The sequence below is a fragment of the Quercus lobata genome, chromosome 5 (assembly GCF_001633185.2).
Source record: "Quercus lobata isolate SW786 chromosome 5, ValleyOak3.0 Primary Assembly, whole genome shotgun sequence".
Classification (NCBI taxonomy): domain Eukaryota; kingdom Viridiplantae; phylum Streptophyta; class Magnoliopsida; order Fagales; family Fagaceae; genus Quercus; species Quercus lobata.
In genome coordinates, this window is record NC_044908.1 from 77,162,990 (window position 1) to 77,233,616 (window position 70,627).

General features: G+C 34.9%; 8 protein-coding genes and 1 pseudogene across 8 annotated transcripts; 6 read left to right on the forward strand and 3 right to left on the reverse strand.

Moving 5' to 3' along the window:
* Positions 1 to 5,362: 5,362 nt before the first annotated feature.
* On the reverse strand, positions 5,363 to 6,397 carry LOC115991178. The gene is made up of 2 exons (XM_031114916.1): positions 5,922 to 6,397; positions 5,363 to 5,828 (listed from the first exon to the last, which is right to left on the reverse strand). Exons 1-2 carry the CDS (start codon positions 6,395 to 6,397, stop codon positions 5,363 to 5,365), a joined length of 942 nt encoding a protein of 313 aa, XP_030970776.1.
* A 3,925-nt stretch (positions 6,398 to 10,322) lies between these two features.
* Positions 10,323 to 11,363, reverse strand: LOC115991179. Its single transcript, XM_031114917.1, has one exon. It carries the CDS (start codon positions 11,361 to 11,363, stop codon positions 10,323 to 10,325), a length of 1,041 nt encoding a protein of 346 aa, XP_030970777.1.
* A 2,556-nt stretch (positions 11,364 to 13,919) lies between these two features.
* LOC115992529 (probable transcription factor At1g61730) lies at positions 13,920 to 15,620 on the forward strand. The gene has a single exon (XM_031116733.1). It carries the CDS (start codon positions 14,039 to 14,041, stop codon positions 15,341 to 15,343), a length of 1,305 nt encoding a protein of 434 aa, XP_030972593.1. The 5' UTR covers positions 13,920 to 14,038; the 3' UTR covers positions 15,344 to 15,620.
* Positions 15,621 to 25,443: 9,823 nt separating this feature from the next.
* Positions 25,444 to 26,343, forward strand: LOC115988697 (probable histone H2A.1). Its single transcript, XM_031112295.1, has 2 exons — positions 25,444 to 25,737; positions 25,863 to 26,343. The coding sequence occupies exons 1-2, from the start codon at positions 25,549 to 25,551 to the stop codon at positions 26,073 to 26,075; spliced, it is 402 nt and encodes a 133-aa protein (XP_030968155.1). The 5' UTR covers positions 25,444 to 25,548; the 3' UTR covers positions 26,076 to 26,343.
* A 556-nt stretch (positions 26,344 to 26,899) lies between these two features.
* LOC115988331 lies at positions 26,900 to 28,275 on the reverse strand. The gene is made up of 3 exons (XM_031111862.1): positions 28,022 to 28,275; positions 27,710 to 27,915; positions 26,900 to 27,328 (listed from the first exon to the last, which is right to left on the reverse strand). The coding sequence occupies exons 1-3, from the start codon at positions 28,118 to 28,120 to the stop codon at positions 27,082 to 27,084; spliced, it is 552 nt and encodes a 183-aa protein (XP_030967722.1). The 5' UTR covers positions 28,121 to 28,275; the 3' UTR covers positions 26,900 to 27,081.
* Positions 28,276 to 30,645: 2,370 nt separating this feature from the next.
* Positions 30,646 to 34,259, forward strand: LOC115991944 (protein HEAT-STRESS-ASSOCIATED 32-like). Its single transcript, XM_031115935.1, has 5 exons — positions 30,646 to 30,888; positions 32,054 to 32,245; positions 32,337 to 32,547; positions 33,595 to 33,818; positions 33,914 to 34,259. The coding sequence occupies exons 1-5, from the start codon at positions 30,766 to 30,768 to the stop codon at positions 34,022 to 34,024; spliced, it is 861 nt and encodes a 286-aa protein (XP_030971795.1). The 5' UTR covers positions 30,646 to 30,765; the 3' UTR covers positions 34,025 to 34,259.
* A 7,467-nt stretch (positions 34,260 to 41,726) lies between these two features.
* Positions 41,727 to 43,346, forward strand: LOC115991180. Its single transcript, XM_031114918.1, has 2 exons — positions 41,727 to 42,228; positions 42,718 to 43,346. The coding sequence occupies exons 1-2, from the start codon at positions 41,727 to 41,729 to the stop codon at positions 43,344 to 43,346; spliced, it is 1,131 nt and encodes a 376-aa protein (XP_030970778.1).
* An 8,680-nt stretch (positions 43,347 to 52,026) lies between these two features.
* LOC115992511 (anthocyanidin reductase ((2S)-flavan-3-ol-forming)) lies at positions 52,027 to 56,504 on the forward strand. The gene is made up of 6 exons (XM_031116719.1): positions 52,027 to 52,381; positions 54,817 to 54,983; positions 55,081 to 55,281; positions 55,407 to 55,566; positions 55,699 to 55,912; positions 56,219 to 56,504. The coding sequence occupies exons 1-6, from the start codon at positions 52,255 to 52,257 to the stop codon at positions 56,361 to 56,363; spliced, it is 1,014 nt and encodes a 337-aa protein (XP_030972579.1). The 5' UTR covers positions 52,027 to 52,254; the 3' UTR covers positions 56,364 to 56,504.
* An 11,470-nt stretch (positions 56,505 to 67,974) lies between these two features.
* The window catches only part of LOC115991181, a 3,837-nt pseudogene continuing 1,184 nt past the window's right edge, over positions 67,975 to 70,627 (forward strand).

The following is a 70,627-nucleotide window of genomic DNA, read 5'->3' on the forward strand; positions in this document are numbered from 1 at the left end:
GTCTTGAGCTAGGCAGGGTGCCTTAGAGGAAAAATTCTAGTATATATCTTGTCCACTAATAGCAAGTAAAATCCTAGTAATAAAAAACATAATAAGTGCGTCCAGTTGCATAAGACATCTGTAACTAAGTGTGCGTTTGGGAAACAATGAAAATTATAAATTATTTCATTATTCAACTTATTTTTGCTACTATTCATGGGCTTCACTGTACTATTTCAACTAACTTTTACCTTTATTTACAGTACTTTCAACAATAAGTTCTCAATTCTTTTTTTTCTTTTTTTTTTAATTTTTAGAAAACCAAGATTCTCAATTTTTTAATAATGAACTAATAAGTTGCCTGTGTGATGCACGGATAATATTGTAATATTTTATGTAAAAAAATTTTAGAGAATGTTGTACACATGGTTGTCAAAATCCTGATCTGAATCCTACAATCCTACGATTTTACGATCCCACCTGCCTAAAACGATCCAAATCTTTCAAGGATCTTAGCGATCGTTCAGGATCAGTAAGATCGTACAAATCTGACGATCCTAAACAACTTATGTTTCTTGTAATCTTCTTTAACTTGACAAAAAACTCAGTTGGACCCAAATGAAAAATAAAATCTCAATAGACCAAGTGTTTCCACTCTAATGTAGAGAGAGTGTCAATTAGACCTAAATAAAAAAATCTCAATAGAGTGTCACATTTTGAGGTTTTTGGCTTCTTTAAATGATGCTTACAAAAGGATGTAGTGATGTATGGTAATTATATCAATGAATGTATAATTTATGTGATTGTTTAACATACTAATGTATATTTTTTGTTTTTTTCTCAAATAATGTAGGATCTTACGATTCACGATCCGATACTACGATCTACGATCCCACCTATCTCCCATGATCCTACGTAGGATCCCGATTTTGACAACCTTGGTTGTACATATAAAATAGTACTTTGTTATAGAACTTTGTTAGGAATGAGTTCATCATAAGAAGCAACAATTATAAATTGTACACATATATCATTATTATTTAATTCAAGTAATGAGCAATAAAAAGAAAAAAACAACTTTGGAGTAATATTGTATAATAAAAGTTGATAAAAACATATTAATTCATTCCATATTATTGTTCTTTATTATGTGATGTAATAGAGAGTTTCGTTACGAAATCTTTTTTTGTTTTTTTTTTTTTTCTATAATGCTTTGTTATTGTGGTATGGTAATGCTTGTAAAGCTTGTTGAGGGGTATGTTATCATCATTTGTTTTTTTATCTTTAACGTTTGAAGTTTAGTCTGTCCTTATTTGTTCAATTTTTGAGCTTTCATCACTTTTTCCTTTTGTTGTATCATTTGTGTTAATCCCTAATGAATTGGCATTGGAAGATTCTTGACTGGATCTTACGAAGTTTGGACTTGTGGATTTGTTGTCTCTAAGATTTTTCGTAGGTATTTGCACTTATATTAAATTTTAGTGATGTGACATTCTTTTTAAAGTTTTTTTTTTTTGTTAATTTGGGAATAGTGTAGCAAAAGAATTAATATAACATGTTGGATTGTGTATATTTCTTTTTTCTTCCATACCTTTTTGCCATTTGAAGGTGCATAAAAAATCTTAGCAAATATGCAATTTTCAAAACCATCATTTAGATTGAATTCTTTCAAATGAAGTAGGAAAATGCATTTTTTTTCCTAAAATTTTCTTCAAATTATGTGGGATTCCTTCTCCAATATCAATCTGCATATGAGGGATTTATATATATTATGATCTATAGTTTAACCATAATTTAATAATTTAAATAAGTTGTACCTCCGTTTTTTTTAAGCAAGTTCTCTTGCATATTTATTTTTTATTTTAAAAACCAAATAATGGTGGATCTCATTTCATATTTGAATTTATTGTTTGACTGGTGTTTCTTAAATACAATTTTGAAAAAACTATTTCCTAAATTCATTGTTAGCAAATTTAGGATTAAAAATATTTTTAAAGACGTACTTGTAAATAAATTAAAAATATTGGACCTCATAGATTTGCACAAATTGTTCTCTCCCTATAATTAGGAGCTTATCTTTGTCACAAACAATTACGTAGAAACTTATTATTATCACACAAAATTGAAAAAATTAGACCCCAAAAATTAGAGTTAATTTTTGTCACAAAAATCAATTTTGTTTTTTTAAATCAAATGGTGAAAATTGTTTTTAAAAGCGGGAGCCAAACATCAAATTCAATTTTTTGAAAACCTTTTTTCACACTGTTTTGAAAATGACAACAAAAATCTACCTACCAAACAAATCCTCCTTAACTAAGATATGATACCTAATTTTTTTTAGAAACAAGATATATCTCTTTTTTTATTTATTGAAGATATATCTCTTATTGGTTAGACATTATCCTTCGGGTTAAGCAAAAAGTGAAGATAAAGGTTTCAATGCGTTTAATTTGACTTTAACAAAAAAAAAAATCTTAAATTTTTTTTTAGTTGCTTATTTACAAAATTTTAAAATTCTTTTTTTAATGTTAAAAAAGTGTTTATTGAAAATCTCAAAAAAAAAAGTATGGTTATTTAAAAAAAAAATAATTCCTTTTAAAACATGTTAATTTTTTTTTTTTTTGGGATAAACTGTGATTCATTCAAAACTAAAAAAAAGGGAAGAACACATGAGATAATCTACCTTACATTAAGCTAAAAAGTCAGGTGGCAGATTATCCTTATTGAAGAAAAAAGATAAACGAGAAACTAAAGCAAATTTAGCTACATGGTGGGCCACACCATTGCCGGACCTTCTAACCCTAACAAAAGAACAAAACTCAAAACAATCTGTTAAAGCAAGGATGTTGCAGCGGGGGGTGAGCAGAATCTAGGGGCATGGGAGGTCAAGATTATTGATGGCATCAAAACAACCTTTGGCGTCACCCTCAAAGATCTATATCTCCATTTTTCGGATTTGGCTTGTTGGATAGCCCAAAGTAGAGCTTCGTTTTCAGCTTGCAAAGGCGAAGCTTTTTTAATGGTTCTTGCCCAGACTTTGATTGGCACCTCGAGATGGTCCTTGGTGAGGACTGCTATTGCGGCGTGAGATTCTAAGATGACAGCATCTACGTTGAGTTTGAGCCAGTTCACAGAAAAGGGGGGGGGGAGACTAGAGCTGTTATGCTGGCAGAGGCTTTGGGGAATTTGTGGGATGAGAGATTAGGGAGAATTCATGGAATTTGTGGTGTATATGTTGAGTGGAGGCAACCACATCCTAGGGTGAATTATGGTGGATAGTGTTGTTCCTTGAGTGCCAAATTTCTTCAATTGTTAGGGCCATGGGCCCATGAGGAGGGAGGTTTGCCATTGGTAATGAGCTACTTTGAAGCCACTTGGGGGGTCTAGCACCACCTTTACAATATCATCAGGGTGGGATATGTCTAGCTGCTTAGTTTTGAATTCCCAATAGAAAACCAAAGAGCTTTGGAGGCAGGGCATCTGAAAAAGAGATGGCTTAGATTTTCAATTTCTTGTTTGCAAAAAACATAACTTGGGTCCTCAATCTAAAGCCTGGGCATGAGGTTTTCCCAGGTGGGCAAAGCATTAACTCCGATTCTCCATAAAAGCATTTTTATCCTTTTTGGGGCATTCAACTTCCACAATTTTGTCCAATTGGTGCCAGAATGGGGGAGTGGTGAGGTGGGTTCAATGGTAGCAAGATATGCCAATTTTACAAAGAAGCGGCCTTTAGAATCAGGGACCCAAATGAGCTTGTACAGTTAGGCCTAGATGGGCAGCAATGAGAGGATGGCTTGTGCAGATTGGGGTTCGAACAACTCTTTGACTAGCATAGGTTTCCAACAGTGAAGCTTAAGATCAATAAGTTGACTCACCAAAAAGGGGACCTATGTCGTATCCTCATTCCTTGGAATAGGGACGAAGCCTTGTATCCAAGGGACCCATAGATCTTTCCATACATTTATGGACATCCCATCCTTGATGGAGTAGCATGCCCCTTTAACTATGACTTTCTTTGCTTGCTCAATGGCTCTCCAAATAGGTGAAGCATGCTTAGGGGGGTCTGAGAAAAGCTAGTTGCTACTGATTTTGTATTTTGCTCTCAAGATGCTTATGCAAAGACTGTCTCTTTTGGATGCTATCATCCAAGCTAATTTGGCCAGAATGGCGTTGTTGACATCTATAACTTTTTTAAAGCCAAGACCACCTTGCTTCCTTGGGAAACAGAGCTTGTCCCAAGATCTCAACGCAAGGAATTTCTCGTCATAATTTTTGGGTTTCCACCTAAATCTTCTAGTGAGGGAATCACGATTGTTGTAGATTTTGTTGGGAACGCTAAATGTGGACATGGTGTAGTTGGGTAAGGCTTGAGCAACCAAGTTTATGAGAATCCTCCTTCCAGCCTAAGACAAACACTTACTTCTCCAACCTACGAGTTTGACTTCTAGCTTTGTTTGGAGGTAGGCAAAGTCCTTTGACAGGGCTCTGGATAGCAAGAAAGGTGCTCCTAAGTATTTAACATCTTTCTTGAGGAACTTGATGTGGAGAATATTTTTTACAACCCTTTGGGAGGATCTCTGCGTGTGTTTGGAGAAAAGAATTTCGAACTTACTTTTGTTGACAAGCTACCCAGACCAGAGACTGTATTTATCTAGGACCCAAGAAATAGTTGTTGCATCATCTTTGGTGGCTTTCAAGAACAGAATGATGTCATCAGCATACATCACATGAGTGATTGTTGGTCCGCTTATACTAGTCTTGATGCCACTAATATTTTTCTGCCTAAGCTTTTGGTCTAGCAGTCTTGAGAGAATTTCTTAACCTAGAATGAATAAATAGGAGGTGAGCGAGCCACCCTGTCTTAGGCTTTACTAGGTTTGAAACTCTTGGATTTGCCACCATTGACCAAGATTTCAAAAGTAACCAAAGAGATGAAGGAGAGGATTCAGTTAGAGAAAACCTCATTGAACTCCAAATGTAGGAGCACAGCATGGATAAACTTCCAGCTAACCCTGTCGTAACCTTTTTGGAGATCTAGCTTGATTGCCATCAACCTTGGTTTGGTTTTGCTGGTCTTGATGTTGTGAAAAGTCTCTTGGATAATGACTTGATTTTTTGCAATCCATTTGTTGGGTATGAACACTGATTGCACAAGGGAGATGATTTTGTCGAGATGTGGTCTGAGCTTTGCAACAAGAAGCTTTGAGATGACTTTATACACAACGTTGCAAAGGCTTATAGGCCCGAAATGATGAGTAATTGAAGGATTAGCAATTTTAGGAATGAGAACAATGAGAGAAGAATTTACCCCCTTGGGCATAGTCCAATTGGTGAAGAAAAATGTGACTGCTTTGATGACATCATTTCCTGTGGTTGGCCAGAGCTACTTGTAAAATGTTACAGGGTAACCATCAAGTCCAAGAACTTTGAGACCTGGCATGTTGAACAGAGTAGACTTTATTTCATTTAGGATGGGGATCTTGCAAAGCTTAGAGTTTTCATCCTCGGTTTTGCACAGCAAAGCCAGGTGCTCAAGATTGGGAGGGAAGTTGACTTCCTCTTGCTTGAACAAGGTCTTGTAGCTGTCCAAGAATAAATTTCTTATGGAGTTGGTTTCTGTGATCCAATAGCCATTATTGTCGCGTATAGCGTCAATATTGTTTCTTTTGCGTCTAATGATTGAGGAAAGGTGGAAGAACTTGGTATTTCTATCTCCGAGCTTGAGCCAAAGTTCTCTAGATTTTTGACGCCATAGAGTTTTGCTTCTTGACAGCCATTCCAAGAGTTCAAATTGAAGTGCTACCTTAAGAACTCCATTATTCTCTGTTGGTGGTTCTTCTTGGATTGCCCTGATAGCTTGGAATAGAGAGTTAATTTTATCATGACAATTGCTGAATACTTCTCTATTCTACTTTCGAAGGGCATCCCTGGTTAAGGCTTACTTCTTGTAAAGTTTGATGAACTTTGATCCTTTTACATGCTCTTTCCACACGGTTTCGATGACAGAGTAGCATCGTTCATCTCTAAGCCAAGTTGCTTCGAATCTGAAAGGGCAATGAGCGAAACTAGTTTGTGGATTGGTTTTGAGAAGTTTTCGTGTGTGATTGGAGCTGATTGCTCCTAGATAGGTGATTGAAGCTCTCGGGTATGCCAACCTCCATGATATATTTGCTATGCCTCTATTGCCTCTGTCCAGCTTTCTCTTGATTGAAGCTTTTCCCCATATGCCTTTAGCCCAAGTGTATTTACTTCCAGTGTACCCCAAGTCAATGGCTCCGAATTCGAACATCAACTCATTGAGATAATTGTTGGTTGATGAGCATCCTTTCCTTCCCCCTAAAATTTCATCCTTATTGAGAATAAAATTAAAGTCGCCTATACACATCCAGGGTCCTTGATGGGACTCAAAAAGAGCCATGAGATTTTCCTAAGCCTTTTTCTTTTTGGAGAAATAAGGAGGTCTATAGAACTCAACCATGAGTCACTCATAAACAGAATTTGAGACCTAGACTGCAATGAGGCTTTTATTAAATTCCACTTCACTGATCAAGATACTATCTTTACACAAAACATAGAGTCCACCTATTTTTCCACTTGCTTCAACAACTAACATGTTATCAAATCTAATAAAGCTTTTAACAAAATCAATCCTACTGGCTAGAGCCTTAGTTTCAGACAAGAAAATTAAATCGGGCCTAGCCCTTTTTATTTGACCCTTTAAGGCTCGAATTGTTGAGGCATTGCATATGCCTTGACAGTTCCAATCAAGAAACTTCATGGATGGTGGGGGCATGATAAGGCCCGCCTCCTTGGCCATAGAATTAGGAGAGTATTGATGATCAGAATTAGGTGTGCTGTGGGAAGAGTAACCATGGGAGAAAAAATTACAAATATATTTTTTTCCTTTCATTTAGTATGAAGAGTTCCAACCTCGGCTATGGAATGAGCGTGGCTATCTTAGGATCAAGGTAGATTGGTTCCAGACTACTTATTGCTTTTTGAGTCGCTTGGAAAAAAACTTGAACTCCTTGTCTGTGACCTTTCTCTTGGGGTTGGATGAGGGTGGTGGCAAGGATGATTGAGTAGGTTGATGCTCCTGTGACTATAGGACTAAGCAAGTGTTTGGGGTTAGTTGTGATTTGGTGGTTTGAGGTGAGGAGATTGGGGGCGATGTAAAACTTAGGTTTTCTGTGAAGTGATTTGGTGTATAGGCTTGGGATGTTTTAGTAGTGTGGCTTGGGCTCAACATGTATCGGTTCAAGAAGTTGGGTTTTGCATTGGGCTTGGGTTTTAGGCCCACTTGGACGGGTGTTAGACGAATGAAATTACTCAGGCCCACGTTCTGAGTACTTCTTGAAGTGCCCTCGTGTACGTTTGTCTCGATGGGCCTTGACTGTGGGGTGCCCTCATGTCAATTTAGTTGCATTGGACATTCTTTTTTTTTGGTCAACAAAGAACTATCATTAAACTTAGGAATTTATAAGTCTGTTACAACGAACGCAAGCTTTATCAGCCGCTAACAAACTATCCACCACAGGCGGTGGGTACAAAAAAATTACAAAAGAGTCTAAGCTATTAGCTCCAAGCTTGGCCAACGCATCAGCACATTGGTTAGCTTCCCTATAGATGTGGATTATCTGCTTGTTGGGAATCTCTTTCACCAAGTTCCTGCAATCAGTAAGCAACGGCTCCATTAACAAATTATTGGTATTGTTATTCATGAGTAGAACAATACTTAAAGCATCTAACTCAATGATGAGGTTGCTTAACCCCATCTCCTTAGCTATTAGGAGACCATCCCTTAAAGCCCACAACTCTGCCATGCAGCTGTTGGTACACCCAAGAGGCCTAGCATAACCTTTCAACCAATTCCCATCATGGTCCCTAATAATGCCGCCACCACCTGCACGACCAGAGGAACCAAAAGCAGCCCTATCTGAGTTAAGCTTAGCCCATCCCATAGGAGGTTTCTCCCACCCTACTGTAATGAGAGTTTTAGCTTTAGGCATCTTAGCATTCAGCCCAACAGAAAAATATTCAGCACCATCTTTGATGCTTTTCCTGAAGCATGACCGGTCCACCCTACCTGTCCTAAAGATAACATTATTCCTATGAAGCCATAAGTTCCACACACCCATGGGAAACAATATCTTCCATGGGATGCCCATCCATCTGGACTTGATATCAGTTTTGCAGCTAGCTTCGAGCCACTCACAAACCGGCAAGTCAAAAGTTTCCCTCAGGCTAAGCGGGAAATGAAGTTGCTGCCAAAAAAACTGAGCATACTCACAGCCCCTTAATAAATGATCAATTGTTTCAAAGTATTTATTGCATAAACAACAAATGGGATCAAGACTTAAATCCCTTGAACCCAAAACATCCCCGGTAGGAACACTGTTATGCAGACACAGCCAAAGGAAAAATTGAACCTTAGGCAAAGTTTCTACCTTCCACACCCAGGCTATCGAAACCGATTCAAGGTTCAAAGGGTTTAAACCCCTTGCCAAAAGGTAGGCAAATTTCAACGAGAAAAAACTGTTCTTGGAGAAGGCCCATTGAAGCGTATCCTCTGCCTCTTGATTGCAAGACAGCGGAGTAGCTTTAATGGCATTGAGAATATGGTCAGGCAGAACAAAGGATAGGCTATGGCCTTGCCATTCATAATTATGATCAAAACATTGCTTCATCGTAATCAAATCTTCATTGCGGTTCAAAGGACCCTCAATAACAGATCTCAACACACCCATTGGAAGCCAAAAATCAACCCAAAACTTCACTGGCTCTCCATTTTTTACCGACCATTTAAGCCCTTTAACATAAACCGGACCTCACTTCTTAAACGCTGCCCAACAGCTAGAACAGGGGAGTTTCTTCCCTTCTTCAGTCATTCTCCTAGGGGAAAGGTACTTGGCTATGATCATTTTTGCCCATGGAGCTTCCTTTTCACACGCTAGTCTCCAACACAACTTAGCTAACAGCGCATTGTTTCTGTCCTTCATCTTATACAGCCCCAATCCACCAAGTTCTTTGGGAAGTGTCACCTTATCCCATCCAACTAAATGCAGTCTCCTTTTTTCTTCTGTTGAACCCCATAAAAAGTCCCTTATTAATTTATCCACTTGATCACAAACCTTAGCAAGAAGAGATTGACACTGCATATAGTATTCTGCCACAGGGGTTGCAGCAGCTTTAACAAGCACCAATCTACCAGCCTTCGACAATAATTTAGATCTCCAACCATCCAGCTTACTTTGAATTCTATTAATCACAAAGTTATAAGCATTCCCCATTCTACCTTGGTAAATGATGGGAAAACCAAGGTACTTACCTAAGTTACTAGTTTCGGTAATCCCCAATCTTCTACAAATGCCTCTTCTCCTTCCACCAATAACATTAGGAGAAAACAGAATTTTCGATTTCTCAAGATTAATTTTCTGCCCAGCAAGGTTGCAGAAATTATCCAAAACTTCGATAATGGCTTCGCAATTCTTCCTATTTGCCTTAGCAAAGAGCATCAAGTCGTCTGCAAAAAACACATGAGAAAAGCTAGGCCCACTTCTAGATGCCCTAACCTTGTCCCATCTCCTACCTTCACACATACTAGTGATATGGGCTCCAAGGAATTCCATGCACAGAAGAAATAAATAGGGAGAAATAGGATCTCCCTGTCTTATACCTCTAGAGGGTTGGAAAGAATCCAGCTTGCTTCCATTGAACAATAAGGCTGTGTTAATGGTAGCCACGCAGCTCATGGTCAACTTAACCATACTCTCCGGAAACCCAAAGTGCTCAAGCACCATTTTGATAAAAGACCACTCTAAGCGGTCGTATGCCTTTTGAAGATCAACTTTTATAACCATAACCCCTGTTCTCCCCTTCCTCTTCTTAAGGGAATAAATCAGCTCTTGGGCGATTATTACATTATCCGTGCCCCTTCTCCCTTCAAGGAAAGCTGTCTGCATAGGGGAAATTAGAGAAGGTAGCAAGTGGCGAAGCCTCAAAACAATGATTTTTGAGATAATCTTATAAATCGTGTTGCATAAACTTATGGGCCTATAATGGCTGACAGTTTCAGGGCCGGGTTGTTTAGGGATAAGGGCAATAAGGGTTTGATTAAGGTACTCCGGAACCTTTTGTCTAAGAAACACCTCCTTAATCTCCCTCTTAACCGAGTCACCCACCACAAGCCAAAATCTTTGGAAGAAGCCAGCATGTAGACCATCAACACCAGGAGCTTTGTAAGGCTTCATAGATTTGAGGGCATTCCAAATTTCCCCATCAGATGGAATATTGGTCATGCTACCAGCTTCCTCAAGACTAAGCTTAGCACACCAATCCGAACTCTATTGAGGGGTAGTAGGGCAAAAAACTTGCTTTGTCTTATACAGCTTCTTGAAGCTTGAGTTAAAAATCTCCTTCACTTCCTCAACATTGTGACACCATTCACCCTCATTATTTTGAACACAAGTAATTCTATTCTTGCTTCTCCTTTTGAGGGCAGAGATATGAAAGAACGACGTATTTCTCTCCCCTGCAATAACCCAACTAGTTCTGGATTTCATAGCCCACAGCTCTTCTTCAATTTGGAGAACTAAATTATACTCCTCAGCCAATTGCTTTTGGAGATTGATCAAAAAACTATTTGGGCATACAGCTAATGCTTTCTCAGCACCCAACATCCTAGCTAAAATCTTCTTCTTTCTTAGGAAAACATTTCCAAAGACTTCTCTATTCCATCTTTGGGCCTTGGTCTTGAAGTTGGAAATAGCCTCAGCTAGATTGCCCTCCCTACCAGCCCAAGCATCTCTCACCACCACCGGAAAATCACTATGGCTCAGCCAAATAGGCTGAAACCTAAATGGCCTATCAACATTAGACCCCAAGAAAGGATACAAGTTCAATAACAGGGGGCAATGGTCAGAGTTGATTCTAGCTAAATGGGTTACATTGGCTTCCGGATACAATTCTTTCCACCCCGGATTAATCCAGCATCTATCAAGTCTACATTGGATTAAATTTCCCAGCTCTCTCTTATTGGTCCAAGTATATTTTGGACCTGTAAACCCAAGATCCATTATACTACAATCATTCATACACTCTCTAATAGCTCTAACCCTTCTTTGACAAATAGGATTCCCCCCATACTTTTCATCAACAGAAAGGACTTCATTAAAATCGCCCATGAGGGCCCAAGACAAATCATGCATATTGGCTAGCATCCTAAGGTTATTCCACAGCATGCAACGTTCCTCAAATCTAGGACTTGCATAAATGGCACTAATTAACCAGGTAAAAGACTGAGATCTTACCCGAATCATCGCATGTATCTCCTGCTCCGTAGTTGCCAGGACATTAACATGCACTAAATCTGATCTCCAGAGCATCTAGATTCCTCCTGCAAACCCAATAGTATCCGCCACAGCATACCCATCAAACGGGAGAGCTTCAATAATCTCATCAGCTCTTGCACCACTCAACCTAGTCTCCGTAATCACCATGAGAATCGGAGAATGCCAATCGACCAAGTCCATAACCGTCTTTCTGAATTAGGGTTTCATAGCACCCCTGCAGTTCCAAATCAATATATTCATAATTTTATACGGGGTAGAGAGAGTGTCGAAACCAGACAGAGAAGAAGAATTTTCAGTGTCCCTCAACCTCCATGCCTCCAACAACTCCTTCCTCGACTCCCATTTCCCCCGGAATAGAGTCACCGAATGTTTGATTATCCCCAATTCTTCCTGAGATGCCTTGATTAGGATCGTGCCATTCATCTCTGGCTCGGCAAACTGAATCATCTTCACTCCGTGCAGATTGCCCATCAACGAGCATTCCACTGGCTTGGATTGCAGGACCTTCCTTACTGTGATCCTTGGTTCCGTCAACTTCGCTTCTGCCTCTAATAAGAATTTTTCCGAGTTCTGCATTACGGATTTTGTGGCTAATGGTCTTGAGCTTGTCTCCAGAGGTATTGGAACAGGCGGACGGTCCGTCAAGAACCTCCACCACGGGTTCGGAGTCAGGATCCAAGCGTTGTCTTTCATCGGCAAATATCCCAGTTGCTTGCTTCTCTCCGTTAGCGGGAACAGATTTTTCCACGCCACCATCAGATTGGTCTCGAACTAGCCCCACACATCCGTTGGATCTTGTTTTATCCAACGTATTGTTTCCTCGCTCACCGGAATGACTTTTCCTTTGTAACAAATCGCCCACTTTTCTCTGCCTTCCATCGTTGCTGCTTGAATGATCAGTAACAGAGCTAACTTTCTCCTTTGAGTTGTGTGTCTCTGTTGGTTGTATTTTTGGACTTAGAGAGCTTGAAAGGCCGAGTGGGCCTTTTTGTGTTTTAGCCCCAAATACAAAAAGCCCATCCTTAAAAGCTCGGGCCCACCTCATTAGTTTGCAGTCCAACTAAGCTAGTTCTTTTCTGGTTCAAATTGGCGCGCACGCCTTTGTCCTTCGCACTCTTCCTAAGTTTTGATTTACCGATACTTGACGTAGCCATCACATTGGTCTCCTTCTGTGACACAACACTTTGCGTGTGCAGGACTTTCCTTTTACCACTCTTACTGTTTTGCCCAGCCACAATAGGCTTAGCTGTGGAAGCTAGTGACATCTGTGTCAGAGGTTCCTCTACCGTTTGCTTCTTCTCCGGATAGCTCTGCACAGGCTTTGTTTTGTTGTGAGATTTTTTCCTGCTAACAACCATCCATTCCCCATAATCTTCCTGAGAATTCTCCTTTCCCTTCATCCCATCTTCCCCTTGAGTTCTTTGCACCTCCGTTTGCCCCTTATTTTGCTCCGAGCTCTGTTCTCTATGTTGCTCTCTAACTATAAACGGGCAAGCTTCAACTTTATGCCCGATCCTACCACACGAAAAACAAAGGGCATTTATACCTTCATACAGCACACATTGTTCAATCTTACGAAGATAAATTTTCCTTACCAATGGCTTATCCAAGTTAACTTGAATACATAGCCTAGCAAACCTTCCCCTTTCCTTATTAGCTGTATGATAATCAATCCTACGAACTAGACCAATGGCTCTCCCAATTTTCTTAAGAGCATTGGGCTCATAAAATTCCATGGGTAACTCTGGTAATCTTATCCAAACAGCAACTGAAGAGAGTGTTGCTGTGGAAGCTTTGAACCCTGGCTCCCATTGTCTTATGGCAAGAAATTGCTGGCCAATGAACCAAGGACCACCTGTAAGTATAAAATCCACATCCTCCACTAATTCAAATTTTACAAGATAATAATCATAGCCCAAGTCTATGTAATCCATGCCACCAGTTGGGTTCCACATTTTTCGCACCCTCTCAACAAGGAAGGAAAAAGCCATTCTCCTCCCAAAAGTTTTGATGATAAGAGCTTTTTGCCATGGAGCTCTCATACGGGCTTTTTCTTCCTTGGAGAAACCTATTCTAATGTTGCCATCCTGCTCATATTCTTCTTCATTATCAGATTCCAAGTCTTCTTGCATTGAACAATCAAATCCAAATGCTTCTGCAAAGGCACCGGGAATAGCCCCCACCAATTTATCCTTATAGCTCTCCACTTTGTTTTCTCTTCCAGTCTCATTCGTTTCAAAGGCACGATGGCTATCTTTGAATTTCATGGTACTGCGAGCAAGGGTATCTTCTTCCTCATCCGAGCGCTTCAGCCTTTCTCTCTCCTTGTTGCATTGGACATTCATCACGCGCCTATATCACCCAAAAAAAAAAAATTCACACTCCAGCCAGTAAGGCTTCCAAACTCCACGTTGACTTCCGAACCAATCACAAGAGTTCACACCCCAAGCCCCTTTTGCACGAAGCCTAATTTCGATAATTTCAGATTCCACTAATCCGAGGGTCAAGAATAAATCTAATCACCAAAACTATAAACAATCGAACGGCCAGAACTCCTCGCCCTCCTTATCTTATATTCCACACCCTCGTTTTCATCGTTCTTTTAAACCCTTTTTAGCCTTTCTCATCTTTGACGCATCGTCAAATACACTCTCACAGATTCCCAAAACCCAGCCTTCCCCAAAACCCTAAAATTTAATTTCTCTCTAATGGCTCCGAAACGCCCATCTCATCTGGACGATCCACCAGCTGCCTCGTCTTCTGAAGAAGAAGAAACTTCCTCTGAAGATGAAGAAGACGAAGAAGATGAAGAAGAAGGAGAAAGTTCATCTGAAGAAGAAGAACACCAAGCTGAAGCAGCTAAAATTGATTCGTTAACATCCACTCCAGTGAAACCCCAACCCAAAAAACCAGACCCTCCTGCTCCAATCTCAAATTCCAAGCCCCAAACCCATTCTTCTTCGTCCGGGTCGGAATCCGAGTCTGAAACCGAATCCGGATCCACGCCCGACCCGAATGTCAAACCCTTAGCCTCCAAACCCATGGAGCCCGACCCGACTCCGGTGAAGGCCACGAAACCCAGATCCAAGCCTTCCTCCACGAGATCCTCCGCCACCACCAAGAAGCGTCCGAACGGCGAAGCCGAAGCCACGCCATCGAAGCGGGTCAAGAAGAAGGACCCGGAACCGAAATCCCAAGACGTCGTCGTTTCACCCTCGGAGGACTCGAAGAAAGGCGGCGGCGGCGGCGGGGACGAGAAGAAGCTGTTCCAGAGGCTGTGGAGCGACGAGAACGAAATCGAATTGCTGAAAGGGATGTTGGACTACACCGCCTTGCGCGGCGCGGATCCCGCCGCAGACGCCGCCGCGTTTTTCGAGTTCGTTAAGAAGAGCCTCCACGTGGAGGTCACGAAGGCCCAGCTGGTGGACAAGATGAAGAGGTTAAGGAAGAAGTACAACAACAATGCCGGACGAGGAAAGAAAGGCAAAGACCCGACTTTTTCGAAACCCCACGAGCAAAAGACTTACGAGTTGTCGAAGAAGATTTGGGGCTCCGTTGAAGCTGCTACTGAGACTGAGAAAGCTAAGGACATCAACAATGGGAAAGCTAAAGCTAAGGACAACAAAAATGGGAAAGCTAAGGCTAAGGACAACAGCAACAACAATAATAAGAATCAGAAAGGTAACAGTTTGATTAGGAGTTTGAAGGAGGAATTGACGGAGTCGTCTCCGGTTTTGTACAAGTATGGTGAGAAGATGGAGATTGATGGGGATTCGGGTTCGGGTTCGGGTTTGGGGAGCTGTTTGAATGGGATGTTAAGGTTTGATAAGAATGTGTGGTTGGACGAGAGGGTCATAAAGCGTGGGCTCAAATTGATTGATGAAGAGAAGAAGGTGGAATTGGAGGAGAGGTGGAAAGAGGTGGAGTTGGCTGAATTGGAAGTGTTTGTGAAGCGGACCGAGTTGATTAAGGACCAGGCCAGGTTGATACTCGAGGCATACAAGGACCACTGAGGTAAAGTTGTGGTTCTTTATGGGGGATAATCATTGATTTGGGAAGTTTGTAATATTTTGATTCTAGTCTCTTGCATTTTTTTTTCACTTTTCATGTTAATAATGTTGTTTGCTTAAATGGTACTTAGCTATAGAGAAATGGGATAGTTGGTCCTATAATTACTGCTGTTGGGTTATGCCCATACTTGTAAGCTTGATAAGGCGGATCCTCTTCTTGTAGTAGTTTGACATGATGTTGCTCAATTCTCAAAAATTGTGGGTGTGGTTTCCTTTTGTTCTTTGTTGGTAAGTATCATAAATTGTTCATTTTGTGTGATTTTGCAGTGTCAATGATGTTTGCTTGTGTTGTATATGAGTTGTGTATCATCTTGCATGCTGGTAAGCAGGCTTGGGAAATTGCAAATCAACTAGTTCTGGGTTGTTAGTTGGCCACTTCACGTATGTTGTGTATATAAAAGATCATGCTTTCATTTCTACCCAGGAATTTTAGACATGTGACCCTGCAGGCTGCAGTGTGACACCAAATGAGAAGAAATAAAGACCTTAGTTTAATCTATTATGTCTTAGGTTATGTGGTTTTAGAATTTTGTTTTATAAGTGGTGGCATGATGGATGGATGTTAGCCAATGAACTCTAGCTGATGTAGGCATGAAAGATTAATTTAATTTCATGCTACTTCGCAAATTTTTCTGTCCAAGATTTATTTAATAATGCCATTTTTGTAATTGGCATTTAGCTCTAGAGAAGTGGGATAGTTGATCCGATAAAGGCTTCTGTTGGGTTATTGCTCATACTTGTTGGCTCGAGGTCTTGACAATTTTTTTTCTTGTTCGTGGCAGTGTGATAAGGTGGCTCCTCTTTAATTAGCTAGTTCGACATCATGTTGTTCAATTTTCATGAATTATGTTTTTTTAGTGAGTTTTCTGTGTTCTGGTGTAGGTTGATACTTGTTAGCTTGAGGTCTTGACAGTGACAATTTTTATTCTTGTTTGTGGCAATTTGATATGGTGGCTCTTCTTCTTGTAGCCAGTCTGACATGATGTTCAATTTTTCATGAATTGTGGGCATGGTTAAATGTTATGTCTTTGATAGTGCGTTCTGTGTTATGGTGTAGGTTGATAGTTGATATCAAGCCTTTTCTCATTTTGTCTCATTCATGGATAGTGTCAGTGATCTTTGGATTGTGTGAGTGGTTTGAATAGAATGTGGCTGATGGAGCTCATTTCTGTTTAGATGGAGGTTATACCACATGTTCTAATTAGTCTTATCTATATTATTATTTCTTTGTTTATCATTTATTTTTGAGGAATTGCAAACCAACTAGTTATGGTTACTAATGAAGAGAAATGAAAGGTCAACAGAATTTTTGGATATTTATTTAACAAGTTAATGCCAACTTTATTTTTAGGGCTAAACTGTAATTTCCGTAACCCTTGCGAATTAAGGTTATTTTTGTAGTTTAATTAAGTCTTGAATTTTGGTGGAGATCCTTAATATCTTAGGTTTTTGAATTTCTCTGTGTCCAAGTTAGTCTCTTATTAGTTATTACTTTATTAGGTTCTTAGTTTATTGGTCAAATGAGAAGCCCTAATGATGCTACTAGTACAACAAAGAGTCATTGTGTATAATTGGCCTTATTGTTCTTCCCTCCATTTCTCTCGCTTTTCCTTCTTTTTGATGTGCTGTCATTGTTAGCCTGTATTGTTCGAGTGCACTGTCCACTGATTGTGGAGAAATTTGATTTCCAATTCTTCTTACCTTTTTTCTTCCGTACAAAACCTCCTCATTCTTGAACCCTAATCCTTATGTTATAAAGTTTTAAACCCTAAATCCACAATTTCTCTTAAACCTTAACAGGCCACAAGTACATGTGGACAAATTCTGTAATTTGTCCTACATAACTAGCTCAATTAGTGCATCCAGGAACAAGGTGGTGTGTGAGATCTTGAGTACAGAAGTCAAGGCAGACCAGTTGTGTGTGTACTAGTACAATTAAAAAAAAAAGGATGTTTTCTAATATGGTGCATGGTTTCCTTGGCATTGCTTTAGCAGGGGAATCCAAATCTATTTGTTTTTTATGCTTTTATAGGGGAATTTTAATCTATCAATTTTTTATAATAATGTTCAATTAATTTTGAGGTTTGTAGTATTTATCTTCTTGTGCATTTCTTCAATGAGTGTCTATTTCTTATATTGCACATGATTTATGAACATCTAATCAGTTGTTGATTAGAATCCATTTATTTAGTATACTATGATTTGCAGCTCATTTATCACTGTTATTTGGGGCTCCGTGTGGTATTTCTTACTGGATTAACAATTTATGCTCACATTTTGAATTTAATTTGTAATAAATCTGCTTAAATCTTGAGATTGGCCCTTTCTCATGGATCCAGACTTTAATTGCGAGTCAAACCAATTCTTTCTTTATTTTTCACATGAAGTTTGCTGGTATCTTTTTATTGGTACTTTCTTTGTAGCAAAGCCTTTTATTTTACTTTAATTGAGAGAAAGATCTGTGTTACCATACTGACTTAGGAACAGTAATGTAATTTTTTCCCAATTTTATTGTTGGATGATAACTTGTACATGCCTATCCTGAGGAGTCATGGCTTACAACTTAATTGAATGGATCTGTTTACTGGCAGAAGCAAAACAGTTCAAACATTATAAAATTGTTTATAAATGGTCAACTTCTTATAAATTGTTCATAAAAGATATTCATAAAACATTACCTTAATTTTTTTTTTTCCAATTTTCTTGTGTGAATAATATTGTTACGAGGTGGCAAAAATAAGAGCATGAAACGAATTTAACCTCCGTGACATTGTATCCACAGCCACGCACCTGGGAAACATTTCACGAGTTTCTTATGTTTGGCTATGATTCATCGCTTATTCACTTAGAACACATAAAATTTTTTAGAAGAATAATTGTCTAACAATGTGTCAAATTATTATTATTATTATTATTCTTATTTTGGTTAAAAGGAGATAATATATAAAGCAAACTAAATGGCCACAATAATACAAAACAAGGTGGTGTTTGAGAACACCATTCCCAACCCCAACCTCCATAAAGTTTGTATCAGAGAAACTATAGATTATTTCTACTGTGTGGGCAAATCCAGGCAGCTATCCCTGAAAGTTGTTGTTCCAACCAAATAGACTAAACCATCGATGGGGTGGCACAAGCTTAATACTGAAGGTGCATCCCTTGAAAATCTAGGGAAGGCTGGGGGCGGAGGTATCATCAAAGACAGCCATGGAAATTGGGTGAAAGGATTCTCGAGTTCGATTGGTTATACCACCAGCATTATATCAAATTATTATTATATATTAGGATGCCAATGCAGCGATATTGCTAGGTGCAATAGGAGAGTTAAAACCTTTTATTATTTTATGAGAGTCAAAGCCTTCAACCAATAAGTAATTCTGAAATTTTATTATTTTTGTTGTTCACATGGTATATTGGTCGTAGTTTTAGCATTTTACTATTAATTAATTTTAAAATAAAATTGAGTTTTTTTTTTGTTTTTTGTTTATGTCTATGTTTATTTACCCTTTAGAGTCAAATCTTTACTCTATTACTGATTGGAATTTGATACCTTTGTTGATAGAAGCAATGAAATACGTGCTTTTTATTTCTTCCTAATGTGTTTTGAAAAAAAGAAAACAATGCCTCTTATTTCTTAGCCCTATAAATGAATTTTTTTTTTTTAAAAAAAATTCAGAAATGTGACTCATTACTAATTGGATGCAGGCTATAAAAACAGAGTAAGAAGGTACAAAAATTCATCCTAAGCTTAGGATAAATTAAATAAAGTTCTAGAAGTTGTGGACACCCATATTTGAAAAAAAAAAATTGTGTATATCAATAGAGAACTATGTCAATTTGTTACAAGAATATCTGATTTTGAATATCATATCCATATAATTGATTGCATCAACCCTCTAATTTACTCTAAGCAATCAATTCCTTGATTTCTGTCTTCAATTTGGGGAAAGTAAATCATACTATCCAACAAGTATATATGTAACAGTTTTGAGGCATGTATAATTACAAATCACGATTTAGTTTTTTACTTTCACTTTATATTTTGATGTTTTCTGTAATCAGTTATACGCAAGAGCATTTGTTACAAATAAAAATTCAATTGCTCTGGGCACAGTGCATTTTGTGATTACAACTCAAATTTACCCCTTTAATTACCTCAACATTGTGATCCTGACCATAATTAAAGATCTTTTCTTATTAAGTTTTTATTATGTGTGGTTGCCTATCGACAAGAGCCAACTTTAAAGTAGAGCCAATAGTTAACTCAAACCAAAGTAATTTTTTATTATCAATAAAAAAATGTAGATGAAAGTTTAGATAAAGATTGTAATATAAAAAAAAATGATATTCTACAACGAAAAAATTATTTATCTATAAACATATCATATTTTAGATATATATACATGTATTATTTATTATATATTTTTGAAATTCATCAACATATACAGATTTTTTTTTCTTAAATTTATCATTTTTCTTAAGTTAATATGTGCAAACATGTATTAGTTGTGATGTAACTATTTAAATTTGAAAATAAATACACACATTATACGTTTACATTCATCAATTTAAACTATTAAATCAATCATAAAACTATACAATGAAAAAAAAAATGTTATTACTATTATCTTTCAAAAATCATAAAAATTGCTCTTCTTTACGAATTTTTGAATATAAATAATTAAATTTAAGTCACTAGGGTATGCATTTATTGTTGAATTAAGTATGTTCTTTCATGTATATGCATATGTTTATGTTTAAGTTCATGTTTGTTTATATAGAAAAATTTACCCTTCAGAGTTAAAAAACCACTCTATCACTGATTAAAAACTTTGATATCTTCATTAATAGAAGCAATGAAGTACATAGTGTTGATTTTAATTGTTGATTTCTTGCCCATGTGTGTTGGGGAAAAAATGCGTCATAAATCTTAGCCTTATAAATGATTAAAAAAATTTAGAAATGTGACTCGTTAGTAATTGGATGCAAGTTTTAATTTGATATGGTGGCTCCTCTTCTTGTAGCCAATCTAACATGATGTTCAATTTTCATGAATTGTGGGTATGGTTAAATTTTGTGTCTTTATTAGTGAGTTTTGTTTTATGGTGTTGGCTGATAGTTGATATCAAGCTTTTTCATTTTGTGTCTTGAAGCATTTTGTCTCATTCATAGATAGTGTTAGAGATCTTTGGGTTGTATATGAGTGGTTTGAGTAGAATGTGTCTGATAGAGTTCATTTCTGTTTAGATGGAGGTTAGACTGCACATTCTAATTAGTCTTATCTATATTATTATTTATTTTTGAGGAATTGCAAACCAACTAGTTATGGTTACTAATGAAGAGAAATGAATGGTCAACAGAAACAAACTTAACAGACCTAACAAATATAATTAACAAGTACAAATACAACCTGTTGGAGATTTGACATGTAGTGCAACACCAATACTGAATATGGGCTGTAGGCTGTAGCATACTGATGCTGCCTGAGACCAATTGTAGTATAAAGTGTACAACATTATTGCTTAACAGTTATTAGGCCATTTTAGGTACCTCATGTACATGAAAGATTGTGTTTTCATTTCAACCCACGAATTTACGACATGTAAAACTGTAGTGTTTTGTGACATCAAATGAGAAGAAATAAGGACCTTACTCTAATCTATTTTGTTTTAGGCTATGTGGTTTTAGAATTTTGTTTAAGAAGTTGTGGTGGGTACATCATGTATATAATAGATTGTGTTTTCATTTCAACCCAAGAATTTTCGACATGCAACCTTGTACTGTAATGTGACACCAAATGAGAAGAAATAAGGACCTTAGGTTTTGTGATTTAGAATTTTGCTTTAGAAGCTATGGCATAATGGATGGATGTCTTGCTAAGCCCACGAGCTCTAGCTTATGCAGGCATAAAAGATAATTTCATACTACCTTTCAAATTAGTCTATCCAATATTTATTTTATGGGGGCACACATGCGAAGACAATTGAAGTAAGAGTCATGTGGTTTTAATGCCAATTTTGTTTCTAGGGTAAATTGTAATTTTTGTAACCCTTGCGAACTAAGGGTATTTTTGTCATTTAATTAAGTCTATTTCATATATTCCACATGATTTATGAACATCTAATCAGTTGTTGATTAGAATGCTTTATTTGGTATACTATGATTTGTAGCTCTTATCACTGTGATTTGGGCCGTGTGTGATATTTCTTACTGTATTAACAATTTATGCTCATATTTCGAAGATAATTTGTAATAAATCTGTTTAAATCTTGAGATTGGAACCTTTTTCATGGACTCAGACTTCAATTGTGATTGAAATAAATTCTTTGTTTGTTTTTCACATTTGCTGTGTTCTCATTTCCTCTCCTTCCTTGAAGTTAGGAAGCATTTACTGGTATCCTGTCATTGATACTTCTTTGTAGAAATGCATTTTCTTTTACTTTAATAGAGAGAAAGATCCGTGTTAGATGCCAAACTGACTTAGGAACAGTAATGTAGTATTTTGACCCAATTTTACCTATCATGAAGAGTCATGGCTGACAACTTAATTGAATGGATATGTTTACTAGCAGAAGCAGAACAACTCAAACATTTATGACATTGATTTTTATCCTTTTGAATTTTGTCTCTTTATCTAAGGAGAGCAACATAAAAATTGAATCAATAAACTTTTCCCGGGATGTACTAACTGTTAAATGTAATTCCTGACTGTTAATCAACTTTACTAAGAGCACTAGCATTTACATCCCCAGTTGCTATTTTACAACCAAAATTCCAAAAAACATGCTCCATCTGGGTTGGTATATGAAAAAAATTATACAACCCATGAATAATAAGTTCCTAAATATATAACCCAGTGTTCATGAGTTGTAAACTTAAAATCTAATTTTTTATTCTTTCTTTCTCCCTCTCTTCTCTCTTCTCTGACTCTCCCTCATTTCTACCTCCACTGTTCTTTGTCTATCTCTCTTTCTGTTTTTCCCCTTTTCTCTTTCTATTTGATTTTTTTCTCTTTTCTTTGTTTCTTTCTCAGCTATTTTTGGTTGGGTTGAATCAATGGTTAATGGGTTTAAAGTAGTGAGTTGTTTCAGTGGTTACTGGGTTTTGATTGGTGGTGGACATTTGGGTGTTGGTTGGGTTTCACGGTGGAGATTGGGTTCGGGTCACGGTGGAGATCAGGTTTGAGTATAAGTCACGACGGAGATTGGGGTTGAATTGAAACCAATCTCCAATCGGTGGGTTGAATCGGTGTAGATCGGTGGTGCTGTGGTGGTGGTGGTGGGTTTGGTACAGGTTTTTACGTTGTAGGTCTATGATGGCTTGTGGTGGTGCTGGTTTACTAGGTCTATGATTTTTTTTGGTGGTGGGTTTACTGGTGGTGGTGGTGTGTAGTGCAGTGATGATGGGGTGGGGTTGCTGGGGTTTTTTTTTTTTTGGTTGGTGGTTGGTGGTGGGATGGGTTTCAATTTTGGATTGCTGGGTTGTTTCAATTTTTAGTGATTGGGTGGTGGTGGTGGTGCTTGCTGGGTTTTGGGGCGGTGTGGTAGAGAGAGGCTTGTGGTTCAGTGGTGGCTGGTTTTTACTGGTGGGGGTGGGTGGTGGTGATGGTGTTTTGGTTGCTGTGGACAGAGAGACAGAGACAGAGGGGGAAGAGGGAAGAGAGAGAAAAAGTAATTTTTTTAAATATTATTTAATGTTGTAGTTTATTTGTATATATTAAGAGTATTCAGAAAGTTAGTTATTATTATTTTTTCAGTCAAAAATACTCCTAAATTAATTAACCAACAACTTAAAACTGGGGTTAAAATAGTAAATTGGCAAAAGAAAGTTAGTTATTATTTTTTTTATTGTTAAAAATACCCCTACCTAAAACTTAAAAATAGGGTTAAAATAGTAAATTGGCAAAAATAATAAACTCCTATTTCTACATTGAAATGCTTTCATATTTTTAATAAACTCCTACTTTTATGTTGATTTAAATTTCGACTTCTATTCACTAACTCCCTACAAAATAAAATCACTCTTTTGTTAGTTTTAAAACTCCTCCAATCTACAAAACTCACCCCATGTTTTTTTTTTTTTTTTTTTGGTGATTGGAAAAAGTAGAAATTTCAAATTATAATAAATGCAAATTATTAATCTTTACTCAAAAAATAAAAGAGCCTCTAAAAATAGAATCTGGGATGTTAGGTGAGTTGTAAAATAAGATGGTAAAATAGATAAGATAGGTTTTTAGGATGTAAAATAGAACTTTTTTGGCACCTTGAATGCTAATGCTATAAGCAAAAGAAAAAGGGGGAAAAAAACAATATTACCAATTTTCCACTACTTTGACCGGTTGATTTTGAACCAAGTTCAATGGCTTCTACGCGTAATAAACTTGCAACATCTCTTTCAATCTTTTCCAATTTGCTTTAGACCCATTGATGTTGCCTATACTAGTGTGTTCCTTGGCCAGGCCAGCCTATGGGCTGGGTCGTCTCTCGATTGCTAGGTAGGCAGAAATTGAACTGAATTGTATCTCAATTGACAAAAATGAAGGCTGTGAAATCAAATCATTCCGCCTTCTATAGAATATAGAACCAATGGGCGAAATGGTCAACTTCTTAGGAATTGTTCATAAAAGCTATTTATAAAACATTACCTTATCTTTTCCAATTTTCAGGTGCAAATTGGAATAGGTATTGCACGGTTGCACCGTGCAGTTCACAAGTTACCTTAACTTGTGAAAGAGAAGTTAAAAAAATTAGTGTAAAAGTAAAATGATAAAAAGTTTAGAGGGTAAATTTTTTTTATTCAAGAGCTGAGATTAAAAATAACTTTTGAAACTTTTAAGTTTAACCTTTAATTTGCAATTGCATGATGCAATAGCGGGCAATTGGACTTGATCTCAGTCTTGTGAGTAATATTGTTACATGGTGACAAATATAAGAGCATGAAACCAATTTAACCTCCATGACTTTGTATCCAAAGTCACGCATCTGGGAAACATTTTACAAGTTTTTTATGTTTGGCGATGGTTCATCGCTTAGAACACAGAAAAATTTATAGAAGTATAATGACCTGTTTGGATGGAGGGAAGAAAGAGGGGGAGTAGAGTAGAATTGACTAAAAATAAGCTAATTTTAAGTTAAATTTATTTTACTCTACTCTACTGTACTTCCCATTTCTCTTCCTTAATTCAAACGGACCATAATTTTCTAATGTGTTTCAATTATTATTATATACTGCTATCACCTGGTGTAATAGGAGAGTCAAAACCTTCAACTAATTCGTAATTCTGAAATTTAATTAATTTTGATTTTCACGTGTGTTATATTGGTAGTAAGTTCAACATTTCGCTCTCAATTAATTTTAATAAAATAGTTTTTTTTTTTTTTTTATATAGTATTTTCCTTAGTATATAACTCTATATTTTTCTCATACATGTCTCACATGTGAGACTTTTATGACAGTGAGAAATGTGTTTCATACATAGGAGGTATCTTTACCTTATATGTCAGTGAAAAATTGTGTTTCATATGTAGGAAATATCTTTTCCTTATCGTATTTAATTATTTATAAATAAAAAAATTACAGATAATGAGACAAAGGATGAAAAATTATTATTATTTTTGGGTAAGAAAAACATTTTACAATTAAAATATTTTCTTATATTGCAATATACAGTTCAAGTTGTCTCTTTAAATGACAACCCGTTTAGCGCTATAGTAAAAACAAAATCACTGCACTATATTTTTACTTTTCATTGTTTTAGGGTCTGTTTGGTAGGCAAGTTCCAACTCATATTTTTCACCATTTAAGTTCTCCCTCAAATTTGAATATGCCGCATGGGGTAAGTAAGTTTCGTTCTTTTCACTCAAATTTTGCGTTTCCCGCTTCTCACAAAACCCAAAAAACCGTAGAATTGAAACGAAAACACAAAATCACAATCCAACCGTCCAAACAATTAAAAACCAACGGTCCCAGATCACGATCCGCGTCACTCAACCTAATTGGCCCACACAACTCTCCACCCCATATAAAACCCAACCACCCTAACCCATCTTCTCTCACATTCCACGCTATTCAAAGAAACTCACACACGCATTCAGTTCCCTCTCAAACCTTCTTCGATTCCCAAAAGTTTCTCTCTCTCACTTTCTTCAATGGCCGGAAGAGGCAAATCTCTCGCCGCAGGCACAGCCAAGAAGAGCACATCTCGGAGCAGCAAAGCCGGTCTCCAGTTCCCCGTCGGCCGTATCGCCCGTTTCCTCAAAACCGGCAAGTACGCCGAACGCGTCGGCGGTGGCGCCCCTGTCTACCTCGCCGCCGTCCTCGAGTATCTCGCCGCCGAGGTCAGTTTACAGTTTTTGACAGTTACAAATTCTGTTACTTTCGTTTCTTTTAAAAGTAGAAAGTTTACTTCTTTGTTATCGATTTTTAAAAAACGTTTTGTGCGGTGAATTTTTCAATCTTTTAGGTTTTGGAATTGGCTGGGAATGCAGCGAGAGACAACAAGAAGACACGTATAGTGCCACGTCATATCCAGTTGGCGGTGAGGAACGACGAGGAACTGAGTAAGCTTCTTGGGTCTGTGACCATCGCAAACGGTGGCGTTTTGCCCAACATTCACAACATGCTCTTGCCTAAGAAAACCGGCGCCGGTTCCAAGAGCGGCCCAATCGATGACTAGACCGGAGGAGCTTTCTCAAAGATCTATTTTGCCAGAAAAAAAAAAGAAGAGAATTGTGGACAGTGGTATAGATAGGAATTGTGGTTCTTAGATTTGGTGATTGTAAGAATTGGTAGGAATAGGATTTGATTAGATTAGGATTTTCTATTGTCGTTCTGTTTGGATTTTTAGATGGTTTCTTTGCTTTTTGACAATTCAAGATTTGAATTTGATTGTTACAAGATTTGCAATATTGAAATGTGAATGATCTTTGCAATTGTCTAAATTATGATATGTGCTTTTTTCGGCTTGGGCTTTTTAATGAGTAAAAGATTGATTAACAGATTATGTGGTAAATTGTAAAAATAAAGTTTTAAAATCACAAATTGTTTTATAGTTATTTTTGTTATGATTTTAATGTGGTAAATTGTAAATAGAAAATTATTATTTACATATGGATTTAATATTTTTTTTTACCAATTATACTTTATTATATCATAATTATAGCAAAAAATTATGAAAATTTGTGTTTTAGATATATTTTCTATTCATAAAAATCTTATGGTTTGTATAATAATATGAACTAATTTGAATGGGAAAATGTGTTGTATAATTAAAATATTTGTTCCAATATTTTCTTTGTTATGTTTCTCATATTTAATTTTTCTTTTTTAAATTACTGTTACATATAATTCTACTTTGGGTAGCAATTGCTCACGACCAATATTAAAGTGTGTTAACTTTGAAAAAAAAAACGCATATCAAAAAAATAAAGACTGAAACTTTAAAGAGTACTCTCTAAGTACACAAATACGAAATGAACAAGAGCGCAAATTATGCAGTTTTTTTCCTTCAAATTTCAAAAGGTTACCGCTAAAAAAGTAATTGGAAAACAATGTTTTCAAACAATCATCCTACAAATTACAACCAATTAAATAAAGGCACTCCTGTGCTTTGATGTATGTAAAGCTTATTTCAATTAAAGAGTTCAAACTTGACAAAAAGAGAAAAATATAGTACTGTAAAATTAAACAGAGGCGGTGTTTGTAGGCCCTGCAGCACCTCCAGCAGGGTTCCTTGGCTGTAGTCTCTGTTTTTCTCTTTGGGCAGCAGTGACAGACACATAATAGGAAACTGCAAATAGTCCATGAACAAAGCATAAAATCCCTCCTATAGACAGGAATCTATGGTGTGCTATCCCACAAGATTTTCTTGATCTCGAATTCGACATTGTTCCTATGATGAGCATCGAGAATGCAATGACTAATACGATCCTGATTGGTCACAAAGGTTAAGCATTAGAACACTCTAGTTTGGGCTATACAATTATCTTTACAAATATTATTCCCAAATTCATATACATTTTTATAACATGCTTGAGTGTTAATTTGTGATTAAATTACAGACAGTAGTTACATGCAAATCACTACGAGTACTTGATGAAAAGTTGATTTTGGCGTATCAATCGTAAGCCGACACTTAAGTATGTTATCTTAGTTACCTTAATTAAGGCTATGATGTTTCCACGCAAATATAGTTGTATCATAATCTACATTCTGTTTGAAAACCTTTTAAAAAAAAAAAAAAAAATTTCTCACTACTTTTTAGGTAATGGTGTAGAAGGGATTGTGTAACGTTGAGCGTGCAACACATACCAAGCGAAAATGAGAGAACCAATAGCTAATTGCTGGTTTGGTGTGGAATTTGAGAACTCCGCCTTGGACCCAACGCAAGTGCAACCACCAAGCAACTGAGCAATAACATGAGCAAGGAGTAGAAGTATAATTGCAGCCAACCCTAGCTTGAAAGCCTGATAGCTTGGGTCTCTACACTCAAAAATCCACATCCTCAAATGTTTCACCTACGAAATAAAGACAACAAAAGAGAAAAACAACAAGTTATTAATTAAACTTGGAATTGAAATTGTCACTATAAATTCAATTATATGGTTAGAAACTTAAAAACACCTTGTTTTGAGAGATTTCAGCTTCAATGCCAAGAATCCCAGCAATAATGTCCAAAATCATGATCAAGAGGCAGACAAGAAAGCCATAGTTTCTGGCCATTTTTTTTCTCCTTTCTCTGAATTCAGAGCTTTGATAGCGGTGATTGTAGAAAAGGAGAAGGGAGTGATTCTAATTCTATGGGCAACTTCCCACGCTTTTTATTGGCAAATCTTTATGGGATTTAGATGAAGAAGGGAATACGAATAAAGTTGAGTCATACATGCAGGCCTAGCTATAACATATATATAAGAAGAATTAGCTGTGCTCTCAGGGTAAAAGCTTCCTTTGTCTTCACATGTTTTTTCTTTTTTCTTATTTTGCCTCAACCTTTCTTTTTAAAGTTTGGATTCCTTTCATGGGGAACAAGGAAAGCAGAGTATCACCGGCAGGATGTATCTTGTATGGACAGCTGATAATAGATCCCACACTGAGTTCCAAAGTCATATGGTTTTGAGCTCTTATTCCTCAATAATTTATTGGTCATGACTCAATTAGTGTTAATGAATCAGGTTGCTTATGTAATAGTATGGTGATCGAATTTCCGCTAGAGTCTAATTCACAATGGAATACATGATCTCCTATACATAATTAGCTAGGTCTTTGAAAGTTCTAGTAGTATTGGGAAAGAAAAGAATCATAGCTAGTCCGAACGAGTTTTAGAGGTACGTACATACTAGTGATTTCTTAGCAGTTCTTAAATGCAACTTGCTTGCTTTGAAAAAGGCCTAGAATCTATCCTTAGCAGGCCTTAAAAAATGGCCTCCATACACCCTGGAATCTACATATGGCATCGATATTGAACATTTATTTATGTAAATCTTAATAAGAATTCATGTGGCATTTCACTCTCAATGTTGATAATAATGTTGAGTATTTGCAGGGTTATTGTGTAATCGAATTTGGATTTGGAGGCCAGAAATAAAATTTTGTTTAAGAAGTGCAGAGTGTATCCTTCTCAATTTAACCGCTTGTTCCTATAGCATTATAACTGTTTAACTTTAGAACTCCATCCCAATTCAAAGGCTGTTTTGATGCAGCAATTAAACATGACAAGATGTTACTGGATCTTGGATTCCAGAGAAGGAGAAGAAGAGATCTCTCTTTTTGGGCGAGCCTCATGCAGCCCATTTTGAAGTTTCATCTTTAATGTGCTCTTCAAGCTTCCTTTTTTTTTTTTTGAAAAAAAAAGAAATTTAATTTGTGCTCTTTAAGCTGGTTATAGCAATATTGCACTTAAAAGAGGATGTGCTATGAATGTGTTGTCTTTGTCTAAATTTCTCTTCTTTCTCATATCATTAACTTCATCCTCCTAAGAGTAATTCTTAGGTATTTTCGAAGTACGGAGAATGATGTTCTCTCCTCTCACATTTATGATAGGTCCACTCATTAAATTTATGGTAGAGTTCACCATGAATGTGAGAGGAAAGAGCATTATTTCTCCGTATTCTAGGAGTATCTAAGAATTTTCCACATCCTAAAGGTCTTTATGGCTTTGGTTTGACAACTTTGATTGTTGGTCCATAAGGATAAATCTTAGATTATTAGTAAAATTAAAACACTTAATTGAATAACATTTTTTTTTTTTGGGGAAAGATAATAATATTTGTGCTATATTAGTCAAGACAAGCATCTATATAATGTCTAAAAATTAAAGATTATCATAGTGAATTTGATCATTTGTATCATGATTATCCCTCTTCATTGGTTAATAAACAAATAAATAAATGAGTAAATGAGTTAATCAAATGGACGCTTACAAAATAAATATTTTAACATGACATGGATTGTCTCAATGAATCTAGAATTTTATTTTAGAAAAAGTTTTCTTTGAGATTATATGGTACAATATAAATTTACATTATAAACACATAAAAATTGATAAATACTATACACATTTGCATTGATATATACAAGCCAACAGCTTATAGGTACTTCGGGTGGTGAAAACCCAGAAGGCGTTTTAGACTAAATTAGACAGTTGTATGGGAGATTAAAGCTCAATGTGATACCCAATATAATCTTAGATTCATGTGGCAAAAATAATTGGTGGATCACATCTGCTCTCCACTCAAAGGAGACAGGATCAATGAGACTACTCATCCAACCGTTCTATAGCATTGGTCAATGGGCCTTTTTTTTTTTTTTTTTTTTAAGAATAAAGATTCTTTAAGTAGATTAGGGGTATTTTTAACATTTTTTGAGATCGTAACTAACTTTCAGAATCCTCTTAATATATAGAGATTATATATCTTTTTTTTTTTTTGCAAAATGTATATGATAATTATATATCATGTAAATTTAGGACTTATTTAGTAATGTTATTCTAATAACGTTATTTATATTTTTTAGAAATATATGTAATTGAAAAAATATGTAATATTATTTCAATACTTAAAAACAGTTGTTTTTTTAACCTTCCTTTTAAAAAAAAAATACTGTTTAGACAACGGTGACAAACCCGCTTTAGTAAATGTACAAATTACCGTTATTTTATGTGAAACGAGGGGATGTGCCACGTGGGCACAAGTGAAGGACGCGTGTCAGGAGACGATTTTAACATGAACAATGAAGCATTGTCTGGAAGCAACTGGAACATATATCCAACACTTCTCTTCTAAAGTTTTCGAGACAGAAACAGTCATTTAATCCAAAAATCCAATTAATCAGACAGACAGCCCAGGAAATCGATCAAGTTTGGAATTAATATGTCGGTGCTCCGATGGAAGAGTTTCGAGGAGAACGAGGATCGCCCCGACAAGCCTCGACGCTATGGAGTCACCGAGATGAGAGGCCCCCATTACACACTCTTAACCCAAAATGTTCTTCAGGTACCTTCCTTCCTCTTCTTCTTCTTCTCATAATTAAAATGCCTTATGAATATGATCATCTTTATTATTTGTCCTAACAAATTAATGGTACTGTGCATGTAAAAGGAAAACGAAGTTAAAAATGAAAAAAAAAAAAGGGACAATGAGATTAGAGAATTTGATGGGTACAGACTTGTAAACTGGAGGGGAAGATAATGTTGGAACTTGGAATTACTCGGATATTGCCATATTGGGCATTGACGGTACTTAAATACAATTTTCTGGGCAAATTGCACTTCAATGTAAATGTAAAACTGCTATCAATGTTACTAGAAAAGGCTTACTAACCAAGAAAAATCACTAGTAGGATTCATTTTTTGATTTTTGACACCTTAGTTTATAAGCATTATGAAATAAAATTGTAGTAATTCTGGCATCATTCCTTCCCCTCTAAATATGGTATTATTACAATTTACCATTATTTTGTAACCGAGCAGTGTCTCAATTTAACCATTGTCCATTGGTAATAAGTACTTTGTCAGTAGGATTCCAGTCAAATAATAGAAAGTTCAGATTGTTGTTAGATATATTTTCCAAAATGAAAATTTTCCCTAGCAGTGGAGGATAAAGTAGTTATAGGTTTCAGTTTGCTTAAAGTAGTAAAATTTCTTGTTGTCGAACGTGGGACCTGAGTTCAAATCCCGCTTACCCCAAAAAGAAATACATTGGTTTCTTGACTCGATGATAAAGAGTGATCCTCATTGATTGGATGTCAGATTTCAAATGCTATAGTATCTATAAGGAAAAAAAAGAAAAAGAAGAAGAAAAAGAAAATGTACTTATTAAGTAGGGAAATTATTCAGTTTTAAAGAATAGGAACATTGCAACTTCACCATTAAGAGGGAAAGTGTGATTAACCCCAAGCTTTAGGATCTTCTATGACCATGTGTCCCATACTGCTAAGGAGTGAGTTGCATGATGGTTTTATATGTTTCAAAGCTACATTGTGAGTCAACCTACTTTTTTGTTGTAGATGCTTATTTCATACATCTGCAACGGGCTAACTGATAGTCTAGAACTGCTACAATTCTCCTTTTTCATATGATATGGAATAACGGCACTAGGAAGATGAAGGGAGCTGATGGGGTTTCCTGATAAGTTACAATTGCAAATTTCTGTTTTGCAGGATATTTTTGAGTCTATGGGGCAGTTTGTTGATGGATTGAAGTTTTCTGGAGGATCTCATAGCCTGATGTCAAAGGATTTCATTAAAGAAGTGACTAACATGGCCCACCAACATGATATATATGTTAGCACGGGTGACTGGGCTGAACATTTGCTTCGCAGAGGTCCATCAGCTTTCAGAGAGTATGTGGAGGTGAGGTGTGCTAGAGGGTCTATATTTATAAGTTATTTGTCTTTTAATGTTTGTTACAGTTCTTACTCATGCCCTGCTATGATCACTTTAGGAATGCAAGCAACTGGGGTTTGACACGATTGAGCTGAATGTGGGATCGCTTGAAGTCCCTGAAGAAACTCTACTAAGATTTGTTCACTTGATTAAGAGTGGTGGTCTGAAAGCCAAGCCTCAATTTGCAGTGAAGTTTAACAAGTCTGACATTCCCATAGGTGGTGATAGAGCATTTGGAGCTTATATTGTTCCAAGACCTCGTTCAACTGGTATATAAGCTGCTTACTAGATATAAATTTGATAAGTTTTATCATCATGAATTCCTACTCGTTTGGATGAGCTTATTTGCATCAGTTTATTTTGTTTATTTCTTAACTATACCTTTTTTTTAATGACAAATTTACTTTTACACAAATAAACAAAATACAACAAACAAAGAATCTAGTCTTTTTTGTAAAGAAGGATAAACTATGAATATATTCAAGATTAAAGTTGATGAGCTAATGAGGTCATCTGATATGGGCACTTTTTGTGCTGTCCATATAAACTTAAGAGCCAGAAATGCTTGGTTGGTAAAATACGCATTTAACATCCTTATCTCAGACCATCTTGGATTAATGTGTAATAAATTGTATTAGTGAAATTAAGCATAATCTAGGCTGATTGGCATTTGTGCTCCAGATGGGTGTACATGCGGCTGTTTAACTGCACCGATTAATGCTCCTACTAAAATAGTTCTTAAACACCATTTGTCTCTTTAGCCAAAGCTGGTGGACCATACATGAAACATGTTGTTATGTCTTTATATTTGTAGGATGACCTCTTAACTTATGAAAAAATTAGTTGTTTTATAGCTATACATTTGGGATGGCAGTTATACATTGTTAGGTCATCTGCATTTTTAATCTGTAGTTTCTCATCATGAAACATTGGTTCATTTGTTGAAGGAGTCAAATTATTTTTATAATTCATGAATTTCCTAGTTTAACATTTTCTGTTCAATTATGTGAGTGCAACATGTATATTACACTAGGGAGACCTAAATTGAAATTATGAGCATTGCTCTGTGGCATTGCTGTATGTACTTTAACCTGGATACCAATGTTGGAGGTACATTGGCGTTTAAGTGCTGCATTCTTTTAATCCACATTCTATATTGTTTTGCTCAGTACGTACCATACTATATAGAAACAGTTGAACATGAGAACAAATGAGAAATGTCAGACTTACTTTCATTAAACTAGAAAGGAGGAAGAAGTAGTACTAGAGGATCCCTTTTATTGTTATAAAAATGAGCTTTCTCTTTGGTTACACAGAATTTGTTGAAGATGTGGATCTTTTGATCAGACGGGCTGAGAGATGCTTAGAAGCTGGAGCAGACATGATCATGATTGATGCAGATGATGTCTGCAAGTATGCTGATTCTTTACGGGCAGACATAATTGCTAAGGTCATTGGGCGTCTTGGTCTTGAGAAGACCATGTTTGAAGCATCAAATCCCAGAACCTCCGAGTGGTTTATAAAACAGTATGGTCCCAAGGTATGATGCTCATTATATCATCCTTCTCTTCATTATGAAATTTGGGATCTTGCATTGGATGTTCTAAACTCCTTGCTGATGCCCTCTTCTTCCAGGTGAACCTCTATGTGGATCACTCTCAGGTCATGGATTTGGAATGCCTCCGGGGACACAACCTGGGTAAAAATCATGCATCTGTCCTTGGCTCCTCATATTTTCTGTTCTGAACTGGTGTAATTTGTAGAGAAATATCACTTGTATGGACTGGTTATGTTGTAATTTGTGCTGTTATATGTCCGTATGATGTTAAATATATATGTATCTTCAGTCCACCAATGAGTAATAGCTCAAGTAATACGAGCTGTAATGCCCATCATAGCTATGAAACTTAAATTTTGTGTGTGCTCAGTAAGTTCTTGGACCTGTGTTCATCAATAATCTTTAATTTTGCGATAAGCAGCATATCTTTGTTCATTCATTTCCTAGTGAACCACTGATTGTGTCTGAATTATCATATGAGAATGTAATTCATGCTCTAGATCTAGTTTTCCTGCCTTGTATCACAACCAGGCAAGTAGAACAACATGTAGCTTGCAGCTATTTTATGCCATTGGGAGACTGTAGAGCAATGAAGTGATGAAGCAAGAAGGCAAAGAAGAGGGATGGCGAATGCGCGTTTGTGTGTGTGCTAAATAATTGTAAAAGGGGGAGGAGAGAGAGATGAGGCTCATAAGTGAACTTAGCTTGAATTCTGTATGATGGCCTAGTGAGCTTTTAATGAAAGAGGTGGAATAATTGACCAACTATTGCTTTAGAGGACCAGTAGAAAGCTGAGGGTGCCAACCTTGATGCTTTTGTTCTGAACCTCACCAGATAATATAAAAATCCATTGTTGGTAAATGGCAATGCACTGTAAACTTTAGTAACAAAATTGCTTGACTCATCTTATTGCATTTCTAATCAAATCAAGTTAAAACTCTTTCAGATCTTTGACTGGTCCACCTGATTCAAGTGTTTCACAAATCCAAATGGTCTGTAGAGGTCACGTACAGAGTCACAAATGAACGCAGTGACTAGTGTCACATGATTCTCATGGTTGGATGTAATTTATGTTTTGTGCTGTACTAAGGCCAGTTACGAAGCACACTATGAAAAGAGGCGTGGGGGGGAATTACGCAATGATCCATTGAAATCTGGATATTTTACATCAACCAATTTCTAGTGGTTAAAAATTTTCTGATCCTTGGAGACACATTTAATGATTTAAAGTGCATCAATTTTCCAACTAACGGCAATTGGTGAATTTCGATCTACTTTTATTTTCTTTTCCTTTTATGTTTTTTCTTTTTATAATTGATAAAATAAATTCTTATCCCAATAAATCCAGCATCCAAGATGAATCTTGAACCTTTTGAACATATCTGTTTTTAAGGAAAATTGGTTTGCAGGAGTATATGGTGGTTGCTATGAAAGGGAAATGATCCTTCCAATTGAATCCTTCAATTCTCTCCCAAGTACAAATTCATTTATCACCTAATCGAAATATCTCTTATTTCTCTCTATCCACAAACAATTTGAGTCCACTAATTAATAAAATATGTCATTCATTATTAGGTTAGAAAATCATTAAACATAGCGGATAAGATCGCCCAATGCATCGAATAATTTCTTGGTTTCCTTCATTAAATAAATGGCATAAATGGTAGGTTACACTTTTAAAAAAAAAAATTTTGGTTCAAATTTTTCTATGAGACTCAAATGTGGGAACCTATCACTCCACTTTCACGGACAATAATGAACTTTCCTCTTCATATGTTTTGATGAATTTTGTATTCTCTATACATAAGGGATAATTTGCTAGTGATAGAATACACGAAGGATTTTAGTTTTCCAATGGCGATAGTTAGAAATGAATGATAAAAAACAAAATTTTCCACCATTAAAAAAAATTTAACTTATCTTTAATCACAAACCAATCTATTTCTTTTGAAGTATACAAAGTCGGATCATAATATTTCTTCTTGAATACAGTGCTCATATCAATACATTCATAGAAATATACTGAATCAAAACATACCCATATGAAGATGCTTTGCAAAACAGAATGTCATATCAATTGTAAGGACACAATTTTTCAATGACCCAAGGATGGGCTCGTGTGTAAAAGGGCCCGAACGATACGATTTGTAGAGAGTGGGCTTGGAAAGGCTGGACCTTGGTCGTTAGGCGACGGTTAGGTCGGGATTTTCATGGAAGCCCATATAGCTAAGCCTTATACGGAAGCGGTGTGAAGATCTATCTCCTCGGAATTAGTCCGAGGAGAGTCTCGTCCTTGCCATCCTCCTCCTTTGTGAGTTCGTTCTCACCCTTTTTCTCTGGTTCCTCCACAGAGAGAGAGAGAGAGAGAGAGAGAGAGAGAGAGAGAGAGAGAGAGAGGAGAGAGAGAGAGAGAGAGAGAGAGAGAGAGAGAGAGAGATCGCCCCTCTTTTTGGCGCAACGAGCTTCCCTTTTATACTAGTATTTCCTTCCCAATTTTCATCTACGTGTCCGTTTCCCCTTGTTCAGGGTGGTTACTTGTCTTATCAATCCTCACATCAGAGTGGTTGGGGAAAGCTGGATACCAGGGTATGAGTATGGGTTTGTCAGGTGCTGGGCTCCACATTAAGGTGCTGGCAGCCTTCTCCCTTGTGCTGTTCCTGTGCTGAATCTGTCCTTTTCTTCAAGTGTTTCTGGGGGATGTTGGACGTAAAGTCGTCCTCGGCCACATCCTTGGGCCTTCAAGGAGTTTCTATTCCGCGTTTTTGACAGTAGGGCTCCTCGGCCTGAGCTTTGGGCTTTTAATACAAAATGGGCTGGGACTTCAGATTTCGGGCCCCACATCAATCATTGCTTAACAATTATTATTTAGACCAATTAGGAAAACAATCTGTTGTTGATAATCTATTGAAATTATTTTCTTTGCAGAAACTGCAAAATTGTCCACCCAAAAAGATTACAAATAAACAATTATTAATAAAATCTCCTAATTAAGTTTCTATAATAATAATAATACATACATACATACATACATAAAATAAAAATAAAAATACAGCATTTATTTGGCCACAGATTGATCTAAGGGCTGTGGATGGTATCCGTGAGAAATTAATGGAGAACTACATGCAATGGTGCTAGTTCTTAGGCCAGGAATTAAGTTTAAGGTAATCTGAGAATTCTTTTCCATTGAACACATTTTAGTTCGCATTTATTCTAGATTATAATGTCGGCTTGTAGGGAAAAAAAAAAAAAAGAAAATTTGTGTTTGCTGAAGATTTTCACCAAAAAAAAAAAAAAAATGTTGCAACTAATATATTATTAAATTTCGATAGGCTGCAACAATTTGAGGGGGAGAATCATGTTAAGAGGAAGACTTTGTACCTATCGTTATACTTTTTAATTTAGGGAGAGGTAGCAAATCTTATGTTCATGCTTGAGTGCCTATACTTTTTGTTTCACAATGTGAGTATGACATGAACTTTTTTTTTTTATTAATTTTTTTTCTTAAACATTAAATCAACGATAATTTTGAGACAATAATATATATGTTGTTGCAATAAATAATTTATTGTTTTAAATATCTTGTAATAATAAGCTATTACTTCACGAATTTTATTGCAATAGATTGTAAATAAGTGGCACAAATATTTCCGATTAAATTTTTGCAACAATATATTTATTGTAATAGATAATTATATCACATTTGTCAATAGATTAAGATGTCATTGCAATAAATTGTAAAATAGTTTATATAACATTATTGTAATAATAATTTCATTGCAATAAGCTATCATTTCGAAATTTTCATTGCAATAAATTGCAATAATAATTGGTATCAAGTTATTGCAATTATTTCTTCATTTTAAGTTATCGCAACAAATTTTTCTAGTTCATTAAGGTATTAAAGCCTGTATTGCGATAGAAAATTATAAGTTATTGCAATAAAAAATTATAATTATTGACAAAAATATTTCAGATCAAATTTTTGCAATGATATATTTATTGTAATAGATAATTATTTCATGATTGTCATTATAATAGATTAAGATATCATTGCAATAGATTATAAAATAATTTATATAAAGCTATTACAATGATAATTGTGTTGCAATAAGCTATTGATTCTTTTTGGATGAGATGTTCTATATGATTTGTCTAGCATATTTGTCACAAGCTCAGTTCTTTGCCTGATTTTTGGTTTAAACTATAGTAAATTGTTGATTCAAAGTTTCTTTTGTTTCTCTTATGATTTTCCACTTCTTCTGATTAGGTTTTTTGGATCTTCTCTTGAACTTCCTAGTTTGTCTTCAATGGAATATCCCAGAGACATTGAGAACTGTTATCCATTTTATTCTCCACTTTATGATGGCGATCATTTTTGTCTTGCCTCATGTATGTGCCTTCATATCTGCATTATTGGCAATTCTACAAGTATATGACTCCTAATTGAAATTTGCTTTTAGGGGTCTATTTTATATGAAAGACTCAATTACCATTTAAAATGGGCCATGTTTAAATCTCTACATATCTCTCTTTTTTTTTTATCAACTCTGTTTTTATATGAACAGATATTGCTGGTAAGTAAGACATCGCTGATACACCTTTGGATGTGAAAAGCGGTTGTTTCACTTACCTTGTTTTGGGACATGCTGATAGGCTTGGTCCTCTTTCTACCACTGGCCATATTGGTGTGGTTCCCCTTCATTTTGATTTTCCAATCCCGATTGCTGTACAATACTACTTACAGCCAAGGACATTCACTACAAGAAAAAAGACTTGTTACAACAAGTAATATTACAACAGCAAAAATAATTGGAGTAATATATATGCTATTGCATCTGTGGGTTGTTTTTTGTTGTAATAGTAATTTAAATTTATTACATCAATTAAGATTGAAATATGTTGTTGCAATAAGTAACCACTTATTTCACATCAAAGTATATTGTTGTAATAGGTGAAAAAAAGACTTGTTACATGTGTTTGATTGTAAACTCAACGTATTATGTATATATTTGTGTTTCTGGACATATTAATTTGATGGAATACTACGACTTTTGTATTTTTTAATTTGCATCTTTAATTTATTATTGTAGTTTCTAAATATAATGTTTATATTGTCTCATAATGTGTATATTGCAACCCAAGGCAATAGACAAATTAATAATAATAAAAAAAAACCTCAACCTATTGCAATAAGGTTGTTTATTGTATGACATTTTTCACGTATTACAACATAACCTTTGAAGCAGTACACTATTGTCACAAAGTTATTTGTCGTAATAAAGATGTTATTGCATCAACCTATTTATTGCAATATGTAGAATTTATTGCAACAAAATCTTTGTGTTGCGTAAACCTATTGCCTTGAAGTTTATTACAACGGCTCGCAATAACTTTTTTGACGTTGCAATAACACCTTATTGCAATGACTTTGTAATTATTGTAACGATTTTTTCCCATTGTAACAGGTCTTTTTTCTTATAGTGATTAGATTCAAAGTATTATAGCTGGAAGCAAAAAGCATGAGTAAATGTTTGTTTGTTTGTTTTTTTTAAGACCTCGCTTAATAAGGATAGAGAAATACTGTTAACACACCCTTATGCTTTATAATTTATTTTTACTAGTTGAGTTCTCGCATAATGTGCGGTGTAACTTATTATTACTTTTTCCCAATATTTCAATAAGTTTTGGTAAGAATCTTGTACTTTAGCAGGTTGGCACCTTATATTGTTTTCAATAGAGACATTTAAGGTTTAAATCTCCCATCCCAAATATTGATGTATAAAAAAAAATTTAAATAAATTTCATTGTAAAAATTTGTAATCTTTGCAACAAACAATGACGGTGTGAGAAGAGACAAAAAGTAAAGGAAAGAGAATAGGTGAGAGAGTTTATCGTGAGAAAGACTGAAGGTGCGAAAAGAAATATTGTTTCCCATGTCTAGAAGAAGGTAATATTTATAAGAGTTATGCGCCGTGTGAAAGAAAGATTGTGAATAGGTGAGAGAGCTTATCGTGAGAAAGACTGAAGGTGCGAAAAGAAATATTGTTTCCCATGGCAGGAAGAAGATAATATTTATAAGAGTTACGAGCTGTGTGAAAAAGAGATTGTTTTCCAATTTTTTTTTTTGGAAAACAACCTATATAAAATAAGTTTTTTTTTTTTATTAGAGTTTTCCATTAATCATTTTTTTTTAATGCTGCCAAATACTGGAAAATGTGAAAACCTATTTTTACAAAAAGGTTTTCCAGTAAAACAAACAAAGTGTAGTTATTTAAAAAAAAGAAAAGAAAAGCATAGTTTTTTTTATAGAAAAAATAGAAAGACACTAGGAGTAGTGTATGGTGATTTTATCATACATACATATATGTGTGTGTGTTTACAAATTGAAAATTGCATAATATAGTGGCTAATATAGATATGCATGTTTCATGCCTACTAAAAAAATGCAAATATCCTTCAATTTTTTTTTTTACATTATTGATTGTGTGTTACTATATTTATTTAGTTTTTTTTTTTTTTTTTTTCCTTTTTGTTAGACATTGTTTCAGTTGTTGCAAAAACAACTAAATTTGAGTAAGAATACCATATTTCAAATTAATTGTTTCTCACATAACAAAAAATTCAATTGTTTCTCATATAAATCTTAGGAAAATGATATTAAAAATTTAATTGGTGAAAATTTTGACCTACTTTTAGTTTATTTTCCTTTTATGGTTTTTCTTTTATAATTGATAAAATGAATCCTTATCCTAATAAATCCAGCATCCAAGATAAATCTTGAACTTTTTGAACGTCTTTTTTAGGAAAATTAGTTTGCATGAGTATATGGTGGTTGCTGTAGAAGAGAAAGGATCCCTCCAATTGAATCCTTCAATTCTCTCTCAAGGAAAAATTCATTTATCACTAATCGAATTATCTCCCTATCCACAAGAACAATCGGAGTCCACTAATTAAAAAATATGTCATTCATTATTGCGTTAGAGAATCATTAACCATTGCTGAAATGATCGTCGATGAATTATTGCATTAGAGAATCATTAAACGTAGCTGATATGATCGTTGATGCATTGAATAATTTCTTAGTTTCCTTCATTGCATAGATGGTAGGTCACATTTTTTTTCTTTGGTTAAAAAATTTCCATGAAAGTCAAATGTAGAAAACCCATCACTCCACTTTCATCAACAATAATGAACTTTCCTCTTCACTTGTTTTGATGAATTTTTAATTTTTTTTGGAAGAATGACCTGTTATGTGTGACCTTCAAATTAAGTCAAAAACATTTTATTATTTTATTTTTTGGCTTGCAGGGAAAATCATTTATATATATATATATATATTTGTAATTTTGTATAATTATATGAATAAAAACTTTCATTTCCGATGGAAAAACATTTTTTATTTTTAACCATTTAGAAATCTCTATTGGGAAATCACTTTACAATGTGACATGGTCCTTTTTTTTTTTTTTTCTTAGGATCATGTCACATTAAAAATTATTAAAAATTATTACCCATTTGAGATTTTTAATGTGACATGATCCATGTCTGTATACAATGTTTCAATTCAAACTTGGAAGTGATTCAAGTTAGAGGTAAGAATGCAACTTTATAACCTGTATATATTGCGCATTTGGTATGAGATTATTTTAATGTTTCTATAATTGATAATGTTCGGCTAAGCTAGGAAGAAAATAAATTTTTGATTCAGTATAGTATGCCAAAAGAGGAACAATGTTATTGGCAAAAACTGGCTTTCCTTGATTGTTTTCTTGTCTTTATATTCCAATGGTGCAAAAATAAATTTCCTATCTAAGTTTTAAAGCTTTTTTGAAGATTGAAGTCTCATATATAATACCAAAGAAATACTGAGACCGACGAAAGAGACACAGAATGCCAGCAGTTTGCTGTGGTCTTAAGAGTTCATGGGACTGCAAATCCCAGGTACAATCAGATGTGTTTGATCCAAAGGCCAATGGTAATCTAAGCTCTATGACAATAAAGAGAGAAAGGTTAGGGCGCTCAAGATGCACATCAAATTTCAAAGATATTGTGAGAGATACAGAGAAGCCACTAGGCTGCAGTACAAAATCACTAGGGAGCAGTGAATTTTGCAGTAAGGGCAAAGATAATGAAAAGGATGGCCCAATGTTTTTGGGCAAAGTAAGCCCAGAGACCACTGAGAATAGAGGCCACAATTTGGTACACCATTATAGGCCCATTGAAACCCATGGTGGCTCTATTATTTTTTATGGTGGTGGTACCAGTGATATTCCATCAAGGACATCTATTGAGACAGATTGTTATTGTTATTCAAATTTAATTTGCCCGATATGTGGTAAGAAGCTTAGAAAATTGGATGCTATTCAAGCACAACATCTCTCCAAGCCTTCAGGTGAACACTAATATCCAAAGTTATATCTCATATATAAGTTTAATATAATTGTTGTGCCATTGTTTAAGGCCTAATCATGCTTCACTAACTAAATAAAGGACCTTCGATAAAAAAAATTCCATTATATAATGTAATATGGCACTCTCATTGTTTTCCTGGTTGATGTAATTGTTACTATCTAGGCTTCGTCATTGTTTCACTTGTTGGTTGCTATGTTACATCAAGTTCATTTTTCATCATGTCCATACTCCACTTTTAGTTACAAATGATTTTCATGTGGCTCATTATCTGCATTCAAATATTTATTAAATTTGCAATTAAAATGAAAAGATGTTTTGTTTCCTTCATATAGCTCAATATCCAAACTTAAAAATGGTTTTCATAGAGGTAATTGATTTCTTCTTGTTTTCATATTGGTGACAAATGTTTACAAATTTTGAGGTTGCCTAGTTTCTAAAGAGACCTCACAATGTCGTATCTTGTGTGCAGTAATTGAACTTGGTGAAAGAGACTCATCTAGGAAGATAGTAGAAATGATTTGCCAAAAGAGTTGGTTAAAGTCTGAGAACAGTTGCAGGAGGATAGAGAGGGTCTTGAAGGTCAACAACACAAAAAAAACCATTGCTTTGTTTGAAGAATATAGAGAAAAGGTGAAGAATGAAGCTAGCAAACAAATCAAAACGCATCCACGCTGCCTGGTTGATGGTAATGAGCTTTTGAGGTTCTATGGCACAACTTTTGTGTGCTCTCTTGGCATGAATGGCTCTTCTAGCTTGTGCACTTTGGATAATTGTGGTGTATGTCAAGTTTTAAGGCATGGATACTTCACCAAGAAGGAATTCAACGGTGGGTTAGGAGTTTTTACCACTTCCACAAGTAAAAGCGCATTCCAATCTATTGAATTATATGAAGAAGAGCAGTCTCTTGGAAAGGCTTTAATACTGTGCAGAGTAGTGGCTGGAAGTGTTCACAGACTTTTGGAAAGAACTCAAGAATTATCTAGTCCAGAGTTCGATTCATTGGATGGGACAATGGGTCATCATTCGAATATTGAGGAGCTTTATGTATTAAATCCCATAGCTATCCTCCCTTGCTTTGTGGTAATCTACAAACCCTGACTGAGAGGGGATTATGCTAAGGCTAAAACTCGTGGCGCACACACACATCCGTACTCACATGTTTTTAGTTGTTTTTTGCGTGTGTAATTAACACTATCCTAAACTAATACTACACAACATATGTAATTTGTTAGTCATTTTCCAAAGGAATTACAACTGAACTTAGGATTGGCCCTAAGCCGGTTTGGACCACTTATGCCATGGTGTAGACCCTCTAGCTATTAGAGAGCCCTCAAATTGGTTTTTTTTTTTATTTTTTTTTATTTTTTTTTTATTTTTTATTTTTTTATTTTTTTATTTTTTTTAGGGGGGGGGGAGGGTGGTGGGGCAATAAATAATTGATTTTTAATTTAGTGGGGGAGGGTGGTGGGGCAATATAATAATTGCATTTCTCCATCAAAATTGGTAATATTTTTTTATTTTTTTATTTTATTTTAAGGGGGGGAGGGTGGTGGGGCAATAAATAATTGATTTTTAATAAAAAAAATTGTGAGCTATTTTTTTTTTCCTTCCACTTGTAAGAAGGCCCAAAAAATTGAGTGATGCTAGAAATGCTACATATTTTACTATATAGAGCATTCTTATCAAGCCTCCTAAATGCTATAAATCTTATTTTTTAGCAGTTGAACCCCAAAAAAACACTCTCCATCAAAATTGGTAAATGTTATAAAATTTACAATGTTTCTACAGTGCACTCTCATTTTTGAGAGCGTACTGTAGCTGTATTGTAAAATAAAAAATGATTTTTTATTCACCAACGGTTTTCTCATTTCTCACTCTTTCTTCTCTCACTTCTTTCATCTCTGTTCTCTCTTCTCTCTCCGTGGTTCATGGTCTGTTGTACTCGTCGCTCAACTCTACTCGTCGCCGGTCTCTGCATGTCACCGATCTCTGCTCGTTGCCGGTCTCTGCTTGTCGCCGATCTCTCTGCTCTCAGTCACTCGATCTCTCTACTCTTCGTCTACAACATCGCTAGCATGTCACCGATCTCTCTACTCTTTGGCCGCAACGTCGCCAGGTCGCCGGTAGTGGCTGAGATTTGGTCCGATTTTGGGTTTTGTGGTGTTGTCTTCGAATCTCTGGTGGTGGATGATGTTGTTTTTTGGGTTTGTGAATCTCTGTGGGTCTCCGTTGGTTTTTCTGCATCTGCTAGTGTGTGTGTTTTTTTTTCAGTGGTGGTGGCTTGGATGGATATGGGTTTGCTGGGTTGAGATGGAAGAGTGTGAGTTTGTTGGATAGATAGGTGGGTATGGGTGGTTGGTGTTTTTTTTCCGGTGGTGGTGGATGGGGTGGGTATGGGTTTGCTGCGTTGAGATGGTCAAGTTTGCTGGGTTGAGACTTGAGAGTGACAGAGAGGAAGAGAGAGAAAGAAATATAATTGAAAAATAAAGAAATAATAAAAAAAGAATATTTAAATGAAATGGTAAAAAATATAGAATGTTTGATGTTGGATGTATTGTAAAATGAGTTATTAAAAGCTAAAATTTTAGGTTTTGAGGTGGTATATGCTAAAAATTTTACTCACCCTGATGGGAATGCTGTTACAAATTGATTTGTAATTAATTATATTCATTGTTGAAGTGTCATCAATTACTTATAAGCTTTTCATGGTAGCATTTGTAGTAAACTTAGCATTTTTCCAAAAACAAATTCTGGATTAATTGAAATTCGACCCAAATAACATTAAGTGAATTGACTATTAAGACTTTAAGAGTAAGAATAATGAATTTAAAAAAAAAATATTATGAAATAGAATATTAACTAAATATTATTTAAATTCTTCTAAAAAAATAATAAATATTATTTAAATATAAAAATGTTAATTTAAAGTTAATATGTTTTACCTCAAACTGTATTTAGCGACATTCATTGAACTATTATAAAGGAATGCTTATTTGTTAGCCATTATCATTTACATTTACAAGGTTTTTCATTTTTTTTGCCTGTAATTTGCCTTGAAATTTTGATCTAACTTTAGCACATTTGTATTTCAACTTGTAGAACACTAGAAAGTGTGATGTTTTTACACATCCTATGTTAATCGTTCGACTGACAATATTCAGAGATCGTCTTTGGTTGATCTAGCTAATCATAGATACAACGTTATTTTATCTTCTCTTTTTTCCTCTACATAAATCATAAAGACACCATTTTTATATTTTTATATTATTATTTTCTGATCAATCTATTTGTACATAAATATAATATTTTATTTCTTATTTCTTATTTTATTATTATTGTTATAATTATTTCTTATTTCTTTCACTCATTACAAATATTTAAATAGTAGCATATGTATATAGAGAATAAATACATGTACATGGTATTTCCTGTCTCGCTTTTAGGTGGCCAAGTACAAATAGTCAAATATAATATTGCATTTCTTGTTGGTTTCACTCCCCAAAAATATTAAAATATATCAACATATGTATATCGAGAATAAACACACATATACATGGTATTTCCTGTGTAACTTGTAATGTAAGTGGCCAACTAATACGTAGCAAAATCAATTTTATTTCTTTCTTATCTTTAGAATATAAACTATAAAGCTCAAATGCTAATAGAAAACAGGTCCAGGCCCATTGTAGTATTTATGTAGTATACTGCACTCCCTTTATACTTTTGAAGCCTTAGGTAGTTATAGGAAATTTATTCTTAATTATGATTTGGTATATTCACAACATTTTATTTTTATATACTAAAATTTCTATTGGATTCGGTTTATGCTTGCCCACAATTTTAGTGTAATTCTTGGGGAATGGGAAAATAGTGTACATATCCCACTATTTTCCACCCTGTTAAAACTATATTGGTCAATAATTTTGGGTTTTTTTTTTTTTCCTCTCTCTCTTCTAATGAGACCTCTAATCAATATTGGCCGAAATGGTCTAACCCAAGAGCCTGCCTTGAAAGGGTTAGAGCCTTAGAGGGTGTTTTACCACTTCCATGAGTAAGAGAGTCTTTCTATCCATTTAATTATATGAACAACACAATTCTTTAAGAAAGATACTTTAATAGTTGGCACAACAATTAATGAATTTATATTTTGTGTAATTCTTAGGATATTGTTTTGGCCCTATTGGGTGCAATAACAACCAAGGATGAGATTTAAAGTTAAAAATAACTTTTTACCATAGAGCTTAGACTAGAAAAGTAAAAAGGTAAAAAAGTCAGTAGACTTATTTAGTTTTTTTTTTTTTGGAGGGATTATTTAGGGTTAAATTTAATTGTTGGACAAGTAGATTGCTAATCAAATGTTAAGAAAGGGAGAGGTTTGTGGTCTCAAAATTGTACCTTATACAACAAATATGAGACTCACATGAATCCCACTCCCACAAGCATAAAGTGACTTTTTTTTTGGTTTGTTTGTTTGTTTGTTTTGACATCCATACAAGAGTGATGTTAATATACTCGTTACGTACGTAAGATATCTCACATATCGTCTTAATTAATATAAGTTTTCACACCTATATATTCAAGATTTTATTAACTCTTCCGCTAAAATGATCATCATATCAGGGGTGGAATTAGAATTTTATGAATGGGAGTCCAAAATAATAATAAATATAAAATCGAACCAATTTAATAGTGTCATACAAGAAATATGAAAAGTTTGGGGGCTAATCAATTTTTTTTTGAAAATTTTGGATAAATTTAGGGGTAAAAATCTAATATTTAAGAAGTCTGGGCGGCCAACCATATATTTGAAAATTTTAGAAAACTTTAGGGGTAATTGTATAGATTTAGAAAAGTTTGGGGGGCCTACTTCTAAGTGACTCCACCCCTGCATCATATATATGCTCACTGAATTGAATGAAAGAGGACTAAGAAAAGGTTTACAATAATATATTTTCTTTTGCTGAATAAGAAAAGGTTTACAATAATATATTTTCTTTTGCTGAATAAGAAAAGGTTCATAGTGTAATTTGGAAAGTTCACGTTCTAGAACAAAACAAATCAATTCCAAAGTTAGAAGGCTAGATTTATAAGTTAACAAAATATATGCTTTCTACTATTGTGGCAAATCTTAAGAAAATCCATTCCCATTGCTCATTAGCCTTTCCATCTACCCTCAAATGAGTTTAAAGATATTTTTATATATTTTTAGATAAATAAATAACAAAAAAAGAAGAAGGTGAGATTCGAACTACAGACATGAAACATTACCAAAAAAAAAAATATAAAATATCACTGTTATTAGACTATTGCTCAAACCCATACAAGTTCAAGGTCTTGGAGTCATATTTTTGTACATACATTTCGAGAGAGATTAAAAAAAAAAAAAAAAAAATTCATTCCCATAAATTTTTTTTTTTTTTTTTTGGGGTTAAAAGACGATTTCATAAAACTCAACACATTACATCTAGATCAGTATATAATTTGTTAAAGAAAACACCATTACAATCATCCTCCAAAGCCTTAGCTAAGTCTACAAGCGGACTTGAAAACAAAATGTATTTTGGTTCTTGGTCAGCTCCTAGTCTAGCCATCAGATCCGTGCATTGGTTAGCTTGGCGGTAGCAATGCTTTAATTGAACTTGCTGAAATCCGGTCATCAACTGCCTGCAATTGTCCAAAATGGGAGATATAATTTGATTTACATAAGCAAAATTCTTCATGACATCCACAATCACTTTGGCATTTATCTCAACAATAAGACAAGAGATATTCAATCTACTACACAATAAAAGACCATCCCTCAGCCCCCACGATTCAGCAGCAAAACTATTAGTTGCTTCTATATGGCTAGTGAATCCTGCAGCCCAATTCCCATGCTCATCCCTCACTACCCCTCCACATCCCGCCTGCTCCATACACCCAATAACCGAGCCATCAATGTTCAATTTTTTCCACCCTATGGGCAGTTTCTCCCACCTGATTCTCTTGCTAACTCTTCGGACTGGGTTATGTGGAGATGAAACACAAAACATAAACTCTGCAGCTTGATTGGAAATCTCCCTATACAGGTTTAGATTTGGGCTCTTCCTATTGAATACAAAAGAGTTCATGCTCTTCCAAATGCACCACATAGCAAAGTTAAACATGATTCTCCAAGGTGGCTTCCCTTGAATAAGACTACATCTCACTTTCCCATTATTGTGCAGCCACTTATGCATCCTCCAAAAATCACTATTATTTCCCTTCACACCCGGCTGACTCCATATTTGCTTTACCCTTGGACAATCTCTAAGGGCATGCAATATGGTTTCCGAATCTCTTTTGCACACAAGACACCCTTCATCATCCACAAATCCACTTCTAGCAAGGCAAGTTTTAACTCCTATGCTATTATGAAACATCTCCATAGGAAAGTCTTAATTTTAGGGAGTGTATCTAATTTCCAAATCCAACTAGCATCTATACTTCCCACATCCTTCACATCAACCACCTCTATAGCAAAGGAATAGACACTTTTGAGGTCAAAACAACCCCTAGCATTACCTCTCCATCCTAACTTGTCCTTTCCTCCATTCCCTAAGGAAATAGGAATGGCTTGAATGATCGATTTAATTTTAGGTGTAAGCTCAAAGGGAATTCGATTCCAATCCCAACCTCCACTTACCAAAACATCTTTAATCTTTCATTGACTTGCTTCATGGGTTAAAGGACCATGAATGAGGCTGCGGATAGGACCTTTACATGTCCAATTGTCCAGCCAAAAGCTGAGGGTACTACCTCTGTGAACCACCCACATGTTGCCTTTGTTAAATGTTTCCCTACCCTTCTTAATGGCTCTCCAAATCTGAGAGCAAGGCAGCCTATCCATATTAACAACATTTAATCTCTTGTTGTTGCAATATTTTCTTTTTAGCATTCCCATAAATAAGAGCATTAGTATTAATGGTGTTAAAAATCTATATTGCTATTTTTAACACCACAAAATACCAAAATGTGGTTACATTGATGGAGCTAAAGTCATATTTTTTTTGACTCTACGGCTACAATGCACAACTACTATAGCTCATATGTAAAAAAATAAAAATTATTAAATGTTGTGTTCACACTGCTTTTTAATAATCTCTTCTTCTCTTTACAAGCAATTGCATTCATTAGAGAATGAAAGGACACGTTGTATTGGAAGTTTCCAGCACCAACCTAACAAGCGCCGCACGTGATGCACCAGATGCAGAAGCCAACTAACATCTTTTATTTTTATTTTTATTTTTATTTTTCCAAAGCAATTACAGATATCTTTTTATTTTATGTATTAGCTCTATTGCTACGAAAGATTATTTTGCTGTAATTTTTAAAAGTTTTGTAAAAAATACATTTTTTTTTTTTTTTTTTTGCAATTTTGCTAAAGTGATATTGCTGTAATTTTAACAATTTGTTACAAATACAACTATTTTTTGCAACTTGCTAAAGTGATTTTTTTTTGGAGATGTTGATATGTTGTGGTTGGTAGACAATCATATTTATTTACATAGACCAACCACTAACTTCATTTTTCTTTTCACCATTTACAACCTTTAAATAAAACACGATATCATATAAAGAAATAAAAATAAAATAGCATTCAATATATTTTTAGATTTATAATATCTAATATGAATTATAAAATTAATTCATTTCAAATGAAAAAAAAAGTCTTTTATAATGTTCCAGCAGACTTAGGATGTGGATTATGTTCAATTATACCTAATATTTCCTTGTTAATGAATTCATAGATTTAGTGCCTTGTTTCTTAGCCAAAAAAAAAAAAAAAAAAAAAATCATAGATTTAGCGACACAAATTTTTACATTTATTCTCATAATTACTAAAGTGATATGTTCTTATTGGCATATAAGAAAATGAATAATGCTAGAAATACAAACTATTTAAATTTTTTTTTATAAAGTGCTTATGTGGTAAGTGATTATTGATAAATGAAAATGTGATATTAATGATGAGGCTAAATGAAAAACAATAAGAAGTTGGTTATATCAACATTTTGTAAAAACATTGTAAAATAATTTGACTGTAGCATTTCTCTAAAAAAAGTGGTGTTAGTGATGGGTATGTCTGAAAGTATGTTACATCAATCACATTTTATCATTTCTACAAATTATAAAATAAGTTATGAAAAAAGTTATGGTCCTAATATTATTCTAATTTTTATTTTTATTTATTTTTTTCTAGAATTTGGGTGAGCTTGTACCTTCTAGCATGGTAACAAAAGTTTTGTGTTTCTTGAACTTATTTTCCTAGGTAAAGCTGGTGAAAGGACTAATAACCTAACTATAATGCCTAAAAATTGAGTAGGCTTTCAATTCTTGGTGTTTTATGTTGTGAGAATTTGTTGTGACAATAGAGTTTTTTATACCAGTTTATTATGATAGCAAAAGGACAAAAGCTCTAATACCAGTTTGTTCTAATGGAAGCTCATGTCCATGAATAAATCAACACAATATCCAAATAGAACAAACCCAAATGCCTATACCCTTACTTTATGTAAAAGAAAAAAAAATGTAACTATAGTATTATAGCTTAAGAACACCTTGTTTCGTACTGATTTTCAAAATCACGTGTTATAATTATAATTAAATGATTAAATTTATTTTTTTTAACATTTTAAACTTTAGAGATGAAGTGGTAATTTACCATGGTATATAATATACCACATGTTTGATTTTATATATTTTAGATAAGAAAGTGGTATCTCAACCTTTAGTTATATTACTCAAGTCTTTATTTACGAGACATTTCTAAAATTCAATGGACCTATAGTGTGGTAAATTAAACATGGAACCTTTAGGTTTATGTAATGCCCCATACCAATGATCCCATCACCAAATTACCCCTATAGAAGTTATCTATTTTAAACTTTCATAATTTTATAAGGAAAGAAAATAAAATATGTAGCAAACTTAAATTTTTTTTTTTAGAGTGTTTTAACCTATGACGTTCGCTCCTGATAATAATTATTTATCATCAGACCAAGATACCAATAAGTTTTTACTGATGGAGTTGATGAGCTTTCCGTAATGGTTTAGAGCTTCCTCAACATCCTCCTTTTATTGTTATTATTTTTTGTTCTTTACGGGTTTTTTCCCCTTTTTAATGCGATAAAATGGGAGATATTGGTTCAACCCAGAGGAAAACAGAAAAGGGATCGAGAACAAGAAATCTTCATTTTGAAGGAACACTACAGGGACCATCTTTTGTACTTGCTGGTTAATTAAATAGATAAAGTCATAAAACCTCCTCTCTTTTCACCAAAAAAAGAAAAAGAAAAAGAAATATTGGACCTATGAAAGTAAAATAATCTTTTTAATTTACGTTAACACCCTTGATGAAAATTCACATAATTACTCAATTTGTACACGTCTTTTGTCTGTGGAGGGTGCTTAAGGGTTTTTTAAATTCCTATTTGGTCCACATTATAAAATAAAAAAATAAAAAAAAACCCTAATGTAAGATTCTTCAAATCAAAGATATGAAAACATGGGATTGGGAATTAGACAATTCATATATATAAAAAAAAAAAAAGAAAAGAAAAGAAAAAAGATTGCAATTAATGTGGATGGTAATGTCTAAAATAATGTGCAATGCTTTATCTTGTCTACCCATCTCAAGTTGTTTGGTGAAGTCAATGGTATTTTGATTATTCTAGTGAGTGACATAGACAATACAACAGTGATAATTTAAGAATCCTCTAGACTCCTTAAAGATGGTTTTCAACGTAGTTGGTGGCGCACAAGCAACATCACGTGCTCACCTTCTTCTTTTTCTTCTTCTTCTTCATCTTCTTTCTCAATTTCGAAATCAACGAAAGTAACTCCGTTTAAAAAAGCCAAACCCCACAACTCAAATTTAAAGACTATATATATGTATAACTAACACCAAATTTATTTTCTCATACACAAAACTAAGTATCCAAAGTAGTGTTACCAAAATCAAAGAAAGTAGTTTTGAAATTCGATAATGGCCACCCAAAACCTTGGAAAGAAGACTGCGTGTGTTGTGGGCGGCACTGGGTTCGTCGCTTCTTTGCTTGTTAAGCTTTTGCTTCAGAAAGGCTATGCCGTCAATACCACTGTTAGAGACCCTGGTAAGTCTTCTTTTTTCTTTTTTTTTTTCTTTTTTTTTTTAAATAAAAAATAATTTTATCACTTTTTATTTATTTATTTTGCATACCCTGACTCTCATGTGTTCTCTGTATTTAATTTGATTTAATTTTTTAATATTTTAAATATACACTTTTTGTCTTCTACAACCTACACACCACCTGTTTGTGATTGCATTGGTCCCTTTACTATTGCATATTTACATTTTACATATATTTACCTGCATGTGAGTAATTTGTATTTGCTTCCCATGCTATTTGCATATTGTTGCGCTTGCACCCTAATAGTTTCTATCCTCTATTTTTTTAAAATTTTATTTTTGTGAACAAAAAATGGGAAAAGGGTGACTTAAGTTGGTATCTTACACTTGAAAATGTGACCAGAGTGACATTTTATCTATTGGCCTGAGTTTGAAAGAGCCAAAGATCCAGATAAGTCATAGTTTTGCACAATTGCACCTAGTCTTTTAGGGCCTATTTGGTAGGGTATTTTAAGCAACTTTTTGAGTATTTTAAACACATTTACACATATTTTCACTCGCATGTATATCAAAAACACCAAAACAACATTACTCAAACTTCTCTACCAAATACCCCCTTAGTTTCTATACTTGGGACTTGGATTTTAGCTTAAATTATTTCGAGCAATTTTTTGTGGAAATGATTTTTTGTTGAAAATGTTGCTACCAACTCTTAAACCAATCATAATTATCACTTTAATAACTTGTGAAATAAGTTACAAACTCTTAAAATATCAACCTGTTGAGATAGCTGCTAGAAGTTGAAAGAGTGACAAAGTTGATGGGTGGAAGTTGAGGGACGAATGGAAAAGGCTTTTTGGCCTTTTTTTTGTTTTTGGTTTTTTTTTTTGGCAAAAAATCTAACTTTTAGATACACATTTAATGCGAAAATTACTAAAAACTATATTTTCAGATAATCACTATATAAATAAGCTACTGAAAATTGCGGATACCTAAACAGACAAGTCATTCTGTCTACCTACCATAACCGCACAAAAATAAATTAGATAAAACGGCACTTTCATAAATATATATGCAGATCAAAGGTTTTTTCTTAAGCAATATGGAAATTAAAGTTAAAGGTTCACATTTTTCCAGATGGTATAGAAAAATTTTCATATAAAAAAAAAAATTTGATGGTGACTTTTACTCACCATAAAAAAAAAGAAAAAAAAGAAAGATGTTTAGAGGATGTCACATCATTTATATAAAGAGAGAGTTTAAAGACATAAAAAATTGACATTTTTTGACGCGAAAAATTGTTAATGGTAAAGAAGAAAAATAATATTAGCGATAAATCTAAATAAAAACCAAGAAAAGTTGCCAACTTAATTGTGTGTGATACAAAGTAAATTGGTTGGTCCGTTGAAAATTGAGATGAATTGCTTAAGACTTGAAACCTACTCTCAAAAATAATTTTATTATATATATATATATATATATATATATATTAGGTGCAATAACTAGATTTCAATCCGATACACAGCAAGCGGTGGGGCTTTTGAAGATTGAGATGAGTTGCCCAAGACCTCAAGTGTCGTACTCTCAAAAAGTTACAAAATAATTGAAGGAACATAAATTGATGAGAATTTAGACTACAAGGACCCGGTTGTTGGCAAATTTGTGGTTCTAAATCAAATCATCAAATCAACAAAATGCATCATAATATAATCTCACAACACCAACAGGCTAATGTATGTAGGACCCTAATAAGGGTAAGATCATGCTACAGTTGAACTCATCTGAGGTCTAAGGATATTAGAGTCACACTCAAGTAGGGCCCATACCAATTCAGCCAAAAGAAAAAGAAATAGTATCATCAAACAGTAATATATATATATATATCTATAATATATATAAAAATAAAGATATTAATTTTTTTTTATCTTATAATAATTACATGTAAAATTATGAGAGATCATAATTTTACACGCTGTTATTTTATTATAAATTTTTAATTGAGTTTAAATAATATTCTATATTTAAATCTTCCATTAAATTTTTTTAATTTGTATTTTCTTTAAATAGTATAATATATAGTTTCATATACAAATAGTCAAATACAATCATAATAAATATATAGTTTCATATTTTTTTTCCTTTTTTGGTCTAAATATTAAGACCAAAAAAAGAAAAAGAAAAAAAAAATTTATTAAATTTTCCTGTGCATTACTCGGGTTACCAACAAGTTACTAAGTAAAAGTAAATAATTTTTATTTTACTACAAGATTTGAGGGATCTACAATGAATTTGTACTTTTTGGCCAATTTGTCTCTACCATAGATAATTGGCTTAGCATGAATATGCCTCTTCATAAATCATAGTATCTTTAACAAGGTGCATTATGTTTTAAATTATAGATGAGAATGAACTTTATTAATCAAGTATTTTAATGCGCAGAAAATAAGAGAAAGATCTCTCACCTCATAGAACTACAAGGTTTGGGGGACCTAAAAATTTTTGGAGCAGATCTAACAGATGAACTAAGCTTCGATGCTCCTATAGCAGGATGTGACCTTGTTTTCCACATTGCTACACCAGTTAACTTTGCTTCACAAGATCCGGAGGTAAAAAAAAAAATAAAGAAATGCATCAGTAATTTCAGTAATGTCACAGTTTTTGAATTTTTAATGACAAAGTTAGCTAATTTTGTGACATGTATAGAATGATATGATAAAGCCAGCAATCCAAGGGGTACATAATGTGTTGAAAGCATGTGTGAGAGCAAAAACTGTTAAGCGTGTCATTTTGACATCCTCAGCAGCTGCTGTAACAATCAACAAGCTCAATGGGACAGGTTTAGTCATGGATGAAAGCAAATGGACTGACGTTGAGTTTTTGAGTACTGAGAAGCCACCTACTTGGGTAATCACCGAATTACATCAAATCATTAAGGATAAATGTTTTCTCTTAAGCTCTAGCAAGAAAAAAGGCCTATGTCAAAGCAATTTTAACAAAAGGATTTAAGTATTTTCTGAATTAATTTTCAGGGTTATCCTGCCTCCAAGACATTAGCTGAGAAAGCAGCTTGGAAATTTGCTGAAGAAAATAATATTGATCTCATTACTGTGATCCCTACTCTCATGGCTGGTGCATCTCTCACTCCAGACGTCCCTAGCAGTATTGGTCTAGCAATGTCTTTAATTACAGGTATAAATAAGCTGGACTACATAATATGTTGTAATTTCCACTTTAGGCCGTGCAGCTGGAACAAAAAATTGCTTGCACCATACCTGAATTGACAGATTAGTGTTTCAATGGCTTTTTTTGACAATTTTGCAGGAACTGAATTCCTCATAAATGCATTGAAAGGTATGCAAATGCTGTCAGGTTCAATATCTATCACACATGTGGAGGATGTTTGCCGGGCTCATATATTTTTGGCTGAGAAAGAATCTGCTTCTGGCCGATACATATGCTGTGGTATCAATTCCAGTGTTCCTGAGCTTGCAAAGTTCCTCAATAAAAGATATCCTCAGTACAAAGTCCCAACTGAGTAAGCTTCTAATCTAATTAATCAAGGCACATAGTCTTTCAAATTAGCAAATTGGTTAATAAAAAAGGTCGTATGCATAACGGTCCTGCTTGAAATAAAAGTCAAAACTGCTACCAAATAAATGAGGTTGAAGCACTGTAGAATAAATACAAAACCAAATTTGGTGGCGACATGCTTCAAATGAGCCATTAGCTTGTAGAAGAATTGAATCGGTTACTGAATTATTTCAATTATGGTTTTGAGATATATCTCTCACTTTCTTCAGTGGTGAAGTGTTGTTTGACTTGTGTCATTTGGAAATTGCAGTTTTGGAGATTTCCCCTCTAAGGCCAAGCTGACCTTATCTTCAGACAAACTTATCAAAGAGGGGTTCAGTTTTAAGTATGGGATTGAGGACATTTATGACCAAACTGTGGAGTACTTCAAAGCCAAGGGCCTGCTGCAGATATAAGACCTAATGGATTAGGAGCCTAGTGATGCTCTGGCTTGGTTTTTAGCCCTATTGTGTAATAACATCTAAATTTGCTTGAGTTCAGTATAATAAATGGTTCATTTACCAATAATCTAAAGCAATCAAGCAACTCAGCTGGAAGATGTCAGGAAACTAAAGCAATTTAGTAAGTACGCTTGAAGACACCAAGCTTTTGAAATACATTGCATCTACTTACCAGCCAAACCAGTGGCAGATAAGCATTTGCTTGGTAAGTGTTGTAGTTTATTTCAAATTGCTTGGACCCATCTCCTCCTAACACATATTTCTATTTCAATTTACTGTAAACCACTAAAACTAGCCTAAATGGGGGATGTTAAACTTGGAGATATTATTAGGCCCACTAGAGTTGGTCCTCTCAACCAATAAAATGCTACCATCTGGGCAAATGTGACATCATTTTTTTTTTTTTTTTCTTATACTGATTAGGAAGCCAACTAACACATTTACATAGCGGTATTGTCTTATTAGTTGGGAAAACCATTTTAGAAGTCCTTCCCATATATCCAATAATTTCTTGTCAAATTGTCGTATACTTCCTAATTTTTGTGTGACAATAGACAGAGACATGAGACAAAATGACTACTGCCATGGCCAATTCTAGTAGTCAATCTCATCCTATCGGATGGTCCACTAACAAGGAGGCCGAAAAGAGGGTATCAATCGTGCAGCCTGTTCTTTTTGCAACCTTTGACTAAGCTAAGGCCCTAGGTTTCTAGTTGGGCCAGGTCCATGCTAGGTTTTTCATAAGAATAATGTAATATTAATCCCTCTTACCCCACATCATGAGAAGTAATACAGAAAATAAAGTGGTAAACCAACGGGTTTACGGGGATTCGGATGAGTTATCTCTATATATTAAGAAGATAAGAAAATTAATTATTGCCCTTTTGATTTCCAAATATATTTCTAATTTAATTAATTTATCCTTATTCCTAAAACATAAAAAATGGGGTTAAAACGGTAAACAGACAAAAATTAAAAATAAAAAACCTACGGGTAAAAGCTCCCCAATAAATAGTAGATGCTAATAGATACAAAGTTCCTATACAATGATGCTCAAAAAAAAAAAAAAAAAAAGTCCCTATCCAACTTAACACCAAAAAAAAAAAAAAACTTCCCACTATCCGATGTACACAACCAAACTACCCCATGTACCTATCAAAAAAAAAAAAAAAATTTACCCCATGTTCTATATATATAAAACCTACCCACATCACATTAAAAAAATAAAAACTACGCTAAGCCTCTAAGCACGCGCGTGCTTAGAGGCTCTTTTAATTAATTAATTTATTTTTTTGGAAAAAGTTCATAATCTTCATTCATTATAATCTGGATCGCTGCATTTTCTAATCACAAAAATGCCTAGCCGTTGGGCACGTGTTTACTCTTCTATTAATTTTTTTGTAAAAGTTAACAGTTTTCATTCATTACAATTTGAAGTTGCTACATTTTTAAAAAATTTGCCACTGGTTTTGGCTGCCATTGATGAATTAGGCTAGTAAAATAGATGCAACAATTAAAAAAAAATTTTAAGTCCAAGCCCTCCCCTCTCTGTAGCATCTGATTACCATAAAAATTTCTCTACGTAGATTAATAATAGATAAATTTTTTGTAATTCAACGAGTATCTTTTACTTTTAGTATTTTTAAAAATGGCGTATAAGATTCGAATTCCTCTCCCATTAACCAATCTAATCCAATTGGATAACCTATCAGCAAAGAGGCCTAAAAGGGGCCTGTTTCCCCCACAGCACGGGCTAAATTAAAAACTAATATCCTACATTTTGGGCAAAAATGGTCCATTAGCATTAATTTTTGAAATATTTAGCAACAGAGCACTGTTTCGGAAATAATTAGAGAAATACCACTTTTTCCGAAAACGCCGCTATAGGGCCCGAAAACGTCACTATAGGGCTTAAAAAACGCCACTATAGGGCCCCTTGAACCTGTTATGGGGACTTATAAAAAAAATTTTGCAGGAAAACGCTGCTATAGGGCCCAAAAACGTCACTATAGGGCTTAAAAACGCCACTATAAGGCCCCTTGAAACTGTTATGGGACTTACAAAAAAATTTTGCAGGAAAACGCCGCTATAGGGCCCAAAAACGTCACTATAGGGCTTAAAAACGCCACTATAGGTCCCCTTGAACCTGTTATGGGACTTATAAAAAAAATTTTCAGGAAAACGCCGCTATAGGCCCGAAAAAGTGGTAGATTGCTATATAGTTCGGAAACAGTGTTTCTGAGCAAATTATTTCCAAAATTGATGGTAATGGGCCATTTTTGCCCTACATTTTGGCTATCTATTGTGCAGTTTGCGTACCTTTTTATAACCTAACTTTAACAAAGTATCCTAGGTTCCTAGCTGGGCCACCTTAGTGTAATGCTTCACTTGGGCTGCTTGTTGTTATGTCTCATCTTTAGAGCTACAATCTGGACCATATCCCTCATAGAAGGCCGTAGTTTGAAAACACGATTGACCCATTTGATGTACTCCAAGTTCAAGGCCTATAATCCATATATACAAGGTTTTAGTTTTACTTCATAATGTCATTTGTGATACCGGATTTGTAAGGGGCAACCCAAACTTAATTGATATAGATTTCGTTTAGATTGAACTTATTGTTACTGAAACTTAAAAGTAAAAACTGAAAATTGAAAACACTGTAGTAAAATAATTTTTAAATGTGTGAATAGTGTCGTGGGACCCATTTTTAATATTTTTTAATATATGAACAGTGCTTCACAAACAGTACTGCTACAGTGCGTGAACAGTGATTTTTGTCTTTGCACAGTAACTTCATATGATTTTATTGTTCATGCGTTGAAAAAAAAAAAAAAACACTGAAACTGAGACGCGCAATCCAAACGGCCTCATAATAAATGGAAATAGGCTGGATGAATATATTTTGTATTTTCTGGTTTTATGGGATAAGAAAATCACTCAATAACTTAAATGATAGATAAGCTCATCACCAAAGTAAACCCAAATGGATACAGATAACACCACATAAAGGAATTTAACTAAGGATTCAGAACTATTTGGCTCACCACTCTATAGGATACATATTAACACCACCTAAGAGATGCAAAAACGGATACTCGCCACCCAAAGGAATCCACCCAAGGGATAAGAGATAATTTAGAAGAAATACATTTTCTAAAAACAAAAGGTTTTTAATTTTTTTTTAATTAAATTTTGAAAATACACTTTGATATTTATTAGATTTAGCCAAAGGCTTAAATAGAGCTTGGAACAACCCCCAAGCATAGGAAAATGAAAATAATAATAAGTACATTCACTTAATCTGATCAAAGTCAGATATGACTCTTAGGAATTTAGAAACACAATGAATTATTTGTTGGCCTAAGAGAAATAAAATATAAAGTCTAATTCATCCTAGGAGACACTAAATAAAGACAAATTGACTTAATTAATAATAAAAAAACATTTTAAAATAATGAGTTGTTATTCTGGTCTTCAAGGAAAGCTTTTGGGCTTGAACTGACATCAAGTTGGGCTTGCTAGATCTTGGGACACTTTGGTGTCATTTTGTCTTTATTGAGGGACTGATACTTTAGCTGGTTGTAAAATTGTTAGGAAAATTTGTTGTTTTTGTAGAACAACTCATGAAAATGTTATGCTATTTTGTTGTGTCTGTTGACTTTCTTTTTAATTTTACCATTAGCTACCACTTTATGGAGAGACTATTTTGACATAGTACTAAAATGTTATAGACTAAGCTAGCACATTAAAAATGTTAAAGATTTAACACACAAGCTAAACATCTCTGTTGACTTTCTTTTTAATTTTACCATTAGCTACCACTTTATGGAAAGACTATTTTGACACAGTACTAAAATGTTATAGACTAAGCTAACACATTAAAAATGTTAAAGATTTTAACACACAAGCCAAACATTAAAAAAAAAAATCTCATAATTGTTAGAAAGAAAGTCTACTTGGGCAATGTAAAGTTACTTGGGAAATGTAAAGTTTACACGGGTGATGTATATCATTTACTCCTTATATAATTATTATTGTGCTTATTAATGCAATCTTATCCCTTAAACCCAATAGGCATCCTAAGGCTATATATATATATATATGTGGGAATGTTTTGCTGTAATTTGTACAGAGTTAAGATATATTAATTTAAGAAAGTGGATGATCACTTCAATACAAGAGATTATATATATTTTCCTTGTTTTCTTCTTGCTCTGTTTTATCCATTTCCTTTATTTTATAATACATAATCAGCACGAGACTCTACCCAATTTTGAAAGGAAGTTATGTAGTTCTCTCAACTCACTATAAGTTTTCTTCCTAAGAATTAGTAATTTTATTATCCTATTTATTATTTTTAATGATTGTATGAGTTGTTGTACGTCTACTAGACAAAAATCTTCAGCAGTCATCTTGGAATTAAATTTATCAGTAAGACCCATGTCTATATTTATGCAAAACATAAATTAAACTTTATTATTTTAAACATAAAAAAATGGCAAAAACGAAACTTATTATAGTGCGGAAATATAATAAAAGAAAAAAATTAATTGGTACGGACATTTTCATTACTAATCAAATTATCAATTTTCCATCAACATCCTCAAAGAAATTATAGACATCAAGATGAGTAATATTCACTCCATTTGGAATATGAAGATAACTCATAGGGTTTTCAAGATTACTATGATAAGCAAAGTTTGTTTCAATACCTTTTCTCTTTACTTTTATGGAGGCTTGGTATAGCTCTACCAAATGTTTAGGCGTGTGACAGGTATGCGACCAATGACCTTCCATACCATACCAATAACACTTATTTTCATGACTTTTTGGTTGTCTATTTTGCAAATCCTTGTCATTTTCTTATCTTAGTTCATTTTGATTCTTCTAATGGTAAGGTGCGTTGTTTCTTTTTGAAGAATTATGAGTACAACCCACTCTATATTGATTGAATTTAATGTACACAACACATGTGATGGACCAAACATTTGATATGATGATATTGCATAGTAGGACACACCAAATGTTTAGGCGTATGACAGGCACATGACCAATGACCTTTCATATCATACCCATAACACTTATTTTTATGGCCTTTGGAGAAACATAGAAACTTTCTACTAATGTCTTGTTCAATCAGAATTTTTTGTTGTTTTAGTTTTTAAAAATGAGGAATTAGATCTATTTATTAGATTTGGTTCAGAAGATAACATATACTGCTACTGTTTCACGTGCCCCACATGCACAAGATTGGCGTGGAACATGATAAAATTAGCAACATCCACTAATTCCTCTTGGAATTCACTGGTCCTGTTTCGTGTGTCAACGTCCTAATCTCCTAATCATAGATGCATCAAAACAAAACGTGCCTACCAAGTTGGCAGTTCTTTATCGGTCTATTAAGTTCAAATGGGTCTTAGAGAGGCAAATTAAATTGCTCATGTTTTGATTTCATGATCTTGTAAAAACAAATATTTAGGTTGTTTTGTTCTTTTTTTTTTTTTTTAGCTCTTGAGCAAGCTAGGATTTAGTTTCTTAGATGCTGTTTGTAAGTCCTTTGTTAATAAAATTTGTTGATCATTAAAAAAAAAAAAAAAAAAAAATCAAAACAACGTGTGCTACACCCATTAATTCAGTATCGAGTCAAATCACATTCATCATCAGTTGACAGCCACCAAACACAAAAGTCTTAAAATCTAATTGACAGCATGAATATCGAGATAGGAGTTAAGAACAGTGCTCGTGAATAGAGCACCACTCATTTTATAATTATATCAAATTTTTTATTTTTATTTTGATGAAATTCAATTTTGACCCCTACATTTTGTTATCACAGTTAATTTGGTCTTTATGTTTTAATAACAATCAATTTGATTCTTATTATTTTCAACTTGCAATCAATTTGGTCTTTACCGTTAACTAACTAATGAAAAATACCAATGTGGCTAATAGCGTGAACTCAGAAGCTTATGTGGCTTGTAACATGATAGGTTTGGCCCAACCAAAATCAGCCACATCAATTAAAAATCCAAATCACATCCACGTTATAAAAATTAACATATCTAGTTTCTCTCCGTTACTCATCCAACCCAAATCCCTTCTATCTCCAAACTCAATCCTTCCAGTCATTCCTCTGTTACTCACTCCTCATCTTCATCTTCCCCTCCCACCTCCTTCGCCCTTCTCCACTTGGAATTTCTTAATTCAATGCAGTACTTTGCAACAGCCAAACTCAAAAAAAAAAAAAAAATATATATATATATATATATAAATAAATCTTTCCATACTCAATCAAAGACTTCATTCTTTTACTCTTTCCAATTACTATCAGCAGTCACAAAGGTTAGCACATCTTTAACCCATAATCATGTTCCACGGATTGAGTTTGGAGAGAGAAGGGATGTAGGGTTGGATGAGCAACAGAGAGAACAACTATTTCCATTAGTTTTCATCATTTTCATCATCTCATTGTACCATTATATATAAAGTAAAGTCCAAAATCAAACAGAAAAACTTTTTTTTTAAAAAATAATCAGGATAAACCTAATAGACCATATATGAGCAGAGTTAACTTAACCATGGCCAAGTTAATTGATTAATTAATAACTTGACTAATTAATTAATTAATTTCTATCACAAGGGGTCATTCAGTTTGTGGCCTATCAAGTGGTATCAGAGCAGGCACACTCTGATTAGGGTTTAATCTTTGCTGTGTTGATCCATTGACCCCTGTTTGTCATGGATAGAGGACAGTCATTAATCATACCTCTTTTATTTTATGGCACTAACTATGCATACTGGAAAGTACGCATGAGAGCTTACTTGCAGACTTTAGATGAGAAAGTGTGGCAAGCTATGGAGATAGGCTGGACTAAGCCTACAGAAGCGCCAGCCGACTGGGATGATGCCAAGATTAAGGCGGCAAACTTCAACAGTAGAGCATTGAATGCGTTGTTCAGTGCAGTCACCAATGAGGAGTTTAAGAAGATATCCTCAACTGAAACTGCCAAGGAGGCTTGGACCATCCTCCAGACAACTTATAAGGGTTCAAAAGCTGTAAAAGATTCAAAAATTTAGAGGCTTACTACAAGCTTTGAAGAGATAAAAATGGAGGAGGATGAGTCATTCGATGAGTTCTATGCCAAGCTAAAGGATATAGTGAACTCAGCCTTCAATCTTGGGGAAACCACTTATGAACCCAAGACTGTAAGAAAGGTGCTCAGATCTCTCCCTGAGAGATTTCATGCCAAGATCACGGCAATAGAGGAATCAAAGGATATTGATAAGATTCCTTTGACTGAGCTGGTTGGAAATTTGCAGACTTACAAGCTAGGGTTAACAAGGATTGGCAAGACGAGTAAAGGCAAGAGCATGACATTGAAGGCCAAGAGCAGTGAGACAGATGAGTCTTCTGATGATGAAGATTCCAAAATGAAGTCCTACATCACCAGGCAGTTCAAGAAGTTTATGAAGAACGCAAATGGAAAGTGTTTCGACAAAGACCGCAGGCAATCCAGCTCTTCTCAGTTTAAAGGTCAAGATAAAGGGAAGAAGGATGCTAAGGAAGGTGGTCAGTACACTGTTCCCGCAGGACCTAAGTGCTTTGGCTGTCAAGGCTTTGGTCACATGAAGCATGAGTGTCCTACATATCTCAAGAGCATTAGGAAGAGCAAGACACTTGCTGTTACCCTAAGTGACACCGAGCCTGAGGATGATTCCAACGATGAGGATGATAGAATCTTAAATACCTTCACAGCCACTGTTAATCTTACTGATGGGATTGTTGAAGATGTGGTTGAAGAAGAGGAATTGGTGGAATCTAAGTTTGAGAAGATGGATGATCAAGATGACATTCATACAGCCTATGAAAAACTGTACAAGCTTTCTAAGAAGCATGAGAAACTGTATTGGCTAACCACCAAGAAGCTCAGTGATGTGGAACTTGATCGTGAGGAGCTTTTCACAAAATTTGATGAGGCTAATTAGACCATTGGAGCATTGAGGTTTGAGAACAATTTCTTGGTTGAGAAGACCAAGAAGCTTAAAGCAGAGCTGTGTCAAGTCAGAGCTCAACTGGAAAGGACTTCAAGCGCAAAGCTAGATGAGATGCTAAGCATTCAGAAATCTGCTTCAGATCGAACAAGCTTAGGGTATGGTCTCTCTTCCTCTAATATTGCTTCTTCTAGTACTACTGTTTTTGTTTTTCCTGCTAATAATGTTAAAATTGAAAACAATGAGATTAAAACTGAATTAGCTAGTGAGAACATAGACAAGGATAAATCTATCTTAGGAGCATCCCTTAAGTTTGAGAAGAAAGATATTAAAAACCTTAGGGCTAAAAAGGCTAACTCTCAAAAGCCTAAACAAAAGTGGAGCTGCTGGTCATACTCTGTCATCATTGTGGAGCTGCCGATCATACTCGACCAAATTGCTACAAGTGGCTTGCCACTCAACAGAGTAATTGCATGATAGCATCTAGGAACTAGAATCAACTTCAATCCTTTCTTGCTCCCTTTGGAGATCTTCTTAAAGCCCTTATGTTCCTTTTGAACTTGAACGGTTTTTCTCCTTCACCTTCGGTTCAAGGGTTTAATTAAAGGAAAGGTTCTTCTAGGGTGTGGAAGGAAAATGGCTCCAAGTGATTCTATCACTTTTCTCTCTCTCTTCTTGTTTTTATGTGTGCATTACTTATGTGTTTTTCTTTTAAGTTTTGAGTCAGTTTAGTTTTTATGCTTTGGTTGTTTAACAGGTTTTTGTTTGGTTATTTTTCAGTTTTGCTTTGTTTTGTTTCTCATATAAAAATAAAAAACAAAATTGAAAAATCAGAAAAAATACAAAAACAATGTGTGTTTTGTGTACATTGGTACTTGTGTACATTGGATGGCCATTGAAATAAAGTCTTCTAAATTTTGTATCATTTGTAACTTAGAAGAGCATCTCTACGCACAACTAAGCAAGTGAGTTTTGTGGCTCTTATTAATGATGAGTAAGATTAAGTTGTCTCTTGTATTTAACACTCATATCATTTTTTCTGACGGGAAGGACTAGAAAATCCTAAGAGAAAGACATAAATAACCATCTCACCACTGTTGCCTGCCAATCATAATATGACACCTGTATGCTTTGGCATAGCAAAAGTGCAGTGTCAATGACATTTGTGTGCTTAGGCATAGCAAAATTGGAATGTCAAATATCATTGGGTATTTCTTTTCTCTCTCTAATATGCTCATGCATGATATGCTTAAAAGAAAAAATATGCGAAAGAAAAAAAAAAGCAAAAAGATCAAAAATGCTTTAAAAATGATTGCAAGCGTGTATTCTAGGAGATGTGGGAGTTATAGGATGTACCTCGAAGGTGATAGTCCCTATCAAGCAGTTATGATTGTGTGTGAGTTAAAGTGATTTCCTTATATCTCAAATCGTTATAACTTGTATACACATATGCAATCTTGCGATATTTTTCACACACAACATGCAATATTCTTTGTTATTCTTGATACATGTGTAGGTACAATGTGATTTGGCCATCACAAGGTTTTACATGTGTTAATGTATGTTCACTAAACTGTCTTACCTTGTTTTTTTTGGAATATAAAATTGGTTAGATTTGTTTAGTGTGTGTGTGTGTGTGTGTGTTGTTGACAGTCCATGTGCTTAAAATTTCTATTGAGAGATGATTTTGAGAGCTTAATATGTTGATTGAATCATTAGTTGAGTTGCATGTTGGATTGCATTCATGTCTGTGTTTTTCACATCTCGAAAAACTGGTTTTAAAAGCTTGCTTGACACCTCCTCGATACCTCCTCGAAACCTTGCTATCTGTCGAGCTTTTTCACCTTTTTCTTATCGCAATCCCGACAGCTTCTCGACACCTGGTGGATCGATCGAGAATGCTTTTGCCTCCTCGATAGCTTCTCGACACCTGTTGGATCGATCGAGATTCTGATCTAGTATATGATGATTTGTTCCTCGATACCTCCTCAATAACTGTATCTGTCGACGACCATTTTCTCGACACCTTACTCGACGGATGTCTCGACACCTCTCGACACCTTCATCTGTCGAGATTTACTGGTACACTATTTAAGCTCCTTGTGCGATCTGAAACTCATTTCGCTCGATCTCTCTCTCGATACTTCTCTGATATCTTTCCCAAACTCTCTCATCTCACTCCAATAATTGTTCCTCAAGGTTTCTTCAAGCTTTTTCAAGATTTTCTTCACTTGGTAAGCTTCTAATCCTTTCACATTCATGCATTTCATGTTTTGAAACCTAGGTTTTGGGGTTTTTGAAATTTTTTTGGGGTTTTTCAAAATTGATGAGTTTTTATTGAAATTTTGGGATGGGTTTTCACTTAAATAAGTTTAAAACCTCATACATTGCATCACATTAGCATTATAATGGTATTGTCATGCATTTAGATGTGTGCTATCTGTTTGTGTGCTGATAGGTTTGGATTGGGTTGAGCCTATGATGAAATTTCCTTTGCATGTCACATGTTCATGCATTTCCCATGCAATCGTACTCTCCTTTCAATATAATTGTTATATTTGAATTTTCTTGGGACTTTTTTGATTGTCTTTCTTTTTCTCCCTCTCTTTTTGTTTATGTTAGTCGTGTCTATGGTACATAAGCGTAAATCCACTCCAGCCCGGAACCCTCTTCGTTCCGGAGCTTCTTCATCCTCTGATCCTACTCTGTCTCATATTCGGTTCCGTGATGATGATGCTTTCAAGGCATTTTTGGAGAACTTTTCTAGACGAGGCATTCATTTGGAAGGCCAAGTCATTCTGTTGGACTTTGCCGACATTGACCTTCCCTCTGTCATTCACAGTAGGGGATGAGAGTCACTGTGTGATGTCTCGGTCACCTGTCCTCTCGTGTTTATCCAGGAGTTTTACTCTAACATGCATGGGATTGATCGTTCAGTACCCCTTTTCTTCACTCACGTTTGAGGTACGTGCATTCCTATCACACCGCAACTTGTTGCGAATGTGATTTAGGTCCCTAGGATAGAGTTTCTTGACTATCCTAGTTGTGAGCGTCTGAGGACTGTGTCCAGGGATGAGCTCATGTTTGCTTTCTATGAGCGCCCTTATGTTTGGGGTGAGCGTCAGTTTACACCATGTAGACCTTTTGCTAAAGGTCCTAGAACATGGTGATGAGCTTTGTTTTGCATCCACTCTCTCATTATAACTCCATTACAGAGCCTCGTGCTCGAATTTTGTTATCTCTTCTTGAGCATCTTACTATAGATTTCCCTTTTCATTTCATTCTTTCTATTATAGATGTTCATCTAGATTCGGCGTCTCGTGATAAGCTCATCTTTCCTTCTGCTATCACGAGGATCTTACGTCGTTTTTCCGTTCCTTTTCCCTCTTTCGACCATTTCACCATCATGTGTGCCATAGATTACGCTACCGTTAAACGTAGCGAGGCCTAGTTTCGGTCGCTGCAGTCGAATTCAGCAGCTCCTCCCTCTCGTTCTGCTCCATCCATATCCGCTCCTCCCTTTTCTTCGGGCGATGTGACTTTAGGAGACATCATGGCGCAGCTGCAGCGCATGGATGCTCGCCTAGATATACTCTGTACAGAGTTGTATCAGGTGAACGTTCGTGTCAGTCGTATTGCACGGCGACAGGCGTCCATGGGTGGTTTTGCTCCTGAGGCTACTCCTTCACCATCTTCTCCCGTGGTTTTTGATTCTGAGGATGAGGATGATGATGATGGTGATGACGATGATGCTGATGAAGATGCTAGCTCTACCGATGAGATGTTTACTTGACACTCTTACAAAAAGGGGGAGTAGTTTTCGATATAAGAATAGTTATTCTTAAGGGGAGAGTTAGTATAAGACCATTTTGTTAGGGGGAGTGTTGACATGTTTTGAGGGATGTAGTGAGGATAGTATGTATCTTTTCTTTTCTTTCTTTTTAGATACATTATTCTTGTATATGAGGTTTTGTGACCATTTATTGACATGCATTGTACTTTACTCCTATTTATATTTGTGTAGTGAGGATATTATGTATCTTTTCTTTTCTTTCTTTTTAGATACATTATTCTTGTATATGAGGTCTTGTGACCATTTATTGACATACATTTTACTTTACTCCTATTTATATTTGTGTATGTTTTTCTTTCACCTACCCCTTCATGTGTTGTTTCTTTTCTCCCTTTATACGCATGCTTCTTATTACTTTTGTGCAATCTATTATTTCTGTTTCACACAAAGATGCCTTGATGAGTTTTGTTTAAAGTGTTTCAGAAATATAGGTTGTCAAAGTCTACTTGCCATAAACTCTCTTCTTGCAAAGTTTTTCAAGAGTTTGCGTTAGGATAGATTTTATTGTATTCAACAAGTGAATATGAGTTGAGTGATTTATGACTTCTCTCATATGCTCATTTGTTTGTTGTGGTTTTGTCACGGATTGCCAAAGGGGGAGATTGTTAGGACATATGTGTTTCATTTGTTAGGAACATATGTCACTACTTTATGTAATTGGTTTATCCTTTGAAAAAACGCACTTTACTTGTATTTGGGTAAATTTAGGATGTGTTTAAATACTTCAAGAAACCATGTTTCATGATCAAATGTTGAAGCCTTCAAGTCTGTCCAAGAAAACAAGCTTATAGTGCAAATTCATTAAAACTCAACAGCTGTCTCGACAGCTGCATCTATCGAGCTTAAGAAAGCTGTTCAAAGACTGGTGTGCTTGACACTTGCTCGACAACTTCTCGACATCTCTTATCTGTCTGATTTTCTTGGGATCCGTGAATATGTCTTTAGGCTTTCTTTTCTTCTAACCCTAGACATATAAAAGGATTGTTTTAAGGGCCGTCAAACAGTTCACAAGTTGCATAAGCATTGAGCAAACTCTGTTCAAGAAAATTGTGACTGGAGACGAAGTTCTTGCCCTAGTTCATGTCTTTCTCTTGAAGAAGTTGCTGTATATGTGCACCATAGAGTTTTATGACCAAGCATCTTCTTGATCTTCATCATGTGGATGAACTGAAGAACTTTGCAACCAACAACCTTCTTAGTTAGTGATTGAAGTCGCGTACTGGGATCCGCGTAATTGGTTAGTCACGTACTTAGGAGTCGTGCATCAGAAAGGGGAACTGTCACTACAGAATAAGTCCAATTGGGTATTGGGGTAAGGGTTCAATTGTAGGTTGGTAAGGTACTTGGGATTCCTTTACTTGTAACTGCTTGTTGTGATAATAGTGGAGTTTCGAGAGTGGTGACTTGAAAATCACCCGGTGAAGTTTTTGCCGTTAGGTTTTCCCAATTCGTAAACAAATCACTGTGTTATTTATTTTCTGTTGCATAATTAGTTTATTGGTGATTTGTTTGTGCTACCATGCGTTTACATGATAAATTGATTAATTAATAACTTGACTAATTAATTAATTAATTTCTATCACAAGGGGTCATTTAGTTTATGGCCTATCAGATTTAAGGAATCATCCAGGTAGCTACCAATATTTGCACAACACACACACACACACACATATATATCATGAACGAATATAGCTTAATTACTTGTTCTTTTGTGTCATTTATTAGGTGGTGGAGTAATTTGGGCCTAATAGAGAACTTGAGTTTTGCAAGAGACAGACTGGTCGAAAGTTTTTTGTGCTCGGTGGCCGTGGCTTTTGAGCCTAAGTACACGTCTTAGAAAATGGCTTACTAAAATCATTACTCTGTTACTGATAATTGATGATGTTTATGATGTTTTCGGCACATTTGAAGAACTAAAGCAATTCACCAATGTGGCAAATAGGTTAGTATTGCTGCATATCACCTCTGAAAATTTTCACTTTTAAATAGGCACTAGGGGAGAAAATGGGCTTCTGCCCTTTTCGGGCAAATTAATTAGCCTTTTGCCCTTCTTCCCAAACTAAATAGGGAAATACCCCTCTTTTGAAAATCGAGTTTTTCAAAATCGATTTAAGCCTTATATTGATATTTTCAAGGACCTATAGTGACATTTATAAGGACCTATAGTGGCGTTTTATAACTTGATATCCATGAAATCGAGTTATAGGCAATTTTATTGCCTTCATGGATATCAAGTTATAAAACGTCACTATATAAAAACGTCACTATAGGGCTTCAGAATTTTTTTTTTTTTTTTTTAAACTCGATTTTGAGAAACTCGATTTCCAAAAGAGGGGCATTTCCCTATTTAGTTTGGGAAAAAAGACAAATT

What these genes read in the sequence shown, in the direction of transcription:
- LOC115991178 (XM_031114916.1), bottom strand. Translation starts at nt 6,397, where the DNA reads ATGGCTCTTTTTGAGTCCCATCAAGGACCCTGGATGTGTATAGGCGAC. An exon ending in TTCATCAAACTTTACAAGAA is followed by an intron (nt 5,829 to 5,921) that starts GTAAGCCTTAAC and finishes CCAAGCTATCAG; the next exon opens with GGCAATCCAAGAAGAACCAC.
- LOC115991179 (XM_031114917.1), bottom strand. Translation starts at nt 11,363, where the DNA reads ATGCTCTGGAGATCAGATTTAGTGCATGTTAATGTCCTGGCAACTACG.
- LOC115992529 (XM_031116733.1), top strand. Translation starts at nt 14,039, where the DNA reads ATGGCTCCGAAACGCCCATCTCATCTGGACGATCCACCAGCTGCCTCG.
- LOC115988697 (XM_031112295.1), top strand. Translation starts at nt 25,549, where the DNA reads ATGGCCGGAAGAGGCAAATCTCTCGCCGCAGGCACAGCCAAGAAGAGC. An exon ending in TCGAGTATCTCGCCGCCGAG is followed by an intron (nt 25,738 to 25,862) that starts GTCAGTTTACAG and finishes TCAATCTTTTAG; the next exon opens with GTTTTGGAATTGGCTGGGAA.
- LOC115988331 (XM_031111862.1), bottom strand. Translation starts at nt 28,120, where the DNA reads ATGGCCAGAAACTATGGCTTTCTTGTCTGCCTCTTGATCATGATTTTG. An exon ending in CTGAAATCTCTCAAAACAAG is followed by an intron (nt 27,916 to 28,021) that starts GTGTTTTTAAGT and finishes TTTATTTCGTAG; the next exon opens with GTGAAACATTTGAGGATGTG. An exon ending in GGTTCTCTCATTTTCGCTTG is followed by an intron (nt 27,329 to 27,709) that starts GTATGTGTTGCA and finishes GTGACCAATCAG; the next exon opens with GATCGTATTAGTCATTGCAT.
- LOC115991944 (XM_031115935.1), top strand. Translation starts at nt 30,766, where the DNA reads ATGTCGGTGCTCCGATGGAAGAGTTTCGAGGAGAACGAGGATCGCCCC. An exon ending in TAACCCAAAATGTTCTTCAG is followed by an intron (nt 30,889 to 32,053) that starts GTACCTTCCTTC and finishes TCTGTTTTGCAG; the next exon opens with GATATTTTTGAGTCTATGGG. An exon ending in TAAAACAGTATGGTCCCAAG is followed by an intron (nt 33,819 to 33,913) that starts GTATGATGCTCA and finishes CTCTTCTTCCAG; the next exon opens with GTGAACCTCTATGTGGATCA.
- LOC115991180 (XM_031114918.1), top strand. Translation starts at nt 41,727, where the DNA reads ATGCCAGCAGTTTGCTGTGGTCTTAAGAGTTCATGGGACTGCAAATCC. An exon ending in ACATCTCTCCAAGCCTTCAG is followed by an intron (nt 42,229 to 42,717) that starts GTGAACACTAAT and finishes TCTTGTGTGCAG; the next exon opens with TAATTGAACTTGGTGAAAGA.
- LOC115992511 (XM_031116719.1), top strand. Translation starts at nt 52,255, where the DNA reads ATGGCCACCCAAAACCTTGGAAAGAAGACTGCGTGTGTTGTGGGCGGC. An exon ending in TTGCTTCACAAGATCCGGAG is followed by an intron (nt 54,984 to 55,080) that starts GTAAAAAAAAAA and finishes TGACATGTATAG; the next exon opens with AATGATATGATAAAGCCAGC. An exon ending in CTGAGAAGCCACCTACTTGG is followed by an intron (nt 55,282 to 55,406) that starts GTAATCACCGAA and finishes ATTAATTTTCAG; the next exon opens with GGTTATCCTGCCTCCAAGAC.